Source organism: Acartia tonsa, chromosome 15 (assembly GCF_053477335.1).
Source record: "Acartia tonsa isolate MP-2025a chromosome 15, ASM5347733v1, whole genome shotgun sequence".
NCBI classification, from domain to species: Eukaryota; Metazoa; Arthropoda; class Copepoda; order Calanoida; family Acartiidae; genus Acartia; species Acartia tonsa.
The window spans coordinates 24,384,468-24,456,556 of NC_137274.1; the positions used below are offsets into that span (position 1 = coordinate 24,384,468).

At 32.5% G+C, this 72,089-nt stretch overlaps 2 protein-coding genes and 2 long non-coding RNA genes across 4 annotated transcripts in view; 1 reads left to right on the plus strand and 3 right to left on the minus strand.

Moving 5' to 3' along the window:
• Positions 1-665: 665 nt before the first annotated feature.
• On the minus strand, positions 666-3,305 carry LOC145307244 (uncharacterized). Its single transcript, XM_080149617.1, has 7 exons — positions 3,212-3,305; positions 2,951-3,052; positions 2,683-2,781; positions 2,427-2,525; positions 1,696-1,794; positions 1,311-1,364; positions 666-805 (listed from the first exon to the last, which is right to left on the minus strand). Exons 1-6 carry the CDS (start codon positions 3,294-3,296, stop codon positions 1,336-1,338), a joined length of 513 nt encoding a protein of 170 aa, XP_080005743.1. The 5' UTR covers positions 3,297-3,305; the 3' UTR covers positions 666-805; positions 1,311-1,335.
• A 155-nt stretch (positions 3,306-3,460) lies between these two features.
• LOC145307031 (uncharacterized) lies at positions 3,461-20,869 on the minus strand. Its single transcript, XM_080149369.1, has 22 exons — positions 20,797-20,869; positions 20,593-20,708; positions 19,945-20,007; positions 17,369-17,631; positions 16,680-17,012; positions 14,754-14,944; positions 14,357-14,399; positions 13,287-13,321; positions 12,847-12,988; positions 10,199-10,249; positions 8,327-8,418; positions 6,883-6,975; positions 6,708-6,797; positions 6,558-6,584; positions 6,193-6,285; positions 5,239-5,315; positions 4,787-4,814; positions 4,454-4,552; positions 4,213-4,311; positions 3,972-4,070; positions 3,721-3,819; positions 3,461-3,564 (listed from the first exon to the last, which is right to left on the minus strand). The coding sequence occupies exons 1-22, from the start codon at positions 20,822-20,824 to the stop codon at positions 3,461-3,463; spliced, it is 2,265 nt and encodes a 754-aa protein (XP_080005495.1). The 5' UTR covers positions 20,825-20,869.
• An 11,343-nt stretch (positions 20,870-32,212) lies between these two features.
• LOC145307269 (uncharacterized) lies at positions 32,213-33,585 on the plus strand. The gene is made up of 2 exons (XR_013875374.1): positions 32,213-32,301; positions 33,056-33,585. It is a non-coding gene; the product is annotated as an uncharacterized LOC145307269 (long non-coding RNA).
• Positions 33,586-47,938: 14,353 nt separating this feature from the next.
• Positions 47,939-72,089, minus strand: part of LOC145307656 (uncharacterized) — a 129,922-nt gene continuing 105,771 nt past the window's right edge. Inside the window, exon 3 of the long non-coding RNA XR_013875547.1 lies at positions 47,939-48,011. This is a non-coding gene — a long non-coding RNA (uncharacterized LOC145307656). The remainder of the gene's footprint in view (positions 48,012-72,089) is intronic.

A 72,089-nucleotide genomic window follows, 5' to 3' on the forward strand; every position in this document is an offset into this window, starting at 1 on the left:
CAACAAATGTTTACGCAATACAACAATTTTTTTTTTGTCACATATACAAATATGATAAAATATAAGATTATTCAAACTTATTTTTTTTAATATTTTTAAAAAGCATGTATCTTTTATGTGTATAGTTTTCATTCTTTTCATTTTAATTAAATAAAAATTATTTAACTACATTGGAAATAAGTCACTTTGTGAAAACACTCTTTTTTGAATTGTAAAAAACTGAAATGAAACAAGGCTTTTAATTGGTTCAGACTTCAGAATAATATGTTTTATTTTAAAGTTAAATTTCTTCTATATAAATTATTGTTTTAGAAAAAAATTATTTGCATCGAACAGAGTAGAGTTTTTATTATTGTATTGATATAATCTGAATCACATCAAATTGTTCTGTAAGAAACAATTTAACCCCAAAATAAAAAATGCTTTTGCTTCCATCAAAATGATCACAGCAACATATAAAATTGATTTTTAAATCCCCCAAAAAAAGTTTATTGGGGACTTAATTCAAATTTGGGCTCTGCAGTCTGATTCTACTGGTGTCATAGTATATTTTTGATATATGATAAAAAAATAGGTTAAAAACAGTTTAAGACATGTAACTGACAGACAAAGTAAATTAAAAGTAGCTAGGCTAGTAAACAAATTAAAATGATAAGTAAAAAAACTTTAAAATCTAAATATTCTTATTTTGAAAATCATGAATCATACAATAATCAATTTTTATATATTTTATAAAAAAGGCACAATATTTCAAAATAATAAAGCATTGTAGGTAATCATTCTGTGGACCCAAAGCAGTTCTGTTCTGAAATAATTGTTATATTAATTAATCAAAATTATATTGGAATTAATAACAGATATACGATATAGACAGATAAACTGGAAATATTAATAGATAGATATAGAGAAGCTAAAAATTAGAAAGAGTTTTTTTGTCTGTTTATTGAGACTTTTTGATTAGATATTTCGAGATAGGCAATTAAGCAAATATATATATAAAGATATGTTTAGATAAATAAATATATATATAGATTATAGATAGAAAGGAAAAATCTCCTGCCTTATCTGCCTTATAAATTTAAACAGTTATAGGTTTAGAATTAAGGATTATAATAGGGATACGTTTCTGACATAGCTAAGTAAACAAATAGCAATTACTAGATGTATATACAGATAAGTAAATAGCTAAATATATAGGTAAGTTGGTATAAAAAAAAGTTTACTTCACAATGTGCTCGATAGGCACTTTAAATGAGAGCACTCATATAGCTAACTCTTTTGTTCTTAAAGAATTTATCTAAATGTTTTACCTTGTTATATTGTTGTATTCTGACTTTACTCAATCTCACTTCCCTTCTTAGCTCCTAAAAAAGATTTTAACTTTTAGGATCTATGTGAATTTCCCTAAGATTTTTAACTAAATTAGTTACTTGGTTATCTTAAAGGACAAATCAAAAAAACCTTTATAATTAACCAAGATTTTCCCTCCCCCCCTCCTTAATTTTGAAATAAGGGCCCCATAACCTCTGTACTGCACGCCCTTTGAATAAACTAAAGACTATATCTATATGTGAGGATTTTTTTAACAACATTTTCACATTTCTTGAACCCCGCCCCTAATTACCTCCCCCACCCTTAATTCATAAAAATCTGAATGAAAAGATATGAAATTATAGAATTATTGAATAGACTTACCATTTTTTCTAAGTATTTCTACTATTTCTCTCTTTTCTTTTCTTTCTTCTTCAGTATCCCAAGGATTTTCCTTAAGAGCCTCATCCAGAGCTGTGTTCCCTATGATATTTATTGATTATTTAATAATATACATATATTAATCCTGTCAAAATTTTGTCAAGTTAAATGATAATAGTCAAGTAGTCATAATATGATTACAATATTATTAATATTGTTAATATGTCAGCAATATGACTTTTATTAGTTTATAAAGTTGGCATAAACTATATTTGAATTGTACACATAAACATAATGTTTCTAAGGTAAATGGACAAGCATCATAGCAAAGTATTACTGAGTAGAGAGATAGATAGAGATAGAAATAGACAAAGAGAGAGAGAGAGAGAGAGAGAGTGTGTGAGAAAGTGAGAAAGAAAGAGATAGAGAGACTGATTAAAGAAGTTTAAAGAAGAATGTTTAATACATATCTGTGCATCAATCTAATAATAATACAAAATAAATTTAAAGTTTAATAAATACATTTGTGAGTTTTTTAATTCATTATAAAGAAAGATAAATTGATAGAAAGATATTTACATGCAGAAAGATAATTAGATAAACAGATAGATAATTAAACAGTTAAAAAGCAATAAGAACTATTAATGGATAGATAAGAAAATAATTGCAACGTTAATATTTATATGAAATATATTAAAGATACAAATATAGTATAATAATATTATGTAACTAACCATCATTATCTTTATGATTGACATCGGCTTCATGTTCTAGAAGCAGTCTGACTACTTCTGTATTTCCATTCCATGCTGCAGACATAAGACTTGTCTTTCCTAGATATAAATATATTAGTTACATTGTATGTTCTTTAGTTCAGAGTACAGTTATAGATATACAGAGAGAGGTATACAGATAAATGGATATAAAGATAAAGATAGATAGAATATACTAAAGATACACTATATAGTATAATAATATTATGTAACTAACCTCTGTTGTCTTTTTTGTGTACATCAGCTTTATATTCTAGAAGTAGTATGACTGTTTCTGTGTTTCCATACTCTGCTGCAACCATAAGACTTGTCCTTCCTAGATATAAATATATTAGATACTTTATATATTCTTTAGTTTAGTAAACATTTATAGATATGCAGGGAGAGGTGTACAAATATAGATAGAGAGATAGATAAATTGATTTATAGATAGATAGAATATACTAAATATATACTATATAGTAAAATAATATTATGTAACTAACCAGCATTATCTTTTTGGTTGACATTGGCTCCATGTTGTAGAAGTAGTCTGACTGTTTCTGTCTCTCCATTATTCCCTGCTGCTTTCATAAGACTTGTCCATCCTAGATATAAATATATTAGTTATATTATATATTCTTTAGTTCAGAGTACAGTTATAGATATACAGAGAGAGGTGTACAGAGGTAGAAAGAATTACTAAAGATAGATAGAATATTATACTAAAGATATACTATATAGTAAAATAATATTATGTAACTAACCATTAATATCTTTATGATTCACATTGGCTCCATATTCTAGAAGTAGACTGACTGTTTCTGTGATATCACTCAGTGCTGCCCACATAAGACTTGTCCATCCTAGATATATGTTAGTTACATTGTATATTCTTTAGTTCAGAGTACAGTTATAGATATACAGAGAGAGGTGTACAGAGGTAGAAAGAATTACTAAAGATAGATAGAATATTATACTAAAGATATACTATATAGTAAAATAATATTATGTAACTAACCATTAATATCTTTATGATTCACATTGGCTCCATATTCTAGAAGTAGACTGACTGTTTCTGTGATATCACTCAGTGCTGCCCACATAAGACTTGTCCATCCTAGATATATGTTAGTTACATTGTATATTCTTTAGTTCAGAGTACAGTTATAGATATACAGAGAATGGTGTACAGAGATAAATATTTAGACTATAGATAGATAGATAGAATATACTAAATATACACTATATAGTAAAATAATATTATGTAACTAACCATATTTATCTTTATGATTGACATCAGCTCCATATTCTAGAAGAAGTGTGACTATATCTGTGTTTCCATACCGTGCTGCATGCATAAGACTTGTGTCTCCTAGGTATAAATATATTAGATACTTTATATATTCTTTAGTTCAGAGTACAGTTATAGATATACAGAGAGATGTTGCAGAGATAGATAAATATATAGATGGATAAAATATACTAAATATATTCTATTTAGTAAAATGATATTATGTAACTAACCATCATTATCTTTATGGTTCACATGAGCTCCATGTTCTAGAAGTATTCTGACTACTTCTGTGTTTCCATTTACTGCTGCCCACATAAGACTTGTCTCACCTAGATATAAATATATTAGTTACATTATATATTCTTTAGCTCAGAGTACAGTTATAGATATACATAAAGAGGTGTACATAGATAGATAGAATATACTAAAGATACATTATATAATTATAGTAAATAATATTATGTAACTAACCCCACTTATCTTTATTGTTGACATCGGCTCTATGTTCTAGAAGTAGTCTGACTACTTCTGTGTTTCCTTTCTCTGCTGCAACCATAAGACTTGTCTTTCCTAGGTATAAATATATTAGTTACATTATATATTCTTTAGTTCAGAGTACAGTTATTGATATACAGAAAGAGGTGTACATAGATAGATAGAATATACTAAAGATACATTATATAATTATAGTAAATAATATAATGTAACTAACCATAATTATCTTTATTGTTGACATCGGCTCTATGTTCTAGAAGTAGTCTGACTGTTTCTGTTTTTCCATGCTGTGCTGCATACATAAGACTTGTACCTCCTAGATATAAATATATTAGTTACATTATATATTCTTTAGTTCAGAGTACAGCTATAGATATACAGAGAATGGTGTACAGAGATCAATATTTAGACTATAGATAGATAGATAGAATATACTAAATATACACTATATAGTATAATAATATTATGTAACTAACCATATATATTATCTTTATGATTGACATCAGCTCCATGTTCTTGAAGAAGTGTGACTATATCTGTGTTTCCATACCTTGCTGCCCACATAAGACTGGTAGCTCCTAGATATAAATATATTAGTTATATTATATATTCTTTAGTTCAGAGTACAGTTAGAGATATACAGTTAGAGGTGTACAGAGATAGATATTTAGACTAAAGATAGATAGATAGAATATGCTAAATATACACTATATAGTAAAATAATATTATGTAACTAACCATCATTATCTTTATGGTTTACATTGGCTCCATATTTTAGAAGAAGTCGGACTGTTTCTGTCTTTCCATTCCCTGATGCAACCATAAGACTTGTATCACCTACATATAAATATATTAGTTATATTATATATTCTTTAGTTCAGAGTACAGTTATAGATATACAGAAAGAGGTGTACATAGATAGATAGAATATACTAAAGATACAATATATAATTATAGTATGATAATATTATGTAACTAACCATCATTATCTTTATAGTTGACATCAGCTCCATGTTCTTGAAGAAGTGTGACTATATCTGTGTTTCCATTCCGTGCTGCATCCATAAGACTGGTAGCTCCTAGATATAAATATATTAGTTACATTATATATTCTTTAGTTCAGAGTACAGTTATAGATATATATGTAGATATATGTGGAGAGATAGTTATAGATAGATAGAAAGTTAGATAGAGGGATAGATAGAGAGATAGTTTTAAATATAGATAGAAAGATAGGTACAGATAGATATTTACTCCAGACAATATAAGAACTGGCATTGTAGGCCACCAAAAAAATCTGATATAGATAAGGTTTTTTATGTGCAATTGGAGCGAGCTATACTTAAACAATAAAAAGAAAATTCTGGAATAAATAGATAGATAAATAGATTGATAAATAGATAGATGAATATATGGATAAATAGATGGATAAATAGATAGATTGATAAATAGATAGATGAATATATGGATAAATAGATGGATAAATAGATAGATAGATAGATAGATAGATAGATAGATAGATAGATAGATAGATAGATAGATAGATAGATAGATAGATAGATAGATAGATAGATAGATAGATAGATAGATAGATAGATAGATAGAAAAATATATAGACAAATAGATAGATAAATATATATATTAACAGATGGACAAATAGATAGATAGATAGTTAATAAATAGATAAGTAACTTTAAGAAAATGGAATTTCCGAATTCATTACTTTTTAATTATAGGATATCTTTTGTTTCAATGTTTTGAGTACAGATACAATTATTTCTACCAAAATCAAATCAAATATTTCTCATTTTACAATTATTAACTCTTTGCAGAATTTGTGTAAATTTTTAAGATTGTCACATTATCTAATAAATAATGTATATGATTTTAACTAATCTTAATGTAACAGCTTCTGTGACAGAAATTTCTTTAATCTTTCTATATAATAAATATTACCTTCATCGTCAGTTTGATTAACAGAGAAATTACCAGTTTTCAATATATTGTTTACTTCAATAATATCTCCAAGTTTTGATGCTGTAATCAAAGCTGTAAAAGAATTAATTGTAATAATAGCCAGGCTAAAATATGGAATGCTTTATTCAAAGTTACATCAGTCTTTAGTACATTACAATCTTTATGAAATGAAGGAGGAAAACATGAATTGGAACAGATTTCTAAATATTGTTGAATGTTAATTTATACATTATTACTTTAAATATGTCAATGTTCATTTGTTGCATCCTGGTTTATTTTTATTTTCCGTCCATATTTATCAAGAAAAAGGTTTATTTATCAAAGTTTTATTATTGAATGTTTACCTCCTGTCTTGTAGTTTACTTCAGATGCTAAGAAATAAATAATTAATTATTTCATTTTGCTTCAAAATCTATTAAGATTTTTTTTCTAATATAAGTGTATAGATTAAAAAAAATACAAATGAAATATTATTTCTATAAAAATAATCATACCTCCACATTGACTTTGTCCAAAATCACCACCAGCCTGTTTAATTTTTTCAAAATGAGAATCACCACCTGCCATTACAAGAGGTGTTCTTCCTGATTGTAAACATATTATTTTAATAATGAATCTTGTGATTTTAACTTTATTTATAATTTATATCATCATTCATGGTAGTTTTACCTTCTTCATCTTGTATGTTTATATCTTCTTTGTAAACCATTGTAACAGTATCAAATAATTTGAAACATTGGGATAGATACTTTCTACAATCATCTGAAATATATTATAGAAATGTTTAAAATTTTGAAAGTTTAAGCATGCTTAAATATTTTAATCTGTTTTTTTAGAGGAAACATCCTAGTGGTAACAGGATGCTAGCATATCTTGATTAGGCAGCCAACATCTATTTATTAGTGTATTTGTCAATGTATTGAGTTGCTCTCATATTGATCCTTGATGATCCCAAGGGGTCATACAAAATACATGAAAATGGTACATACTGCTGCTTTGTCAACTAAAAGCATAAATAAATAATTAGAGTAGGGTTTATTGTCTAATGAAAGTTACTTAAAGGAAGCTTGCAAGAAATACACAGCTCTATTTTCTGTTAGAATACCAGCTTTTAGTTTTTCCAGCAAATCAGAGGGCTATATCTGCTCAATCACAGCTGTGATGGTTTTAGAGTTAATTCATTGAAAAGTTTAAAGCTATTTCCTGCATAGAATCTAAAAGTGCATCTGCTAGTCTATTTATAATACAAAGTAGAATGGTGCCTGTCCATCTGTCCGTCTGAAGCTTAAGATCTCGGTAACCACAGAACCCATTTGTATCTACTCTTCAGAGTATAAACCTATTGGTCTTGTGGTGGTTTTAGGCTATTTTCTTAAGGGGTGGGACACCCCCAACCCCGCAAAAAATGAAAACTCCACCCCCCAAAAAAAATTTTCATATTTTTTTCTAATCTAAAACCTAACCTAACCTAAAATATTTGTTCGTCATCTTGGGGGGGGGTGGGTACTCAAATTTTCAAAATTGAAAAAAGGCAAAGCCCTAAAAAGGCTACAGAAAATATCTAAAAAAAATCCCCTGAACCTTCATTAGATTCTTGGTAACAACTGAGTTAATTAGGTTTAACTCTACAAGGATTTACTTACTGGTCCTGTGGTGGTTTTAAGCTATTTTTTTGTATACAAAAACAATTAATTTCATCACTATGGGGTAAATTTGCCAAAAGAATTTTTTTTGATAAAATCTCAAAAACCTATTTAAAAAAAGACTTTGGTGATAATTAGAAGATTTTGGTAAACCTATTGTATAGAGGTACTTGTTATTGTACATGTTTAGGTTGACATGTTAAAAAAGGTTGAACTGGGCTTTAAAGGAAGCCTGCAAGAAATTCACAGATTTAAATGCAAAAAGACTGCCACACATAGATGAAATGCCCCAAATTTGAAGCCAAGGTATTGGGTTTACTTGTGGCATTATTTTGGCATTGTATTTCTTGCTGGTTTTCTTTAAGATCAATGCTATATACATATATAGGAGTTCGACTTCCAATTAACTCTTATGAGGGAAGCATTTAGGTAACAAATCCACAATGTTGCAAATTTAATTTGACTTTTACCTTGAGTTGAAAAGGGAACAAAATTACAATCATCAATTCTTTTGCATACATCAATTGTTGTATGAAAAGCTGTCAAAATTTTCACATCATTCCTAAATAATTTTATAATGAATTAAATTTTTTTTGTAATTTTCTAATTTGTAATCTATTTCCTGTACAATAACTGATAGCCTTGTTTTAATGCATAGAAGTAGATGTGTAAATCATATTTTCATATTTTCCCTGTATAATGACTCTCCTTTCTTTACCGACAAACAAATGGAACAAATAATGATTAAATTGGATGTTCATTTCAAAGGAAACATCATTAAACATTTAAGCTTTATACATTAAATGGGAGTTTAGAAAATTCAGATGGACAAAATGAAAGATTGAGTAGTTTTGCTTATAAAAAATATAAACTTGCCCTGTTTGTGTCCACATTTTGTGTTTTGGCCTGCATCTTGAAATAATTTTCTCTGCCCATTCAAATTTGTTATCTGGTATCCAAAAATTGGTGCTGGCACTGTTGATAATTTCATGGAGAGTAGATACAACTAATAATATGAGTATTTTTGTAGACGTAAAATGGAAAAGCTTTTTTGTAATGAAATTTTACATTTCCAATCTTTATCTTTGGCGAATGTTAGTTTACAAAGTCAAGATAGATTTATATTTTAAGATATCATACAGAGCAGCTAGTCAAATATCTAAATCTTGGAATTCCCCTGTTTGCACACATAAATTTTAAATTGATACAAGGTGTTTTCCCTCAAATCTACAAGGTGTTTCAAAAAACTGCTTTTTCCAGATTTTGAAATGAACCAGAAAGAGCATGAAAGAAATAATTATAGCTCCATATGCTCTGTAAAAATGTACATACCATTTACCTGATTTTTTTTCTCTAAAAATGCGGTCGTAGTGAAAGGTAAATGTATGGTTAAAATGCCTGATCTTAAATCTGTGGCTTGGCTGTAGTACTCTGGCAAAGTGAAGCGTGACAGATTTAGAGATTCAAAAACGTCAAAAATCATGTAAAATCATGAATATTTCTTGTTTCTCAACGTTAGAGATCCATATGGAACTTAAAAACTCATTTTAGACTATAGACTATGGCTGAATCTTCATGTCATTTCTTAAAAGGTATAAAACATCGTTTTAGCCCAACTGTGGTCCAAATAAAGGCCTCTGTGTCAAAGGGTAGCTTGAAAGTTGGGTGAATTTTGATCCTGCGATTACTCACGTTTTAAAGGAAATGGAGCCTCCCAGCAGCTGATCTTCATTCAATGGACTTTTGGGCCTGGGGCTACTTTGAAGCATGGACCAATAGACGTGCCCATGCCACAAAGACCTCCCTCATTGCCACTATCAAGGAGAACTTTGTCAGCTTGGACAGGTAAATTTTGAATTGGGCCTGCCAGCAGTTGAGGAGGCGGGTAGAGGCAGTGATTGATGCTGGCGGCGATTTTATTCAATGATCTAATAGTCATATACATATTTTGCTTCCCAGTTTTTAAAATTTAATAAAATCTTTAAAATTGACGATTTTATGTTCATTTGTTTGCAATTTAGAAAAAGTCTGGTTATATGTGGCGCACCCTGTATAATCATTTTTTTCATACTCCTGCTGGTTGTTCCCAAAACCGGAAAATGCAGGGTTTTTTCTAAACACCTTGTAGTTTTCACCATAAATATAATATAAATTACAATAAACTATAGGTAAATGATATGGCAAAAAAATCCATTTAATAATTTTTAATTTTGCCTCATAAAATCTTTTAAAGGATGCAAACATTTTGTGTGGTAAATTTCTATTTTAATTTACATCATGGAATAATTTCCAAATGAAACATTCTGATAACACTTTATTTTTTTTGCTCTAAATAAGAATACTTTCCTAGTGACTCTGGTTTGTTTTCCAAAAGATTACATACACTGTCATTTCTAAATAATAAATTAAATTTATATTTATATGTGTTTTTTGTGTATATCCCAGAAGATCCTGTAAATAGCCAGACTGACTTTAACCTAAATTTTTAAAAGTTAAGATATGTTCAAAGAAAAACATCTGAAACCCAAAACTTTGTTATTTTCTGTGAAAACAATAGGTGGGGCTCTCAGGGTGGGGCGCATATGTGTTTATGTTGGTTAAATTCAATAAAAGATGTTTAACTTTAGTTTATCATGCTAACCAAAATGAGGGACAAATATATATATTTTTTTTTTATAAATAAAAATTGAGATGATTCAAGCAATTTAAAGTATGACAAATATGCAAAATAAACATGTTTCTTGCTATTTTTTTGATATATTGCACTATTTACACCTTAAATTTACATTAAAAATGGAGCCATCTTAATATTATAAAAATAAGATTTGCCTATATTTTATACTTTACTATACACACCCCACCCAAAGGCTTGTTAGATTAGAAAAAAAATGTGGAAATGGTTTAAACATGCAGGATGTACTGTGACCTTATGGTGAGTTCAGAACATGCTTTCCCTAAATTGAATTAGTACCTTCCCATAGTAGAAAATTTTTAAATTACTATTGGTGATCAAATTTTACTTTTATTTCTAGAGTACTTTCACCTAACCTCCTTTATTGTGTTATTTTGTCTTTCATGTTCATCATGCAAATTCGTTCACATTACAGTTGAATTGACATATATTGGAGCTTTCTAACAAGGTCTCTAACATTTTTCTAGCTCTAATACTTTTTGAGATCTCTTATTTCAAAGTATTGCTGTACAACACAGTGCGATCTTTTGCCAAAAAACGGGACATTTAGAGCAGACAAAAGTAAACTTCAATAAATGAGCTTGTATTTGAAGAAATGATGTAATTTATTTTGCTTTAACTCGGAAATAACTTAAATTTTGCCTCTGTTAGCTTCTAATGTGCATTTAGTAAGTACGTCTGGCGGTTTTAGAGGAGCGAAGCTACCCTATTTTTAAAAAATCTATAAAACTTCATAACTTTAGTTAGGATAGGAATATTTGAACAAAATCAACGTCTTTGTGAATATTTCTTCAATGCAAACAATGTTTGTGAACATGAATATAGGGTCAGGTGCACCCAGTTCAAGTCCCGGCATTTTTAGGTAGGTCCGGTATAAGTAAAATAGGACACTTAAAATGCATGTTTTCAAATGTTTTTTTTACAGATATAAACAACAATACCATAATTTTCAAAACACTTTTGATTTTGTGCTAATACCTTTATTCTAAGTCTAGCTATCTTCATTTAAAGTTTGTATAAGAAAATAAACATAATTACTTGAATATTATATTCTCTCTCAAACGTATATTTCTCTCTCTCTCTCTGACGGATATATAATATTTTTGCAATATTATAATTAATCCCCAAATTTGAATTTCTGCTGGACCAAAACCAATTAGAAATACAAACTTTTTTAGAACACATGAAATTTAGCAAATTTAATTGCTAAAATAAAAGTATTTATAAGTCATCTTTATTTAACGACTCCTTTATCCCTTAAATGTCCATTAAAACCGCGAGAACGGCAAAAATCGTTAAAAATCACGTCAACGGCAACAAATAATGGCGAAACGGTTCGCCAGAGGCAAATGATGCATATGTCAAGAAAGATCCACCTTAAAAAGTTTCAAAATATTGCAGAGATGACTTTGGGCTCTAAAATGACTCCTTCCCCCTCTAACGAAGGAAAATTTGAAATTAACAAGAACGAAATTGTTCAAACCATGCAATGTAAAATGCTCAATTACTCAAAAACAGCCGGGAGGCCCCAGGTTGTGAAAACTGTTTTATACACAATACATGTTGCATATTAATATTGTTATTGCAAAACCGGGGCCTCCTGGCCGTTTTTGGGTAAAATGGAGAAAACTGATTTTTTGGGGTTGAAAATCTTAATATTTTTGGTGAAATTTTCTCACAAAATGTCAATTTACACCACCAAAAAAATATTTTTTTTAAATTTTTCTTTAATTAGACATTGGTACAGGTATCTGAAAAGTACCTCAGTTAAAAATTATTTGCATAAGCTGAACATAAATGTATTTTTTGTTGCTTTGAAAAAATTGTGTAAAAAAATCTGGAAAATCATCAAAACTGAAAAGAAATTTTTCACTACCTTTTTTTTAAAATGGCATAAATCCGCCAAAATTAATATTTTTAAAAAATTTCTTTTCTAGCTGTCTACTTACAGACATTATTAATTCCTAGGATAGATAAAAGTTGATTTTAAATTTTTTGGATGTCCCGATTTTTTTCAAAAGATCGCACTGTGTAAAATCATCTTTTACACAGCAAAAAGGTGAAACATTAAATTAAATATTTTAGAGAAAGCTATGATTATAAGAATTTTAAAATCAGACATAGAATATAAATGAAATGGACAAATAATAAACACAAAATAAATTTTAAACAGAAATTATACAGAAATTTTTTTGGCAGCCCTAGTAATATAAGTTTTTTGTTGACAATTTCTCAAATATTGTGAATTAGGCAGAAAATAATATAATAGTAATATAAGTTTTATGTTGAAATAATTACCTGGCAATTGATGCTTCAATGTTTTGAATTAATTTGGTAATTTCTGTTGTATTCATGTTTCCTTGGACAAATCCAGTTTCTTTGTTCACTGCTATTAGAGACAGGATAAACACAGTCATGATGAAACCAAGAAGAAGAAGACCTAAAGATAAATTTTGTTGAATACCAAAAAAAGTAAAACGGCAATATTCCAGAAATGTGCTAATCTTAAGCATGCTAAAATTATAGGCTGGAAAGCTAGTACAATATCTAGTGCCATATTACATCCAGTTTCCTCTCATAAACATAACTAGAGTTGAATATCAACTTAACTCTTTATCAAAAGCTGCCACTATAATCAATAATATTACTATTGATTGCCGGCACAAATTTATAATGAAATACTATTTCCATTATCCCCAGGGCATTTTTCTCTATGTTGTTAACAATTTCAATATTACCTGCAACAATGTCTTTTCTTCTTTTCACAAGAATTCTAAAATTAAGAATTTTATAAAGTTTAGACATAATATTTAAAGGAACCCTGCAAGAAATACCGAGCTTTAACTGCTTAAAGCCTGCCACGAGTAGACCCAATACCCAAAATTTGAAGCCTCCAGCTACAATAACAAAAAAGTTACAGACATTTCAAAATGATTCTTTCAGTACAATGGAAATTTTGAAAGATTTTCAATGTACTAAAAGAAAATTTCAATATTAAATTATGCCGTCTGGAAGCAAAATTAAAAGCTTATCTTTGCCAGAATTTTAGACTGGCAGTAACTGATAACATTATTGCAATAAAACGCCCCTTTTTATAGTCAAAATGCCTTTTAAAAATTCGGTTTAAATTGCATTTGAAAGCGTAATATCATAGCGGGAAAAAATTAAACTAATGTAAGTAATACAGATGCTCAGCAGTGATTGGTTGTTCAGCAGACTTAGCGTATACTCAGGCTTCTGATTGGCTGGAAATCCTAGAGGCTGGCATACTCTCAATACAATGCAATATAAACTGAATTTTTTTGAATGATTTTGACTATAAAGAAGAGTGTTTTTATTGGATAAACGTTATCAGTTACTGGTATCCTAAGTTTCTGCCAAAAATAATCTTATAATTTGCTTTCTAGGCGACGTATTTTAATAATGAAAATTCTATTATTAGCAATCAAAAACTTTCAAAATTACCATAGTACTAAAAATGTGATTAGAAATGTCTATAACTTTTTTGTTTTTGAAGCTGGAGGCTTCAAATTTTGGATATTGGGTCTACTCTTGGCAGTCTTTCAGCAGTTGAAGCGGTATATTTCTTGCATGGTTCCTTTAGTAATAAAAACATATGTCAGCAAATATCTTCAACTTAGTTAAAATCGTATCATAATCTGTGTCAAACTGCTTGAATTGTTACATTTTCTTAAATAAAACTTCTAAAAACAGAATGTTTTGTTGTATGCTCTGGATGTAGTTGTGAAACAAAATAATCACTTGCTGTGATTAAAAGTGTTAATGTGTATTGAAAAAAAATATTTACACTTTCAGATTTTCTGATCTTGTAGTGTCACCAACATTTTCATCTAAACAAAGCAATGCTTATATATATTATATATTATATATATGAATGTTTAAATTTGAACATCTATGTAAACAGAAATTAGTAAAATAAGATAAGTTTTTGGAAGTCCCCATTTTTTCTTGGTTTACTTTCAAAAAAGAAAAAAGTAAAAAGGGGTAAAAAGTATAAACAGCCTTTATGTAAGTATGGCTATATACTATAGTAGCAATGAAATGTTAGGACCATGTTTTCCCAGACCTTTAACCCATCATCCCCACCAATGAATAAATTGTCTTCAGAAAAAAATCTGGAATTTGTTTCTGTGGCCAACTATGCAGATGATTTTAATTAAAAGCAGCTTATTATCCTGACTTACCTGAAGTGTTTTCAACTGGTTCTTGTGGAGTGTTCTCATTTCTTTCAAGAAACAAGAAATCAATCCAACAGGTCTTGAACATCAAGTATTGAATAAATTCAATACTTGATATCACAAGACATGTGGCAACTGTCATCAATACAATCTTCTGAAGGCACAGTAACTTTCTGGCTCTCTCTGCACAGTTCCACCTAACAACAAAAACAATTAATGCTAAATTGAGAACAACACACTTAATAAAAGGGTCTAAAAACAAAAGTATATTTTAATATTTGTAGCAGTTATACTTTTAATAAAGGATAAAGTATAAATAAAGTAAAAGTATGTTTGTTTATTTGTCTGTTTGTTTGTCTATTTGTTTGTCTGTTTGTACCAAAGGATCCCACTAACTGCTGAAACGATCAAGTTCTCCTTAACAGGGTAGCTTTTCATAGGTTCCATGAAGGTTTATAACTATTCTAGGGGAGGGTACCAAGTACAACTTCCCTAGAGAAAAAAATTACCCCCCTATATATAGGAGCTACGTGGTTCAATGTTACAACTTACTAAAAACTTTTTCTCACAATTTTCAACGTGGCTCTTAAACTACAAATGGTACAAAAATGATGTTTATATTTCCAAAAATTAGATTGCATGTATTCTGAAAATGTGCAATTTTTTTGCACAAACTTTAAATTCATAAATCTTCCAAAATATGGATGTTGAAAGAAACTGTTTTTCATTTGTTTAATTTGTTAAAATAATCAGTTTTAATTATTCAAAACATAAATGCCCTAGAACAGGTTTTCCAAATATATAAAGTATTTTGTACAATTTTTCTTTTCTCTGCATAATAAATTTTTTTTTACAAAGACATTTCTCTTGAAACACCCTGTTTTAGCCACTCAAACTTTGAAAATTGGACTAAAAGACACCAAAGACATAAGGAAATATTTTCAAAATTGAAAAAAAATATTTCTAAGAGGATAATGCCAAATTTTGAAAATAGGACCAAAAAAAGCAAAAATATGTGAAAAATATTAAAATAGCCGGCATTGTCCTCTTTGAAATATTTTTTTTAATTTTAAAATTTTTATACCCCCCCCCCCCTGATAACAACATTATTTTTTACAATTAGATTAGGTTAGGTTTTAGGCTAGGGGGCTAGGAAATACATCTTTCCTCCACTTTGTGTCTACAGAAGAAAGCTGTAAGAAATGTCTTAAATGCTAAGTACAATGTGCATGCCGAGCCCTTGATGGGAAAACAAGATATTCTTAACATTTTTGACATGCAAATGTAGTTGAATTTGTCTCTAAATATTTAGAAAACAAACTTTCCAAATGTATTCCTAATTTTCTGACACCATTGCAAAATACTAGATCAAAATGAGTAGAGAAGCCAAATTATAAAATCTATGAAACTTCCCCTTCAGTAAAAAACCCGAAAACCCGAAAATTTGGAATAGTTGCCAGGTGAGCTGAGATCATTAAATTCATCCAAAGCTGTTAAAAAATATGTAAAAAATAAGTGTATATCAAAGTACAAAACATTTCAATACAGGGAGAGAAAGTGTTATCCCTGTGGAAAACATAAATATAATTCAAATATCGAAACCAACAAGCTACTTTAATGCCATACCCTGTAAATAACTAGTATTATTTTATATCATTTGTAAAACTTGTAAATATATAAAAAAAATTTGCTAAATATTGGGCTGAAGGACAGTCAAGATTGACTTTAAAGGCCCTGTAGTACAGTTACCCTAATTATGTCAATGTAAATAAATATATCTATAGAAATTGACATAATTTAAAATGTATTAAATTATCTGTAAAATTAATCTGTAATTTACTGCTAATATATCATATCAGACAGACATTTGGAATTTTAAAGCAGCTTTTACACTAATAATGAGACCATTCAGTAAAAAAGTTACAATCTTACCACATGTCTGGTGGAATAAATTGAATGACTTCTTTTGTAATCAAAAATTGCAGTGACAACATCAATACAATCAGAATGGACACAATTCCTTTGTTTTTCATTCTGGACTTCTGGATTTTCTCATCAGCATCGTTTGGTTGAAATGATGGTACAGGTATGAACAGAATTGAATGGTCATCAAGAGAAGTTTTGTGACTACAGAATTCTATACCATTGTACATTGTGGCCAGTGTAGGAATGATGAACACAATCAAGCACATTGAAGAAGTTACAATTAAAACACCATATTTCCAGCTAAGGCTGAAAACTATGATGCTTATCATTGTAAATATCCTAAATTAACAAAAAATATAAATAATCTTCAAATTGCCAGTGTTTTCAACTTTACACCTAGAATTTGTTATTTCTTAAACAATTATTTATCATTAATATCAAACATAAAGAATTGTAATCATAGTTGATTTTATTGAAATTTCTTCTCTTTATCAATTGTCAAAATAAATTTTTCTTATTTTACCCATTTATTTGAAGGCCTTTAAAAAGAAGGACTAAAGGTTTAAGATGTTTGTCATCTCTGCAAGTGTCATTTTATCTCACTTTCTGACTGATATATATATGAATTAAACACACTTTTATGGGATAGATGTAAATAAGTTATAAATAAGGAGTTTATGATAAAATGATCATACCTTCCAATGATATCCACTGAGCTCCTAACCATTAGTACAAACTTGTCATAATTACTTTGCTCTTTCTGAGTCACATTTATCTTGAAGCTGCTGAGGCCCCAGAGTAGTGATGATATGGATGTGGTGATGCTGATGATATCGAGGATATAACTGCTGTCATCCTGGAATTCATAAGTGCCAGGAGTTGTTAGGAAAACATTGAACAATACTATTCCAGTTTGAAGAAAGAGTTGCATTGTTGATTCAATGCATACTTCATACATCTAAAATAAAAAGATTTAATTGATAACAGTTCAATAGCAAATTTAAATAAAAAGACAATTTATTTTGTTAACCCTAATGATTGAGATATGTTTGCCTCTATCAGAATTTTATTTTGGTAAAAGAGGAGGTTAAAATTGTATCTCCTATTTTAGCTCAAATTAGAGCTAAAAGTATAATATTTTCTGTTTATGACAGTGATAAAAAAACAACCTCTAACTCTCTTATCATTAGGTCTATAATTAAAGGGCGAATATAGTTTCAATATGATATGAGCTTATATGAAAGGTGCCATTACATACTTTTAAAATATCTATGTTAAATTTAAAAAATCAAAAAAATCCTTAAGTAGATTTTGCAATTTTTGCTTTTACTTCAACATATGATAAATGAGAAAGTCAACAAAATCGTTTATTTTAGCCCTTTACAAGACTTGCCATGCATCTTAATTGATAATTAAAGTGTTTATTTTTTTATATTATATACTATTTTATTGATTTTTTAAAAAGCGTAAAAATAATTTGCGTCAGTTTGCATCCGGAGTAATTACTAGGGTAAATAATACGTTTTAAAGTTTTTTTTTCTGTATAAAGATCAATGATTAATTCTTGATGATATAATTACCCTAGTATGCATTTTTCAACACACACACACAAACGCAACGATTGCCAGATTTTCTCCAGAAAAAAATATAAGAAAAAAAAACATTATTCACCTATTATTTTTGTCCTCTTTAAATTAATTATAACAATTACCATATAATTTTCATACTTACATGAAATAAAATTTCTCCTGTAAAGGTTTTTTTTTTTTAAATAAAATTCATATACTTTACAGTTTGTTGGGGAATATTGTCAAGGAAGAAACAATCCACAATACAAAAAAATAGATTGATAACTGGTTTCCACTTTTATTACGACTATCATTTAACGAAAGCTTTTTAATTCAACCTTAAACCGAAGCCTTGTGTGATGCTAGGATGTTTGGAGTTCTTAGGGAACCACACTTATTACATAAATTTATCCTGAGAATGTTCAGGTTTTAAGCTATAACAGACTTATACAATTGGATATGTCAATATCTTAAAGTTACTTATAATCTATGGAATTGCACGGTTTTTTTGAGCCCATATTATATTCAACCTATATTCGCCCTTTAACCCTTTACAGTCGGGCCCCCTGACGCACCTTAATCAGTCGGGGGGGGGTCGTTCAACGCCCCCCCTTATTATCTCAGTTCCTATTAGAGCTAGAGGGCTAATTTTTTTTGTGCAAGTCCCCTGTGGGATAATGAATTTCCGACCTTTTATAAGTCTAAGTCAATTTTCGCTTCCTTCACCCTTTTATTTAACAACCTTTGTTTTTAGGTCTTTTTTTACTTAAAAATTTCAAACGGCTGTAATTTTTTTATTTTTGAAGCTAGAAGAAATTTTTTTTTGCAGAAAATGTTTATTTTTGTATAAATTTTACATTAGTAATATAAAAGTATAAATTTCAGCGGCTGCAGCTGTACTTGGCAGCTGCCAGCCGCCGCAGTCGGCGGTCGGCGGGAAAACGGCGGCGGATCTTCATGAAATTTTAATACGTTATGTAGACATGTAAGAAAAGCTTAAGTTTAAAATTTGAAGTCTCTAAGTCAAAAATTGCGGCCACAGGAGCCTTTTGAAGATTTCTGGAGACCTGGAGGATCAGGACCTGCAGGATCATACCTGGAACCTGAAAGTTACTTGAACACCTGTATTTCATATAAGGATGTACTACTAGAGGATTTTTTAGTATTTTGGTATGATGAAATGCTTTGTTTTAGTCAAAAAAATACTTTTGCTCTTTACCTGGATGACCCTGCCAGGTTTGCTGGCATCCTGTGCCCGCCAGGATGGAGATATTCAAAAAATTCCAACTCTCAGTTATGTGTCATACCCATACTTAAAAAGTCAAGCAGTTTGGGCTCTTCATCTTTCACACACAGAAAATGAGATAGAAAAAACCGGAAGGGGGGGCGTTCAACGCCCCCCCCCCCCGACCGTTAAGGGTTAATACTTTTCAATACATAATATTTTAACAGTAGTTATGTTTTTTATAAGACTAATTTTTGTATTTGAAGATTCAGAGCATGACAACTAAGAATCAAGATATTTGTATGCATTCTTCATTATCATTATTTTATCTGTTTGGCCTTTCTTCATTTTTTATCTAAAAGCTTCATTGCATACATAAATATTAAAAATCTAAGCATTTTTTAAATTTATCATTTATTAAGATATTCATTTTACTGATCAGTTATCATATATAAATAAATATCATTTTTAGAGTTACCTTTTCTGATAGATATTTTTTCTTTTGTTCAACATCTTGTGGATTCAAAAAACACAGAAATCCCTAGATAATTTTTTAAAAATATTACACCAATTGTTAGACCTTACTATTGTTTACCATAAAAATACAGAATATGGAGTAATATCTAGATGTATATTTTTTGCATCCTGCATTTTTTATTTGCCTCACTGTATAATGCAAAAAAAGGAAAAGAACATATTTCTAGTTTTAATAAGATAATCCTTCAATTTTATGCATAATATACAAAACCTTTTGTCATTATGTTTTTTCCAATATAATATTGAAAGACATTTATTTTTTAAAAACTTCAAACATACAATTTTTTCACTATAATTTAGTGTTAACAGCTAACTATTCTTAGCAATAAAATTTGGAATAAAAAAATTTATTTGTATTTATAAAGGAAAAAGGAAAAGCTTTTTTTCACTAATACTATTAGTCATGTAAGAAAACCAAAAAATAATTCTCAAAGCAATAAACTTGCAAATTTGGATTTAAAAGTAAATGTTACACATAGTATTCTTAAAAATGCATTAAGTTTAGTTATGCAAAATAGTAATTTAATAACCTTTAATTTGCAAGTTTAATATTGACATAATAAATTTTAAGTTTCTCATCCATATATACCTTGTACAACATCACAAGCTGATAACCAAATGCCAATAAAAAGCCTTTGAAACTCCAATTTTTCTTCAACACAAGATCAAACATTAGTACAATGCTGGGCAGGACAAGTATGAAAACTAAAAAAAGAATTCATAATGATAATTTCAAAATTTAATATAATCAAATTAACTCTGTAGAAAGCAATGACAAAAAAATAATAAGAACCTGATATAATGAACCCAACTGAATTCATCTGCTCTTTTCCAAACTTTGTATATTTGTATGTGTAGTTGGCAACTTCTGTTTGTCAAGTAAACAATTTATATAGTTTTTTTTTATTCCCTCTGGCAATATCAGATATCAGGAAAATTTATTATATTGAGTCTTATTCTGACAGTCTCTCAGCAGTTAGAGTAGTGTATTTCCTGCAGCCTTCCTTTAAGAATTGGTCTTAAAGTGATCCCGAAGCAAGTTTTAAAAATTTGATAATTATTTGGAATTACTTAGTTATTTAGAATTATGATAAAAATTTTGCTAAATTTGATATATAATGTAACCTAAAACTTAAATTTTTAAATTTGCTACAGTACCCAAAAAATTCATTTACACAAAGATGACAACATCAATAAAAGCGAAGCACTGAAACGGTAGGACATAAGGACATTAACACTTGAATAGCGTCAGGACTGAATAATCAGAATATAAATTTATTTGTTGAAATTTGATAAAAAACAGGATAATGTTAATGGACAGACATACTTACATTTTTAGGACTTGATTATAGAGTTGCTTTGCTTGTGATATTGTACTTTGTTGTCCCAGGAATCAGTACACCAAAAATCAGATCAATCGGATAATTAGATCACATAAAATTTTGTTGTTAAAAAAGTTAAAAAATCAACTTGTTTAAAATGGACGTACAGATATTCTGGTAATGATTATAGAGTTGCTATGCTTTCTAAATCAGACTGACCCTAATTATAGAAAAGCTTCATTTTTAATAATTATGTGCTAAACAAACTTTTCTATTTGTTGGTATTTCTCATAACACAGATGGAGTTAATAAAATGGAACTTGTAAAATAAGAGATAAATTTCTGCCTTTTATACTGTTGTTATCAATTTTGCTTAATGACAACTGAAAAAGTTGCAAGCAAGATTAAAAAATGTTGTCACTAACATAACAGGCAATCAGAACAGGGGTAAAATAATGTATTGTGGAAAACCAACTAAAATGGCCCTCAAATGGTTTTAGAGAGATGTAGTTTTAGTAATGCACAGTTAAACTCAGTATAATTTTTGTTATCAATGTTGAGTCAAAGTGTATTAATAAAATGATCCTTTGAACAGGAAGAAAATGATAATAGATAAAAATATAGATATCCAATTTAAAATCTTTGATTGTAGAATTGTAAAACAAACAAAATATCTATAGTTTAAATATTTTTAAAAGTTCTTAAAGGGACTGTGAATGAAAAAATTTCTCATCTGATTATCAAACCTTGACATCATCTCATTCATATAATCTGAAATGGGCTCTTGTTTTCTTAAAAAACAGCTTTTTTTGGAGAATTTTACTATGCAAGATTTGGAAAAAAAATTCAGCAGTATATAAATGTGCAGTTAATTGTCTTTTTTTCCTTGGGCGTTATCCTCTTAGGATTTTTTTTCTTCAATTTTTTTTCAATTTTATACCCTTTCCCCTCCCCCCCCCCCAAACTAAATGACTGGGTTAGGTAAGGCTAGGTTAGGTTATATAACTAGGGGGCCAAGCACCCGCGGCTAGGCAGGCTAGGGGGCCGAGCGCCCGCGGCTAGTCAGGCAAGGGGGCGGTTTTTCTGTGGGGGGGGGGTATAAAAATTGTCAAATTTGGAGAAAAATTTCCTAAGAGGATAATACCTTTCCTTCTATAGCTAAAACTAAACGTTTTTACATAGTTCTCTATTTTTATTAAAATTAAAGCTGACTTTTAACATAATCCTTGTGTTAAACCAATGTATATTTACTTATAAAGTGATAAAATAAGCAATTTTTATTAATATCAAATGCAAAAACAAAACAAAAAAAAGGTTTTCTTATAAGTATCCAAGTAACTTCAGTTGGCTCATCTCTTGTCCACTTTTAATTACAAATTTGAAAATAATAAAGGTTCAACGTTTTACACCGGATGTACTGGGACCTTATAGTGAGTTCAGAACATGCTTTCCCTAAATTGAGTTAGTACCTTCCCATAGTACTTCTGCTGGTTTTTTTCTTCTAACCTAACACACCTTCGGGTGGGGTGTGAATAAAAAAGGATATTATCCCTTCAAATAACCTCTGAGATTCATCCCTTTGTAGACGGTTAGACCTAATTACTACATTATTGAAACATGAATTGGCTATTTTATGTCATAAACTAAATCCTTAACCCATTAGTGCCGAGCGCCACTTTTATGGACCGATCGAGCTGAAAATCTCAGGGAAGCTTTATAATGGTAAAAACAGAATTCCAATTTTTTTGTTTTGCTCTGGTGGCGTGCACAGGAAAGTTGCAGGAAAACCCAGTTCGGCGCGAGTAAAGAAACCCGTTTGGCTTTAATAACCGTTTTTGGCGTTTTTTGGTGCTTTCCCCCGGCATTCAAGCCCGGTTTTGTCCTAAATACCCGGTTATTTGGCCCAAAAAATTTAAAATGTAATTTTTGAACGTCCAAAGTGAGATGAACACTTTTTAAAACTACGATACGATCCATAATTGAAAACTACATAACCTCATGTAATTGATAGAGCTACAACTAACATACAAAACAATTTATATCACATATATTTTGGCTATAGGTACCGCCCTTTTTGGTTAAAAAAGCCCGTTTCCTAAAAGTTTCAAAAATTTTGATATTATATGAGGACGGGTATCTTTACTCGTGCCAAGCAGGGCAATAAAACTAGCAGGTATCTTTACTCGTGCCGAACCGGAGTTATATAGAACATAATTAAATGATAAAAAAATCATATAAAAAATAATAATTTGAATAAAACGATTTCACAAATGAATGTAGTTGCCAATAAACTTTAAATTTCACAAAAAAAATCACTAACTTTACTTCATAAACAAAAAAGTTAGGAGGGGTATTTTAAAATCACCTCGTTTTTCTTGGTTTTCAAATTTTGTTGAGCTATACCTGCAAACAGAAGTAAGCAAAACTGCCTGCTCCAGGGGAAAATGAAAACCAGGGTAGTAGAGGGGGGATTCATACTAAGAATGATGCAATCCTCAAACTGAGAACCAGTTTTTTTTGGCATTTTCTGGAACCGGGCGTTAAAAGCCAGTTCGTCATTAATGGGTTAAGATGGCTCTTTTTGGTTAAAAAAGCCCGTTTCCTAGAAGTTTCAAAAATTTTGATATTATATGAGGACGGGTATCTTTACTCGTGCCAAGCAGGGCAATAAAACTAGCAGGTATCTTTACTCGTCTTCAAATTTGGTTTTCAAATTTTGTTGAGCTATACCTGCAAACGGAAGTATCCAAAACTGCCTGCTCCAGGGGGAAATGAAAACCAGGGTAGTAGAGGGGGGATTCATACTAAGAATGATGCAATCCTGAAACTGTGAACTAGTTTTTTTTGGCGTTTTCTGGAACCGAGCGTTAAAAGCCGGTTCGTCACTAATGGGTTAACAGTAAATAAATTGTTTAAAGTATGACAAGTTAAATATCCAAAGAAACAATTTGAAAAAATTTAAAACGTTCAGATTTTCATTGTCTTTCCAGTTTTCCCTCCCAAAATACCATAAAATCAAGTCATAAATCTTCATATTTTTGTTAATAGGACGTTTTTGGTTGATCAGTATAGTAAAAGGTGCCTAGAAAATGTTAAGATTTAATACTATGATGAGAAATTTTTACATTCACAGTCCCTTTAAATTTCCCAAGGATTGATCATGCTTCTATATATTTACCACTAAAAGGGAGTTCAATATTTACATTACAAAATTTGATGAGGTATATTTTGTACAGCCTTCCCTTATTCAAAGGCGCCTTCAAATCATCATAGACTAGAAAAATAGGGCCCAGTATGTAATGAAATAACCATTGAAAAAATAATGAATTTGTAAAATAGGACATTTGTACAGAAAATAATTATAGTTAGAAAATATACTTATTACAATGCCACATAAATGCACCCTCTGTAAATCTAATGCCTTTCCTGTATCAATGTTCTATTTAACATAATTATTATTATGACAATAAAAATTTGTTGAGTTCTACAAAATTTACTCTCTGATGAGGTAAATTTTGTACTGCCTTCCCTTATTTTAAGGCACCACCAAATCTTCATACATATATCCCTAGTAGTTTTTACCCCTTTTCGGTCAGATTAGAAATCCACAGTCACTAGATTTCAGATTTAAATCTGTCTCAATATGACTCTTTGTTACCAAAGTTCAGATATGACAAAATTTGACCAAAGTTCAGATTTCAATCTGAAATTTAGTGACATTATTTCAGGTTATTTTCTCATTTTTGGCAATGGAAACAAATCTGACACAATATTACCAAAAGTCATATATGACATTTAGTGATATAGAGTCAGAGTTGGGGAAATTACCTAATCTGACCCATTGTTGCCAAAAGTCATATATGACATTTAGTGAAATAGAGTCAGAGTTGAGAAAATTACCTAATCTGACACAATATCACCAAAAGTCATGTATGATATTTAGTGACATAGAGTCAGAGTTGAGGAAATTACCTAATCTGACACATTGTTGCCAAAAGTCAGATAAGACATTCATAGGCGTCCAAGGGGGGGGGTTAGGGCCATTTGGCACCCCCAAAATTTTTTGAACAATACCCCCCCCAAAAAAAAATTACCCCTACCTTGGGGGTGCCGTAGGCACCCCCAACAATTTTGGGGGGGGTATTTACCCCCCCAAACCATTTTGGGGGGGGGTAATTACCCCCCCCAAAATAAATGTTCTTTAAAAAAAAATTTTTTGGGGGGGTATTTACCCCCCCCAAATTGAATGTTCTTAAAAAAAAAATTTTACTGAAATTTTTTTTTGGGGGGGGGATCTATGATGTAATTCTAAAGCACTGAAGATTCCATAAAATAGATACCTAACTAAATTAAATATTTCATTAAATAATGAAAAAGAATTTCTATAGGCGATTTCTTTTGGGAGGATGTCAGGGTGTCTCAAAACTAGTTATAAAACTTACCAGGACCTATAAGACGCTTCACTTTAAAGTATTATCATATTGGTTCATTGGTTAGTGAGTTAATTATTGTATTTTTATGTTCTAAAGAATGAGATACTACTATATATTTGAATAGTAGTGGCGCCCTTAGCATCTAAGAACTTGTGTTTTCTAAAGGGTAAAAAGGGAGGAGAAAAATAGCCTAAAACCACTCAAAGGATTGACCTATAATAGTGTGGAACCATCATGGGATCTATGTGAAGCTTTCCTAAAAAGGAGAACTCAGTATTAAAAGTAATGAAATCTGAAGCTATAGTCAAATAAACCTTACTTACTACTTTATGTTATAGGATAGTACTTATTAACTTAATAGATTAGGTAGGTGCTTTTTTTACATAATTAAATTACCCCTCCAAAAATTTTACCCCCGGGTAAATTAGTTTGGGGGGGGTAATTACCCCCCCCAACAGATTTGGGGGGAGTATTTACCCCCCCCAACAGACTTTAGGGGGGGTAATTACCCCCCCCAATCAAATTTTACCCCCGGGGTAAAAATGTAAAAAAAAATTTCGCGCCATTTTACCCCCCCCAAACACGAATTACCCCCCCCCCCCTAAAATTTTTTACCCCCCCCCAAAAAAAAAGCTTGGACGCCCCTGAAGACATTTAGTGACAGAGAGTCAGAGTTGAGGAAATCGCCTAATCTGACACATTGTTACCAGAATTCATATATGACATTTCATAGAGTCAGAGTTGGGGAAATTACCCAATCTGACACAATATCACTAAAAGTCATATATGACATTTAGTGACATAGAGTCAGAGTTGGGGAAATCGCCTAATCTGCCATATTGTTACCAGAATTCATATATGACATTTAGTGACATAGAGTCAGAGTTGGGGCAATTACCATATTTGACACATTGTTACCAAAAGTCATATATGACATTTAGTGAAATAGAGTCAGAGTTGAGGAAATTACCTAATCTGACACATTGTTGCCAAAAGTCAGATATGACATTTAGTGACAGAGAGTCAGAGTTGAGGAAATCGCCTAATCTGACACATTGTTACCAGAATTCATATATGACATTTCATAGAGTCAGAGTTGGGGAAATTACCTAATCTGACACAATATCACTAAAAGTCATATATGAGATTTAGTGACATAGAGTCAGAGTTGGGGAAATTACCTAATCTGACACATTGTTACCAGAATTCATATATCATTTAGTGACATAGAGTCAGAGTTGGGGTAATTACCTATTCTGACACATTGTTACCAGAATTCATACTAAAGTTGTAAAATTAGCACCTACTGCTGCTCTTTCAGGCGTTAGAGATTGGAGTAAGAGTAGGGGGGAAGCCTTAGCCCTAAATCACGTAAGCATGGGTGGTCCTTGTTATGATGCACAAGGTCATAGGTTGATTGAAAAGTCATTCTGGACTAGCATTGTGTAGTAGCTCAATAGTGTATTAGTGGCGTTTGTTAGTTCAATGACTAGGAGTCATGTTAAATCCTAGGTTGCATTGAAAAGTCCCTAGGATTTGATGTGGCTTCAGTCATTGCTGATACAGCATCATGTTCATGCTTTGGTTGCATTAAATGTTGCAATAACACCATGACCAAAAAATCACGAAACCTTAACTCTCCACCTTTAAGTTTGACGTGTAAATGACCCACAGGTTCTAATTAAAGTGTCAAGGAAATTGTTGGGAAGGATGCAACTCGAATCCACGTCATACCAAAGACATTAATAATAGTACCTACCTGCATTGTTTGTCACAGGACATAAAAAAAATGCAGAGTAGGGGGAATGCCTTGGCCCAAAACAGGCACAAGTCATTGCCATGCACAGTTAGGATCTCCAGACAAAGATCGTGCAATCAAAGGGTTGGTTGTCTGTAATGTACTGTACTACGGGTATGAGGTGAAGGACCAAGAGTCTGGCCTTGAGTTGACAAGTTGACTGTTCAGTCCAGGTGCAACTCACCCACACAACATTAACCCTTACAGATTGGGGGGGGGGTCATATTGACCCCCACCTCTAGTTTTTTCAATGTCAGTTTTTTGTAGGTAAGATAGAGATTTTGTTGGTTGTGACTTTATGACTTTTTAAGTTTAGTAATTATACGTCGGCAAGAGTTGATCTTATAAGGATATCTGGTCTGTGTCAGTCGTGGCGTCCTGTCAAAGTCGGTTAGATGGCACCAAATTTAGAAAAAAATCTAAATAAATCTTTATTTCTACATTATGACTTTTGTGTATAAGGTAGAAACCTAAAATTTTTTTGGTGAATACTTAGATATCAATGATCTTCTGAGAAAAGTGGTGTTATGACCATTTGACTGCTCCCTGACTGACTTTATGACCGATTTTTGTCTGGCTTTTACTACAGACATATATCATGATTATCATGGCTTCTATTACAGCTAGAGACCTATTAATTTTTTTTGGTACATCCTTGAGCAACAATAAACAGATAAAAATAATAATTGGCGCCGCCAACCGCCGTTTTACTGCAGTAACCGCCGAAAATGGTGGTTTCCGTTATTTGCCGTTTTTTGGGGATGATCAGGAAAAGTAATTTTTTTTTATGAAAAATAAATGTTCGTCCTAAAATTTCAATGACAGATTAGAGTATCACTGTTTGTCATCAAATGTCAGATTATAGTATGACTGTTTGTCATCAAATGTCAGATTAGAGTATGACTGTTTGTCTTCAAATGTCAGATTAGAGTATGACTGTTTGTCATCAAATTTCAGATTAGAGTATGATTGTTTGTCATCAAATGTCATATTAGAGTTTGACTGCTTGTCTTCAAATGTCAAATTAGAGTATGACTGTTTGTCATCAAATGTCAGATTAGAGTATGACTGTTTGTCATCAAATGTCAGATTAGAGTATGACTGTTTGTCACTAAAAGTCAGTTAGCAGTATGACTATTTGTCATCAAATGTCAGATCAGAGTAAGACTGTTTGTCATCAAACCTCAGATTAGAGCATGACTGTTTGTCATCAAATTTCAGATTAGAGTATGACTGTTTGTCATCAAATGTCAGGTTAGAGTATGACTGTTTGTCATTAAATGTCAGATAAAGGATTAACTGGGCAAATTTTGAGAGTCCAATTAATCACAGATTATGATCTTAATCACCTGAACTTTGCTCACATTGAGTCAGATTCGTCAGATTATAATCTGAAATCCCCACTGACAGATTAAAAATTTGGGGGCAAATCCTGAGTAATCTGAGTTTTACTGAGGTTTTGTGCAAAAACACAGGTTTCGTCAGATTACAATCTGACGAAATGTAATCAAATGTCAGAGTTTGTTGATGAGGGGCGGGCAGATTAAAACCTGAGGAAAACCTGACAAAACTCAGATTAGACAAGGTTTTGTCAGTACTTGTCAGATTTAATGACCACTAGGGTATAAATAATATGGGGAAATATTTCATTCACCCTGCCCTTTTGTATACACTAATACTTCTTGACACTGACCAAATACCAAATAGTGTTTAGATATCCAATACACCATAAAATGATAATTAAATGGAATCTAACAAGAAGGCAATTTTGCCTCTAAAAGCAATAGATGGCATGGAGATTAAAATAGGGCACTTCATTCACATATTTTGTTTCCTCTGATTTTAGGGTACCTCATGCTATTTTTCCAAACTAAAGACTTTAAACAACAGTAAAAAAAGCAGAAATTTATCTCTTATTTTACAAATTCCATTTTATTAACTACATCTGTGTTATGAGAAATGCCAACAAATCTAAAAGTTTGTTTAGCACATAATTGTGTAGATAGATTTTTTGGGTACTGTAGCAAATTTAAAAATAGAAGTTTTAAGTCACAATATATAACAAATTTAGCAAAATTTTTATCATAATTCTAAATAACTAAGTAATTCCAAATATATATCAAATTTTTAAAACTTTAATCCTTAATGGTTGGTTTTCTATCTCATTTTCTGTGTGCAAAAATTAGAGTGCTTTAACTGAGTGACTTTTTAAACATGGGTATGACACATAACTGAGAGTTAGAATTTTTTGATTATCTCCATCCTTGCGGGCACAGAATGCCAGCAAACCTGACAGGGTCATTCAGGTAAAGAGCAAAAATATTTTTTTGTTTTAAACAAAGCATTTTATCTTACCAAAATACTAAAATATCTACAAAAAACTGATTTTAGTGAGGCAAATTTTTTTTAAGAATTAACCTCTGAACTTGACTCCTATTAAAGGCTGAAATATGAAGAAAATATAATTTGATTGTTTCCTGTCTGCTGAGTATAATCCACAAATTCATTCTAAAACAATCAAAAAAAGGTATTGAATATTGCAATTTGATATAAATATATACTAATAGAGGCCTCTAGGGGCACTTTAGAAGTGGTTTAACTAAATTAACCCCTCCCCAAAAAAAAATTGTTATAAACCTTCCTGGGACCTACCTAAAGCTACCCTGTTAAGGAGAAATATATTGGTCCAGCAGATAGCAAGATCCTTTGGTACACACAAAAATCCTATTACTTTATCATATGGACTAGCCATTATGCCCCAAGAGGCCTCTAGGGGAACTTGAGGAGGCGTGATTTCTCTTTGGAGGGTGGTGGTACCCTCCCCCAAAATAGTTATAAACCTTCCAATGACCCTTGAGAAGCACCTTGTGAAGGAGAATCATATTGGTTCAGCAGTTAGTGAGATCCTTTGGAACAAACAAATAGACAGACATCCTCTTAATTTATTATAAGGATATAAGTACATTTAGATTTAGCAGGGATACATCTTTAAAGTTATTTTATTAAATCATGTTATAATTTTATTTATCAAAAGATTTTTACCCAATCAAAACTAGCATTCATCCAGTACTTGGTGGTAAGCATGATGTCACTTGTGAAGTCCCAGGCAGGCAAACATACATCAAGAACCAAGAACACCAAATTTGCTACAGTGAACAATTGCAAACTATAATTATATACAAAGATTTATTTTTATGTAGTTTTATCAATTAGAAAAAAAACAATATTCATATAATTCCTTCATTTATGAAATTGATAAAATAAATAAAGCCCACTAACAAAATTACTAAAACTTCTTTATAACAAATTAAGTAAAGACAATATTTTATTGACTGACTTTTAGCATAATACAAAAAAATATTGAGACATAAGTTTAGAGAGAAAAAATAATTTTAAAAAGTAAAAGATTTAAAGATGTAAAAAGTTGGGAAAGTAAATTTAAATTTTCATCCCTATAATTCAACAAATGTAATACATACAGACAAAACACTTATGGTGTGGTATTATAAAAAGAAATCATGTAAAGGATAAATTTTTAAAGGAAGCCTGCAAGAAATACCCCGCTCTAACTGCTGAAAGACTGCCACAAGTAGACCCAACACCCAAAATTTGAAGCCTCCAGCTTCAATAACAAAAAAGTTATAGACATTTTAAAATGACATTTTATAGTACATGAAATTTTTGAAAGATTCCAAATGCTAATGTGAAAATTTTCAAAATTAAAATGCAAAGCCTAGAAGCAAAATTAAAAGTTCATCTTTGTCATAATTTTAGGTTGCCTGTAACTGATTCGATTTTTACAATAAAAACACCCCTCTTTCTTGTCAAAATCTCTCAAAAAAATTCATTTTCTTTGTACGTTGCATAAAATATAGAGAGGTTTTTACTAAAGCCCGAAATCCCAACTTTTAAGGACTCTATTTTTAGCTATTTTGTCCCTTGATAAATTTTCCTCTAAAAATACTTTGATTAATTGTCATGAATCTTTGCATATCTGGCCTAAAACATCTAAAATAAATTTAAGATGTTTTTCTAACTAAAGAAATTTTTTCTCCAAAATATTTAATTAGAAGATAAAAAGCTAAAATAAATATCTAATTCGGGGGAGGAAAGTAGTTGAAAGAAAATGACCCAAATCAGAAGGAGAGAACATCTCTTGCGGACGATTTCTGCAACCAAATGTAAACATTGATCAGCTGTTTCTCTCTTGAATGATATCGGGGGAATTAATAATTAATAATTCTAAAATAATTCAGTGCACTGCATAGTTGATGTGGTAAATTTGCCGTAAATTGTTGCCCCTAAAAATCACAAAAAGCTGTCGAAATTAACAAACATCTTTAAAAATTCATTCAGTTATTAGTTGGTTACAACAAAAATGTTTTTTTTTGGTGTTTGTTATCTACTTATTGTGGCATTCTCGAAGGTTGTATAAATAAATATGTACCTAAGATTTGTAATATTCAAAATTATATAAAGTTTACAATTACTTTAATTTTAAGTTTTATAAGTTATATAACATAAACAAATAAATTGTATTTATCCAAGACACAAGAACCCCCCCCTCCACAAAAAAATAAACAAAGTGGAACCTCTAAATTCATTTACCTACATAATATTTATTCATATCCCAATTAATTACAACTATGTTTGTTTCAGAAATAATGACATAAATTTTATTTGATTTATAAAATCAGTAATACAGCCATCAGTATTAGCTAACAGTATACACATTATCATATAAGGTAATTGAATAAAGTTATTATCAAAAAAGATGTTCTTATAACCTAATTTTTCTTTGGGGGGGGGGGGGAGATGGGTTTGAGGGTGTTGTCTCTGATTTATTGCACCTTTTATTGCACAACCTGGATTCCTAACAGTGCATGGGAATGAATGTTTTGGGTCAAGGCATACCCTATATGGGTATAGTTCCTTTCGTGGCAACGCCCCTTAAGGGGCGATTTGTTGTATTTTTAAAATGGCTTTTAATTTGTTATTTTAGGTTAGATTAGGTTATATTGGGTTAGGTAATTCCCTGCAGGGTTAGGAAATTGGCCCCGTAGGGTTAGAGCCTCCCGCAGGGGCTAGAAATAGAAGAAAATCTACTGTGAAAATATGAATAATCGCCCCTTAAGGGGCGTTGCCACGAAAGGGACCTCCTTATTATTTCTTTTGGTATGGGGAAATTTTTTCTTTGGGCGATTTCTCTTGGGAGGGTAGTGTTACCCTCCCCCAAAATAGTTATAAACCTTCCCAGGACCTATGAAAAGCTACCCTGAAAGTAAGACCATAGGTTTAGCAGTTACGAGATCCTTCGGTACAAACAGAAAGACACAAACATTCTGTTACTTTTTTCTACTAGATTTTAGCTGTCACTCTTTATTTCTTTATTATAGCACTTCCTACCGTCTCAACCAGTAATGCTGGTTGGACTTAATTGTTATTTGATCCATATTCTTAATTTACAAAAAAATGATAGGTAATTATTTTTATTTTCAGATTAATTTTCGAATGCAGATTGCAGAAAACTCTTTCTCTTGGACATTGCTGAAAACATAAAACAAATTATTTTTTGAATACATTTGAAGTGATAAATAATCTGAAGTGATAATAAGCTGATAAGCAATATTTTTGTTCAATGAATGTTTCTTCAATTAAATGTTTTGCTGCCATTTATAAAGAAATGATAAATAAAAGAAAGTTAAATATGTTTATGAATCTTGTTGATGTTTTTTAAGAAAAATTGTTTGTTTATTTTATTATTTTGACTGAAAACTAATTAAAATGATCATAATTTGTTAACACATAAATTAATCTTAAAGTGTCCTGGTTAGTTAGATTACGAGATCTCTATTCAACACCACAGGAATAAATTAATAAACACTTTTCAATATCATACAAGAACCTAGATTTTTTTTTGATTTTTATGATGCCTCTGTTTTTTAATATTGTATCAATATATGTATTGCCATTATGAAAATGTATTTTTAATTTTTCCCGAAAGCTAATAAAATAAAGTTAAAAACTTACTAAATATATTTTTACTTGTGCCATCATTAAATAAAAGTAAAACAATGTTTGTTTGTGTGTACCTAAGAATTTTGCTAACTGCTGAATTGAGTAGTTCTTCTTTGCAATTAGCTTCTTATAGGTCCCGAAAATGTTAATAACTATTTTTGTGTATAATGCAACTCCCAGGAGATAGCCAATTGTAAAAAAGATACCAAAAAATTTTAATTTTGATTTCAAACTAAAATCAAAGTGGAGGGTCTACTTCAATCATTCCCCTTTCATAAGTCCCTTATATTAAAGCACAAGGATGTCTGTCGGTGTATAGCGAAGGATCTCTAACCACTGGACTGGTCAAGGAAAGTCTTTTTTTTTTAAATATTTGGGTAACGAGTTGAAATGCTTACAATGCACTCTTTTAATATAAATCATTAACTTAGCAACAGGGATAATTCTTTTTTTTTAACATTATAAATGATGTATAATAGGATATTTCAAAAAGCTTAACTTTAAGGAAATGATATTACTAAAACCTTGATTGAATTGAAATCAAAGATGCTTACATCACAGTTTCCGGAATTTGCCGATAATCACTTGATCTCATTCGTGCATAGACCCCTTTCACATTACTTTTTAGTAGCGAAGCTTCTCTATAATTAGTAGGTTGTCAACATTCCCATTATCAATGAGCATAATAAACCATAAAAAATCAATGGCGGTCGGCCTGGTTTTTGGCTATTTTAACTTTTTTTACAATTCCCCCCCCCCCCTGCCATATCTAAGTGTGGTGTTTGTGATCTGATTTTTTTAGATAAGGTTGTCAAGAATACATTTCCAGCCTTTCTAAGGGGTTTTTATGTTTGTATTCAAAACTTTTAGAAGATTTTTGGTTATTTTTAAATATTAGGCATTTCCCAGTGTTTCAAGTCTAATGTTTATTTTTTTTTTATAATCATACCACGTTATTTAGAGCATCCCAAAAGTAATTCAGTTTTAACAGTCAGTATGTCGGTCATGATACAAAATATAAATTACTTAAGGGAGGTTTCATAATTTTTCATCAAATATCTATGATTGATTTCAACAAATGTTTGTAAAATCTCCTTTACCAATTTCTTATTCATGATTTGTTTGTGCTTCCCTACTTATGTATTTTGTCATCCTTGTTAATACCTAACTTTATTTCCGCCTGTTAAAATGCAGGGTTGCTTATGTCCTATAGAGGGGAAAATTCCTGAAGAAAGGATATAAAATTGTGAGTTGTAACCAAGCAAAGAAACCTTACAAATACACACCTGATCTGAAGGCTAAAGGGGTCCTGCGGAAGATCACACAACAAGTTGATGAAAATTATTAAAATATAATGCCCAGTGAACCCAGAACTGGTTTTGGTTAAACTGTATGAGTAGCTACCTTACTATGATTTTTTTTCAAATTACTTTTTCTTAAAATTTAAGAGATTTCAGATTTTTTTTTACTCTAAATTGAATTAATTTGTTAATTTTCTCAGTTCATGAGTCATTTGGGGAGGATCATATGTATTCTGATTCCTCATGGGGGGTATCCCCCTGCCAACCCCCCCCCCCTCCCCAAAATTTTTTCCTTTATTTAATGCTAATTTTCAGTTAGGAGTCTTGTAGAGCCTGAGTATTAAATGAATTTACAGGGTAGGTAAACAGTTTGTTGATTTATACAAGCTTGAAACACATACCTTTGAAGACAAAGATGGTTTACAGGTTCAAAGACCAATCATTTACGCAGATGCAGAGGAATTAGAAACTGCTGTACATGATGCTAGAGGATATATTGGGGCTGTTGCTGTTAAAGTCATGGCTGATGATGTTCAGGGATTTCTGAAGATTTGTATGAATGTACTTCTAGAGAACTACAATCCCGTGTTAAATAGAGCTTCTAAAGAAGATGATGAGATTACAGCTGATCTTGATGGTAAAAGGTCAACTTATAAGGAAGGAGGGGGCAGAGGTGCATTTAAACTAACTAGTGTTAAAAGACTCTTGATCATAGCATTTGTTCCTGATTGCAAGGAAATTTATGCTAATATGTCAATTTTGTTTTAAATTACAAAGCTCAATAGAATCAGCTTTCTTGTTGCTGATAATAAGCTTCTGTTAATATGTCTGGGTTGTCTGACATCTTCAGCATCATTTCCTTGCCCTTATTGTCATGTTCCTCTCAGAGAGATCACATCTACAGTTGATAATACAGCTTAAAATCTATCTGAAGATCTATGGGAGGAAAGAACATTTGGGAACTAAAAGGAAAGCTATGATATATACTACAATTTTTGATTTCAACAGAAAGTTTGCCAAAAACTGCTATAGCACAGTTGAAGCTTCACTTTTGAGAAAAGAAGCTGATATTAAAGTTCTTGCAAGTGTTTACATGCTATGATGGGGTTTGTAAATAACACCTTTTGGGATGGATATGTTAAAGTTGTTGGGGGAGGAGAGCAAGCTGTAAAGTTTCCCACCCCCCAAGAAAATAGCCTAAAACCACCCCAGGACCAGTAGGTATATTCCCTGAAGAGTAGAATCCAATGGGTTCAGTGGTTTACTGAGATCTTAAGGGACAGACGGACAGAATTTAAGCTACTTTGTATTATAGATATATAATTTTAAGAGAAAGTATGCAGAGATATGCTTAACCAAGCTCACAGAATCCTTGATGAACATGTTCTGGGGGATTCAAGTCCAATCCTTGTACAACCCTATGTGTGAGCAAACCAAACCATGGACAAGATTGTTAACCAATGCTTTGGCACTAAGCTTGTTGATCAAGATAAGGTTGAAGATCTATTTAAGGAGGTAGTAATAGCATAAATGGGTCTTGAAATCAGTGTCACACCAAAGATACATGTGTTATTTTACCATCTAATACCAGAACTTTCTAACCCTGTATTACAAGGTAGAGGATTAGTTGTTGTGTCAGGCCAGGCTGGTTAGTCAATTAATCAGGAATTCAAGATCTTTTAGTCTAAATACAAGGTCAATTCTCTTGATAATCCTATATATGTAGACCATTTACCTAGTGCAGTTATAGAATTTTTTTCAGAAAATGTTTAAAATCATGCACTTCTGAATTTTTGGCCTTTTCAAAATTTTATTTTGATTTAAAAACACTGTGGCATTAAATCAAAAAAAAATTAAACATGCCAGATAAAGAACTATCTTTTCTTATCTTTGGGTCACAAGCCCCTGAAAATGGGAGTGAATTTACCAAATAATAAATATAAATAGACTTCTAACTTTGAAAATTAGTATTGAATAGAGGAAATTTCAGACCGTAATTGTTAGGGGGGGGGGGAAGAAGGGGAACACCTCAAGGGGAGTCAGAATGCATATGTTACTCCCCAAGTGACTCATGAACTGATAAAATATTAAAATTATTCAATTTAGAGTAAAAAAAAATCTGAAATCTCTTAAATTTTAAGAAAAAGTAATTTGAAAAAAATCATAGTAAGGTAGCTACTCATACAGTTTAACCAAAACCAGTTCTGGGTTCACTAGGCATTATATTTTAATAATTTTCATCAACTTGTTGTGTGATCTTCCGCAGGACCCAATTATCCTTCAGATCAGCTGTGAATAGTGAACAGTTAAGGGTCAACATTGCAATTATTTTGGAGCATAATTAACTATAAAACATTCATGATGCAGATGGTCGGACTGCTTTTAGCAGGGTTTTCTTTTTACATTTTTTTGCGTTTTATCGACCAATTAAGACAAAATTTTATAATTATTTAAGACAAATCTTAAATTTGCACTTAACGCTTACCTGATATCACAAGTTACTACACCACCAAAATAATCACGAAATCCGTCATAAGAATGTTAGTAAAAGTTGATTACTTCCTTGGTAATTGCCTTTTTTTAGAAAAACTAACTATTACATAGATGTGTTCAAATTTGCATGTCTGTTAAGCTACACTTTCCGACATTTTTTATTAAAGAGTAACCTAGCTTCTCATTAACAAACTGATAGTAGCTTGCTATACTGGATACTGCACAAAAAAGTCAAGTAAGGTGCTACGACTACAATTAAAGAGATAGTTGCATGATGTGCATTTCAGAAAACTGATTTCTAACAAAAGTACCTAACAAGAATATTATGTAAAATATTATTTTTATTACAATAAATAGCAATCAAGGGGAGAGGAGTTCTGACACATTTGCGTAAACCTGGTATTTAGGCTTTATCTTTTGACTGAGAGGATAGGTTATTAAAGATAAAATCATTCTTATATGATGAATTTTCCTAAGTTTTAAGATTTTTTGGATAGGCCTCCAGGTCCCGGAGCTCCAGAACTCCAGGTGGTCTCTGGACAGGTAAAAACAAAAAAATTTTTTTTTTTTAAGAGTTAGAGGTCAACTTATAAAACAAAATATAAAAAAAAACAGTAACAAGCCCTTTTCACTCCACAGGGGGAGCATAGGCCGCTGACAATTTGTCAGTGTTTCTGTAACAATGTGGCTTTATATGGATATGGGATAGGGTTGTCAGCCCTAAGCCCTATGATTGCGGTGTAAGGCGTCCATTTGCCATATCAGACAACCAACCCTTTGATTGCACGACCTTTGTCTGAGAAGTCCTAACTGTGCATGGTAGTGAGTTGCGCCTGTTTTGGGCCAAGGCATTCCCCCTACTCTAACTATTTATGTCGCGCACCTGACATAGCAGCAGTAGGAACCATTTTTAACGTCTTTAGTTATGACGCGGTGTCGGACCGAGATTCGAACCTATCACCTTCCCGACGACGAGCGGATGCGCTACGTGTTGAGCCAAAATATGCATCTTTTTAAATTCTATTCACATATTTGAAGAAAAAACATGCATATTTTGTTTCATAAGTTGATCTCTAAATCTTAAAAAATATTTATTTTTCAGTTTTACCTGTACAGAGACCACCTGGAGGCCTGGAGCTCCGGAACCTGGAGGCCTATCCAAAAAATCTTAAAACTTTGGACTGAGATGATAGGTTATTAAAGATAAAATCATTCTTATATGATGAATTTTCCAAAGTTTTAAGATTTTTTGGATAGGCCTCCAGGTTCCGGAAAGAAAGGGGGGGGGGGGTAAAATGTGGTGACTTATGCCATGACATACCAGCAATTTTATTTTGGGTGCAACTCCCTTAGTTTATAGATAATTTGGTAAAATCTTTTTAGTTGTATCCAGCTCATACCAATAATGAAATTAATTCGGAAAAAAATCACGAAACCTATACGTGTTTTTCAGCTGTTGTTTGGGGGCAACACATCGTAAAATTGACGACCTCTCCATTTGCCCCCCAAATATTATTTTAGATTTAATTCCCTTGTTGGTTATACCTTATTCCTGAGTTGTATCACTAATCACCGCAAGTTTTGATATCTTTCTAAAAACGGCGGCGGTACCGTTTCAATATCCTTAAAAGCATAGGAGAAGCACTGAATTTAAGATATACCTTGATTAACAAGAATTTGAAAGTCCCCGCAGGGTTGCTTGTAAGAGGAAAAATAAAATAAAAAATAACATGGTCTGAAATGATTCCAAATTGCCTAATTCTGTGAGAAATGCAATACCTACAACTTTTTTTTTAGGCAGCAAAAAACGGCGGGAGCGGTGGTACAATCGCGGTTTTTTATTCAAAAATATTAAACTGACCGACCTAAAAAGATTTTGTTTCAATATCTTAAAAAGTACAGAAGAAGCACTGCATTTAAGATACACTTTAATAAACGAGAATTTGTAAGGGGAAATTCAGAAAAAATTAACAATGTCTCAAATGATTGACACAACCAAAAAGATTTTACCCCATCATCTCTGAAACTAAGAAAGTAGCACCCAAAATAAAATTGCTGGTATATCGTGGCTGGCAGCACATTTACCCCCCCCCCTTTGTTGTTAAAAAAAAGTAACATGTTTAAAATGGTCTTACGGACATTCTAGTAATGATTACAGAGTTGCTACGCTTTCTAAATCGTATCTAATTACTACAGGAACCACCATGCAAAGTTTAGAATCAATAGGACAATTCTAACCTGTTTAAATTTACAGGAGGTAACTGTCCATTATGTATGGAAGATGTACTGACGGATGGACCAATTCAAATTATAGAAAAAGCTTCGCTTATATAATAAATGATATCAAAAATTACAAAATGCGTAGGTAATAAACTATATTTTATTTTTTGATTAATGTTATACATTAGGTAATAAAAGTTGAAAATCAACATTTAAACAAAATCTTAATTATACAATAAAAATCACGACAAAAAATTATAGTATTTCAACAGTTATAGTTGTGGAAAATACTTTGAAAGTATTTTATAGGAAGTCTTCTTAAATTAATTAGTTACATGCGTGATTTGAATTAAACTTTGATAACAATACTAATGATAAACTAATCCAGTGGTGTGCATTAGGGGATGAAGATGGATGTCAACAACCCCCTTAAAATAAGAATCAGAAAAACCTGCCTTACCATTTTTTCATTCCCTTTTGGTTCAAACCCCCCTTTGTGAATGTATGTGCACGCCACGGAATTAATCATTTTGCTTATATTTATCCGTGGTTAATATAAGAAACATAAGTATAAAGTAGGTATATAAAAAGGTATTGCATCGTATTGTTTTTTTCTGGGCTTAAAACTTATGCCCTTGTTTGATTTGGGTCTCTCATCATCGACATTCTTGGTCCACTTTAACCAGCCATTTCTTCACTACAACCTAAAATATTAATTCATTGAAGTAATCGATTGATAGTGATACATAATTAATCTTGGATCTAAGGAAATAAGACAATGAACAATAAATTGACTTATTCCTCTAATCATAGTAAACAAAATTACCCCTTTTGTAGATTAAAAGGGGGGAGGCGGATGTGCCACTTTTTAAAACCAAAAGTAAAACATGCATGATCTTGGCCCATAAAAGAGTTACAGCTCTAAAATTCTGCACAGCAGTTGCTTTTGTGTTGAATAATATGGAACTGTGAAGAAACGGTGGTGAAACCGCCGCTCCCGCCGAATTCTTTTGCCTTTTCTCGTCATAATAGACAATTAAAATATATTCGGCGAAAAAAGGCAAAAAAAAATTCGGCAGTTTGTGGTGGGAGCGGCGGATCCGCTTCCGTTTCTTCACAGTTCCATATTGTTCTCCAAAAAAGCAACTGCTGTGCCGAATTTTAGAGTTATAACTCTTTTATGGGCTGAGATCATGCACATTTACTTTTGGTTTCAAAAAGTGGCACATTCGCCTCCCCCCTTATTTATACTACTAGTTTCTACCAAATAAAGCAAATCTGTTGGCATTTTATTTAAAAACAAGAATGACTTTATCCATAAAAGCGAAGCTCTGAAATGGTAGGACAAACAGACATAATCAGAATATAAAAGATGGGGGGGGGGCGGATGTGCCACTTTTTGAAACCAAAAGTATAATGCGCATGATCTCCGCCCATAAAATATTTACAGCTTTCAAATTCAGCATAGCAGTTGCTTGATATAGAACTGGGAAGAAACGGCGGCGGAACTGCCGTTCCCGCTGATTTTTTTGCCTTTTCTCGCTATAAAAGACAATTTTCAATCATCTGAGATTAACTTTTTTTTCCTTATTTCCCTCATATTTTCACTTGACACTTTACATTTTTTTATACCTATTGACTGTAGCCATGTATGAAATATTACGTGTCATGTGAATCTATAAGAGAATTTTTATGAGAAAAAAAAAGTTTATCTCAGATGATTGAGAACTGTTTAATTTAGTGAAAAAAGGCAAAAAAAATTTCGGCGGTTTTCGTCGTTCCATATTGTTATCCACAAAAGCAGCTGCTGTGCTGAAATTATAGCTGTAACTCTTTTGTGGGTTGAGATCATGTGCGTTTTATTTTTGGTTTCAAAAAGTGGCACAGGATGTCGTTCCAGGAATCAGTATCCCAAAAACAAGAGCAATTGGATAACTAAATCACAAAGAAGTTGTTAAAAAAGTAAAAAAATCAACAGACATTTTGGTTATGATTATAGAGTTGCTACGTTTTCTAAATCATACCTAACTACTACAGAAATCACCATGCAAACTTTGAAATCAATAGGACAATTCTAACATGCCTAAATTAACAAAAAAGCTATCCGTTCCGGACAGACCGACCAACCCTAATTATAGAAAAGCTTTGCTTTCAAAAATATATGAACAGTAATATGCGTATCTGTGTCTGTCAAACAGAATGAGTCGAGACTGTTATTATGTCCAGCCACAAACTCAAAAAAGGACTATGCACGAACGAGATTTAATGATTCTAAACAGCTTCCAGCATTGATCCTTGGTATTTTTTAGTGAATATACTAGGTTTAAGTCTAATATTTGGTTTATCGACCATAGTTTTATATGATTTTTTAAAATGTTAAGCATTTTTTGTTCAATATCATCAAATGTTTTGTTGAGTTTAAAGGACAAAATAAAATAACACAGCAAAAATCATCAAATGCTGTAAATTGCAAACGTACATTAATTAAACTGTTTACAATAATACAAGTTACAAACCCATTTTTTAAATATACATTTCTTCTCTCGAAATACCTAATACTTATGTGTCAAAGCTTTTGAAACAACAGTTTGAACTCAACAAAACATTTAATGAGATTTTATCATAAAATTTTTTAATTTCAAAGTGACAAAGTTTTTTTTATATAAAACCGTGGTGAAACCTAATTTTTAGTCAATAACCCAAATATTAAACATAAACTTAGTAAATTGACTGAAAAATACTAAGACTCATTGCTGGAAGGTGCTTGGAATCACTTGTTCTAATTCGTGCATAGTCCTCTTTAGGGGTAGCTGTGCTATTAAAAATGACTTACCTCGGAAGATGCTAATACCAACGCAACTGCAAGGCATGATAATTTGGCAACTATGCTAGTATGCCTGCTGATTGGAGTCACATCGCACATCCATGGTCGAATACTGGACCCTCTTTACTTGTTACTAAAACAACACAATAATTTAAAAACAAATTTGTGGGGAAATCAGTGACATGTAAGTAAAAAGCTTAATGATTAGGGTTGGCAATCCGAATCTGGGATCTGGAATCCACCCAATTTTGGAATCCGAATCTGAAATCCGTTTTTTATAGCGGATTCGGATTCTTAATTGGTAGGCTAAAATTAGCATCTTGAGTTTTTCCTTTCAACTCCCCCTTTTTGAATGCAAAGATTAACATCATTATATATAATATCTTTTAAAATCTGGTTTGATTCTCGGAAGTGAATTATAGAAAAAACCAAGAACATTAGTTTTAATTAAATGGACACACAGACATTCTAGATCGATTATAGTGTTGCTACTCTTTCTAAATCGTACCTAACTACTACAGGAATCATCATGCAAAGTTTGAAATCAATAGGACAGTTATAATATGCCTAAATTAACAAATAAAAGCTATCTATCTCGAACGTATGGACTGACCCCAATTATAGAAAAGCTTTGCTTTTAAAAACAGGAGTAGAACGATAAAAATTTATGTTAACTTTTTAAAAAACTTTTGTCTATGTCTATTAGTGTGGCCCAAATAAAGGTCTAAATCGCTTTTCAATGTGTGTTAAGTAAAAATAGGTTATGCATTGTTTGTAGATTTTAGCCCTATAATTGATTTTAAGAAAAAATCTATCGCTATATCGTCAAATGCATTTTTATTTTCATTCTTTCTTTCCCAATTAATATAGCCTTACATAAGATATAAAGCAAAACATCAAATTTTCTGTCTGTTTGTTTACAAACATTGAAATAAAATATTAAAATCAACAGGAATAAACATATGAAGAAAGAAAGTATTAAATTTTTTTATGTACAATTACAATAATTTGGGAAAGCTAATTCATACAGCAAAATCATTGAAGAAAAATAATTAAAGATATGCCTTACTCTTTATTCCTGGTTTAATAATAAACAATCAAATTATTTTTTGCAATATTAATTTTTTATTAGTATCCTTTTTTATAAAGTTGGATATGAGAATAAGTGTTTTACATATTTTTTTACCTTCCTTTAATTTCTTATTATATAAATTGTCTCTTTATTGGCGACAATGTCTGTTGAGACATGAAATTTATTAAAAACTCTTTTCCTATTTTATGTCTTTAAAATGTAGATTTTTTAGAGTTTTTCATCATTTCTCTTCTCATAAGACTTATAACTACTGTTTTAGTTCAATTTCTTACACAAATTATCAGTTTAGATAAAACAATGTTTTTAGATGTTTTTTGGAATTATTCGGTAGAAATGGCAGTTCTGTCTACTTTTTATGATTGCTTAATATTTGAACTCTTGTTACATTATTTTAGGTTGGCAGTTCTTTACTTATTTCTTGTTAAAATCATGTAAATATGAAGTTTTTGATAAAAAGCTTAAGATTGAAATTTTGAGATCGATTTTCATTGTAGAGTGGTCTAGTTTTCACTAAAAGGTCTACTTTTGAGCCGGTAACAACTTCAAGGTATCCGCAAATTGATATAGTAAAGATTTAAAAATTCATGTTTTTTGGGCCAGTCTAATGTCTATAGTTCTTTTCAATAGGTAATAAATACACATATTTAGTGAATATTTTCGTTCTACTACTATTTTTAAGCCTTAAAACACACATTTTTACGGATTTTACCAGGAACCTACCCCTCTGTTTGACAGATTGCCATCCTTAAATATTAGTCCTCTCAAAATCTTATTGTAAATTTTGCTAAAATCATAGGAGGAAAAGTAAGAGTTCAAAAATACTAAGTAACCATAGAGTTATGTGATTCAAGATTTGAAAACAGGATAAGAACGCTGAAGTTAAGGTTTTTTTATTTGCTATGTCTCAATAAAATAGACAATTTTTATTCAGTTGGAACAAGCTAATTTTTTTTCCTTTTAAATATCGGGTTTGACGGCAGTGGCGGTTTCACCAAGTGGCGTACAAAGCACATATTGTAAGTGGGAGGGGGGGGGGGGGGCACTTTTAACATACTGCCAGGACTTTATACAGTTCTGTAACTCTTTTTAGGTTCCTATGACTTCTTGTTTCTAATAGTGTCACACTCACCCTCTCCCAAAGATACTTATCCTAAACATCATTTGATATCCTATTATATAAGATAGTAAGTTATTTTGTTTATAGCTTAAGATTTCCATAGCTACTCAACTGATTGGGTTCTCCATTATCTTATGTTTTGAATTTAGCCTGGGTGTTATGCTATTTCATTTTTAAATTTTGGTCTTTTTGAACATACTCTGCGTTTGAATTGCAATCGAACGGACTCAATTGCACATGGTAATGCAACGTGCTTGCCAGGGTATTAAGTAAGGTAACACCCATTAAATAACCAACTCTTTGATTGCACGACCTTTGTCTATAAATTGTAACTGAGCATGGTATTCTCGCTACTCTAACTATTTATGTTGCGCACCTGGCATAGCAGCTGTAGGAACAATTTTTAACATCATTAGTTATGAAGCGGTGTTTTGTTGCGATTTAAACCTATCACCTTCGTGTTACGTCACAGCCACATGTACAATAGTGATATATGTATGTATATAGACAGACTTACAGTTTTGAAGAAAAAAAATTAATGCCTAACCTTTTCGAAATGGACTTGTTATTAGACATACAAAGCGCACAATCTTAATCTTAATTAATCTGTTTTATCAATTTTATGATTTTTGAACAGTATTCTGTCTTATGGTGTGGTGAAGTGACAACAAAAAGTGTTGATTAAGTATTTCTCTGTCATAATGCATTCTTGAGCTTGAAAGAACATTAGGACATTTGCTTGGAGGGGGGCATATTTGTTGATCGCGGGGGTTGTGGGGGGGAATGGAGGGGCAAAAAGAGGCATTTTTAAACATGCGTTATAATATTACCTTAAGAAACATTCTGTTTTCTTCCTGTCTGCGCTTCCAGTTTCCTTCCGGGCCTTGGACTCTCTAAATGAAAAAAATACTTGAAAAGAAGTTCAAATAATCTTTTTTATTCAATATAAACTAAATGACAATAGTTTTAAGAAATGACTGACAGACCAAGAAAGATACAGAGTAAATGCTGATCATAGATGTCCAAAGAAAAGCAGACATCTATTAGAAAAGATAGCATTCGAAAAAATAATTTTTTTCAATATTAAAAAAAAAATGAACGACCAAGAATTACTGATGGACTGCAAGACCAAGTAATTAATTTTGAACTGAAAACTCACACATATATTCACACATGTTCACGTCTATCTTTCACACACAATTTCTTACAGACGAATTGAGAAACATAAACTACAAAGTAGCTTTGTTACTAAAAAGATGTTTAGTAAAAGTCTCTACCTCTAAATACATTCACTGAAGAAAAAAGCATTCATTGTTTTCATTCTGTACTCTGAAATATTTTAATATTAGTAGTGAAGCATTAAAATATATCATGTTAATTTAAATATGTATAATGATTAAATGTCTCTTAACGATTCTCCAAAACCATATAAATTTTTCTTCTTTAAAGTAACAAATTTTCTTTATTAAGCTTTTATCGTAATGAATACAACCAGTTCCTTTTTATAAGAGTAACTTTATGTACACAAATGGTAAATAACTGAACAGTATCACTCTCCACCCCCCTCTTCTTTTTTTCTCTTTTAAGTTAATAATCATATGAAACAAAATTAGAGGAATACTCTATTTCTACTAAATGAATTTAAAAATTTCTAAAAACTTTTCTAAAAATTAGAGAAAGATGTTGATAATGTTAAGAATTTTTAACAACATATTGGCTGATTTTTGAAGGAAACAAATTATAATTCGGCCAATGTATGGCCAATTAATCACAATAAAACAGTAATATAAAAGAACCAATAATATCTCTTATTATTTTTAATTGTATTAGGGAATGACCTAGGGACGGCCCATGTAGGCATAAATTATGTATGTACGTCACATGAGATAGATTGATAGTCCTCCCGAACACGAGAGATTAAAAAGTAAAAATAATTTAAGCTCGATTTCTTGAAGAATTTGATTTTCCCTATGACAGCTTTCACTGAGTGAACTCATAGAAAAAGTGTATCATGAACAATCCCGATGTAAAACCGAATTGAATTCCCGAAGTAAATTCCCTAAGTGGACGTCATTTACATATGTGAATTCAATCCTTATGTTACATGGGGAACAGGCTATTCCTTATGTGAATAAGCTGTTTTACCTAAGCTTAGCTGTCAAATACAAGAGTAAATAATCGATTTTTACGGGGCATTTGTGCATAATAACAATAATTTCGGGAGGGTAGAATTAAGTAGATATGTTTTTCAAGGTACTTTTGTAGATTAGAATTTAAACACAAATAAAAAAGCTCCAGAAAACTAAAATAAACAATGATAAAAATTGTTCTATATGGAAGAAAATATAGAAAAAAAAACTCTTTATTAATTCTAATCCTACCACGGTTTTAATTAATTTCTTCAAGGGGGATGTAACTGCTTTTTTTATGTAGACCATTAACAAACTATAAAAATAAAAGCCTAACATTAGAATTTATTATTAAAAATTCTACAAAAAATTACTAAGTGCTCTCGCAGTGGAAAATTTTTGGAAAAAAATAACATGGTCTTAAATGATACAATATTGTCTGATATGGCAAGAAATGGTGAAATTTTTTTTTTGCCAGTGGCAGCGATTTCAGCAGCTCTAGTTTCTCTAAAAGATAAATATTACAGAGACAAACACTGTCCTTGCAAAAAAGATTTTTTTCAATTATCCTTTGGTACAGACGAACATACAGATAAGCATCCTGTTACTTTTGTATAAAGATTTACTCTTTGTATTTTTCCTAATTTATCTACACTCTTTGTAAACTTAATTTGTTAATAAGAGAAAAAAATGTAAGGACATATTTGTATTACCTAAATAATTAAGAAAGGTTATTATATTGATTAAATTATTGTTTCTATAAAATTATATTAATACTTAAAAATAATAGTTATGTTTACTATTATCATTTTATGATTCTATTTCCGGAATTTAGAGAAGAAGACATTTAATAAGATCTTCAAAATGGGCTTTGTGTAAATTAAACTGTTAAAAAAATTGGACAACATAATAATTAAAAATGTGGCAACATTGCTTTTAAATACTTATGACAGCTTACTTCCCTCAGCTAATTACATATGTGAAAAATACGCACAGCTAACATAATGAGATATAGACAGACTTTCATAAGTTAATGATAGAGTAGACTTAATTTTTAATTCAAGATGCAAACAATTTTTTAAGTATTTATCATATTGGATTAAATGCAGTTTTTGAGTAAATAAGATTAGATATATTTACTTTTTTTAGAAATGTTTAAATATATTAATAATTCAAAACTACTGATTATTTCAGCTGGAAAGTTCTGAAGTAGCAGGATGTCTGTCTGTATATCAGGACACCAAGCAACAGGATGACTGTCTGTTTAATTAATACAATGTATTAATTAACTATGCACTTTGAAGGGGTAGAATATCTGCCTATGCAAACTAGCTAAAGTAATAGGATGTCTGTAAATAGCTGAATTGGTCTTAATAAGACTCGAACCCAAACCAGATAATGTTCTGTGTTAGGACTCTCAATATCAACTGTCTTTAATACATTTTCTCTTTATTCTTTCTGAGAGCAATTGAAGAGTAATTGAGAGTAACAACTAAAACATGTCTGCAAACTTAAATAGATGACATCACAACTTAAATATATGACAATAAGTATTATTCATGAGACACTTTCTGTAAGTGCGTCATAGGGAATCACTTTCCCTAAGTCCACATAGGTAACACATAAGGAATTTCCCTCTAGTAAACCCTATGTACCAAGCTGTTTGTTCAAGAAATCGAGCTTTAGCCAACATTCAACCAGGGATCTTAAAGGAAGCCTGCAAGAAATACCACGCTTTAACTGCTGAAAGACTGCCACAAGTAGACCAAATACCCCAAATTTGAAGCCTTCAGCTTCTATAACAAAAAAGTTCTAGGCATTTTAAAATGACATTTTATGTACAATGAATATTTTGAAAGAATTGCAATGCTCATGTTGAAAACTTTGAAATTAAACTACGTGGCCTAGAAACAAAATTATAAGCTTATTTTTGTCAAAAATTTAGGTTTCCAGTAACTAATTATATTTTTACAATAAAAATACCCATTTTTATAGTCAAAATCATTAAAAAAAAAAAAGTTTTACTTGCGTTGTACCGAATGTACTGAAGCCAATCAGAAGGCTGAATCAGCTTAACAACCAATCACAGATAAGCTTGTATTAGTTTACCCCTTTGTTTCCGCTATGATTTTCGTTTAAAAATGCAATTTAATCGAATTTTTTTCATAGATTTTGACTATGAAATGTGGTGTTTTTATTGTAAAAATATAATTAGTTACATGCAATCTAAGTTTCTGACAAAGATAAGGTTATAATTTCGTGTCTAGGCGACGTAATTTAATATTGTTTTTTTCTTTTATGAGCATTGGAAATCTTTCAACAATTCCATTGTACATAAAATGCTATTTTGAAATGCCTAGAACTTTTTTGTTATTGAAGCTGAAGGCTTTAAATTTGGGGTATTGGGTCTTCTTGTGGCAGTCTTTCAGCAGTTAAAACGTGTTATTTCTTGCAGGCGTCCTTTAAGGGATAAGACAATAGACGATAATTATTCACTGATTATGTTTACATTAAATTAAAGTATTTCAGAAGTATCAATAAATGCATGAGTTTATAAAACTATCCGTTTTTTACAGTTCATTATCTTTCCCTACCCAAATAAACTTCACAGTAAACTACTCGATTAGAAATATTACTTTTAGCTTAGTTATCTTTTACTTCAAATAAAACTACTTTATCACAATTTTTAAAAAGTTGAAAATATCTGTAATGTTTACGACGCCATACTGATATGAAACCTGTCTGCTGTTCTGTAAATATTGTCGTGTTTTTTTTTTAGATATTCTTTGTATAATATTAAAGCCGACGAAATTAAATATAAAATAAGTCTTTTTATTGACAACTAACCACTGCAGTTTTAAAAAAATAATTTTATTTTTGTTTTTATTCGTCGACATATTTTTATTGGTCAAAAAAACTACAGCTTCAGCTACACATCACCACCTATCGGGGATGTAGGGATTTTAATTACCAAGCGGTGGGCTCTATCAAAATGATGTAAAAAATAGTTAATTTTTTCTCAGATCAGTGAAAATTATAATTAAAATGCTAAACAAAATATGTATGGTTACTGGCAACCTAAAAATATGATAAAGATGGGATTTTAATTTTGCCTCTCAGCCACGTAGTTAATTTTAAGTTTCCGAAGGTCCATAACTTTTTTGTTATTTAAGCTTGAGGCTTCAAATTTTGTGTATGGGGTATACTTGTGGCAGTCTTTCAGCAGTTAGAGCGCTGAATTTCTTGCAGGCTTCCTTTAAATACATTTTTTGTATAAATGCTTACCATGGATATCTTTTTGTGAGGATTCCTTCCTTAACCTAAAATATTTATAAATTACTTGTGGCTTCAGACCTTGTCTCTAGGAGTTTTTCCCTACAGGTTTGGGAAAATTTTTATAAAATTCAGGGACAAGGGATAGGAAACCTGGCAATAAATTAGGTTCCGGCCTAGTTTTAAAAGATATATTGCAACTTTTACTATCACTGAATTTAATTAATTAATTGGCAGCTAGCTCCTACTGGCTATTGCTCTAAACCATTAGAATTCGGTTAAAGGGAAATTGGCGGCTGCCTATATAAAAACACGGCAGAGTGCATTTCTGCTTCTAAAATGATAATAAAGAAAACAAAACAAGTGGTTTTCTATCACACCGGTTTTTTAATGTGTAAATCTGCGCAGATTTACACATTAAAAAAAGAAACCTATAGAAAAACAATAACACAGTGATTATTTTTTGGAAACTGCATAGTTAAGAATATTCCATTGGTAGTTTTACAGAATTGATAAAACACCTAAATGCAAAATTCCACAAAGTACAAAAACATTATTCTATTAACATGGAGCAAGAATTGATAGTATGATACCCAAGTGCTAATATAACTAATATATATATATATATATATGTATAATTTATTTATTTATTTTGAATTTTAATAAGCAATGTGAAATAATAGTTTCAAAAATTTTTTTTACACATTATTGACCCTTACAGATCGGGCCCTAATTCCCACCTTAATATAACGGAGGGGTGGGGGCTAATTTGACCCCCCCCCCTCTATCTTGGCTCCTGTTACAGTTAGAGACATAATTTTTTTTTCTGGTAGTTCTTGTGCATATTTAGAGCAAATTACTTTTTCTAGTCAGAATGGTCAGGCCGTTCCTAAGCCACTTTTTATCGCCAGCCGCTAAATATCAAAACAGCTGTAGAGCAGCCAATTTAAAAGCTAGGATCACTAAATTGTAGGTGGAACTTTTATTTCTTACAACAAAAAAAATACTTTCTCTGATCATCTCAAAAAAACGGCAAATAACAGAAACAACCAATTTCGGTTTTAGGCACCAATTAATATTTTTATATGTTTCTGATCACAATAAAAGACTAAATAAAAATTTTTTTTGGTTGTTTCGGAACGCATTGCCTAGCCGTTCTCGAAATCTTATCTCGAAGCCCTCCGAATGACCAACATAGTGAAGTTTACGAATGTGTATTTATTACCATGAAAACAGTAAGTCTAAAACAAAAATATAAGAATTAATTACATAAAATTAATGGTTATTATTTTTGTAACATCGAGGTTGCGTGATTTCAATTTAATAAAAAATATGAATTTTCTAAAAAACTTTGAATTGGCACGAAACATATTAAATCGCATCAAAAATTGATAATTTTAGAATAAAATAATCAATAATATAAAGGAAAATATTCGTATATCAAAACTTAGCAGTTAAATGGTCTATTTGTTGAAAAATTAATGATTTAAATTTCTTCATAAATTTGTACCATTCTACGCTTATTTTCAAGAATTAAAAGATAAATTCTTACCACATATGATGTCAAACTAAGCAGGAAGGCTTATTTGAGATCTTCCACGGATTAGAGCGCATGTATATTCAAGCAATATATTATTTTCATTCACGTAGCTCCTCACATGGGAATCATTAAAGGAAAAGTGCGCGTCTTTTTTGTTTGTTTACAAGCCACGCGCGGAGATAGTTAGGAATGCTGCGTAACACACTCATTCTCTGGGGAATTCTGGTGTAAGGAAAAGGGGATTAATGGGTTCGAACTTGCCGGGGAATACAAGAAATACATACCGACACACACCCGTCTATTCACTGGGAATCGAACACAACACCTCATCTTTGCAATATACGTGCAGACAGTGTCCACAAAATCACAATCTCATAACGCATAAATTACAAGAGTTTAAAATGTCATGGCCATAAGGCCTAAAATTAATTATGGTAACTTACGAATACCACAATAACTCAAACCGCCTCAGCTACCACATAAGGACAGGAATAAGGAATGGGAAAAGCATTCAACATACATGAATTGCACATTTACCACTCACACATCTCATTATATCATGGCCTCATAATCTCAAATAAAATTAGAATTACAGACCATGTAATTGGGAATACATGAATTAATAATCATTAGTACCTAAACTTCAATTAGGTACCTACATAATAAAATAGGTAAATGATTTTTATACTAAAAATCGCATCGATAATTAAATAATCAACTCAAACTTTTTTCATCAAAAGAAAGAAAGATTAAATAATAACATTTCTTCTACTAAATCTTTTTGCTAGAAAAGAAAAGTAAAATTGCATAAAAACTTCTCAATAATTAGAATTTTTCTCCGACAGAAAAATACTCGTGCTTACATCTAAACATTTTTCAGATAAAATAAGTAAGATCCTTAAATCTAAACATGTTTTAATAAAATAGATACTTAAATCTAAATAAAATATGACTGTAAAAAAAATCATCAAACTTCGGAAAATTAAAATTTCATAATTTTAAATCTTCGTGAATCAAAATTGCGTAAAATTAAAATTGCAACTGAAATATGCAAATTAAATTTACCAAAATAAAACAAAAGCTCAATATAAGAAAAGAACTTCTCTAAAATGCTGAATCTGCAATTTCTCTCTGTTTTAAGAAGAAAGCAATATATACATATTCATACAGTCATAATTAAAGGCAATTTGGGCCTCAGTTAGAATGAATCCCTCAAGATACAAACTAACAACATCCATCAAATATTAATAAATGCCTTGTTCCAGCTATCCTGTCGGACGTTATGACTTTCCATCACATCTTTTGATACTGCATAATTTCCAACAGGATTTCTGGCGCAGGGCTGCATCAACTGAAACAAACATAATTAGTGATGTTTTAATTCAAATCAAAAAAAATAAAAAGAATCATGAAATAATTCAAAGAAACTCTTAAATCATCAATCAAAGCAAATCGAAATTAAAATAAATTATCTTATGCTTTAGTTTTGCCGTTTTGCGTCATGCCTGGCCGAGGAAACAGAGCTTAGGTACGGCGTAAAGCGGTCTTATTAAGCTTAATTCTACAATACTCAAAGAATCTACTTAACTCATCGCGAAAAAAATCTGCATTTTTTCTTTAGGTACATCAGTTCAAAGGTAAATAGTAATAATTTTAATATGCATGTAATATTAAATTATTTATGTGATTGTAATAAATCATAAAGAAATATTTAAATGATGTAAAAATCTCATTTTGTTAATTTCTTATCATATCAAATTTCAATCCAACAAGGATAAAATTGTTTATATCTGCGTAGGTACCTAGGAAATTTTCCGCGAAAAAAATCCCAGGTCTCGGAAAGACTTAAATCATTGAAAGAACTTGCGTAAACGTATAAAAAACTTAAGTTTGCATTTCAAATGAAAAAAATCTTGCATCGATTTGAAAGTTTAAACGAATTTGTATCAAAATTTGCGTTTTTTGTCTTTCAAAAAAAATCTGATAAATCTACCGGAAAAAATAAAATTCAAAGTTAAACAAGAATGATACTTATACTAAACTTTGGGTAGATTGATCTTGAGCAGACGTCTTGCGGAAGTCTTGTTACTCGTGGCGGCTGCGTCATCTGATAATTTGTATTTGGCAACCACGGTCCTTCCACCTGGGCGCACTTCTTGAACACGTCCCAATCTAAACTTCTTCATCAAACTTGTGCTGTCATCAACCAGCACCACGTCTCCTGGCTCGAGCAGCACCTCGTTGCGGCGCCACTTGATGGACTTCAATAGCTCGGGCATGAGCTGCTCCTTGTACACCTGATGGAACTGACGGGTCAACTCCTCCAAGTTCTCCAACCTCCTGGTAATGGGCTCTTTGCAACCGGTTTCAAACGTACAGATTGCATCATTTGTCCTGCCTCCTAACAGATCAGCAGGTGAAATTATCCTCCAGGTATTGACGTCTTCTCCTGCAGTGGCATACGTCAATGGTTTTGAATTCAACACTCTAGCTGTCTCAGCACACAACACCAGTAAATCATTGAAGGTTACAGTAGCACCGGCCAACTTCTTGTTCAACACCCGCTTGACCAGCCCAACCTGCCTCTCCACAGTGCCAACAAATGAATGTGCTGCTGTGGGCACAAGATGCCATTCAAAATGCATCCTGGTATCCTTCAAAAGTTCATCTAGAATGCGTTTGGTACCAGCCATATTGGTACCACGATCTGTAGTAACTCTTCTAGGCATGTTGTAAAACGCCTGAAGTTTTCTCAAGCCGACCAGCACGGCTTCAGTTGAATAATCGGTCAACACATCAATAAACACAGCCTGTGTAAATCTACAAGCTACAATCAACAACCAGACTTTGTACTTTGTCTTGGTTCTCCTGGTGCCAACGCCAGGTTTCACAACTTCTATAGGCCCCGCAAGGTCCATGTGCACCTCTTGGAAGGGCACTGACGGCTCCACACGGTCTGGCAGGATATTAGCCATTGCGGGACTCGAACGCTTGGCATATTCAATGGAACATGCAGCACAATTCTTGACCACCTTCATAGCCTCCATGCGGCCATGTGTGATCCAAGCATACCTTCGGCTTTGCGCCAATGTCTTACGATGGCCTCCATGTCCCAGTTCATCGTGAGACTGTTGGAGGATGAGCTTTGCCAGCCTGTTGTGGCGGCTAAGCAAGACAACACCTGGGCTGTCCTTCATAACTTTCCTTGGGCCTCCAGCTGCGGCCTCAAGAGCTTCATCACCTCTGGCGGCCATTTTGAGTATTGTAAATGACCGAAGAGGAAAACATCCATCATGACCCACTATGGGCCAACAAACCTGGACTTTGTGATGATACGGTTGAAGAGAATCGAATTTCCCCTCGGCGTCCATGGTCATCTCCTTCTCTTGGTTGAAGGATGTCAAAAACAGGTCACAAACAGAATCCAAGTAAGTGTTTGTGAAAGTATAGTTCTCATAATACCTAGAACTATCATTGTTGCTACCACCATCCTCATTTGTTGCAACACCACGTTTCTTGACAAGCAACAATTTGAAACAGTTGGCAGCCTTAAGAACTGCAGCTACAGTCCTTCTTGCCTGCCTGTAGGTCCTCCTTGCCAGCGACCTCCAGAAATCGTTGTCCACCATCTGTGTGAACATTACCTTGAGCCTCGCCATCTTAGGATTAAGCTCGCTCTCAGGTATAGATGCATTAACCTCACCCGCCGTTTTAACGGGCCACTGGTCCTGTTCCAGGCGCAACCAGCTTGGACCTTCCTGGTATGTAGATCCAGGTTGTACATCCTCAATTGTACACAAACCTCGCGTAGCTAAATCGGCGATGTTGTGTTGGGTTGGAACCCATCTCCAATCTTCAGGGCTCGTCAACTGTTGTATTTCAGAAACACGATGACTGTTGAAAACATTTAGCATAACACTGTCACTGGATAACTGCGCCAGGGCACAGCTGCTATCACTAAAAAATACTTTGCCAGAAATGCTGAAAGGTAGGGCTCTGACAACTGTATCCACAAGCCTAGCCAAGATCAGACAACTAAGCATTTCTAACCTTGGTATAGACTCTATCTTAACTGGTGCGACACGTGACTTGGCGCAACACAAAACTACATCAAATTCTCCAGAAACTGGCCATCTCAGGTAGGTGATGGCTGCATAGGCTGAGCTTGATGCATCACAGAAACCAACAACCATTGAAAGCCCCAATGGCTTATCAGGAACCATCGAACGTCTGAACGACACATTTCCAAGTGCCGCCCGGTCCTGGAGGCTGCTCACGAATTCTGACCTCAACTCTCCAGGTATGAAATCATCCCAGTTGCATCCATGTATGCAAACTGAGCGTAGACACAGCTTGGATTTAAGCAGCAATGGTGCTGCAAGACCCAATGGGTCATATAACTGCTGTACGATTCTCCAAACTTCTCATTTAGTTATCGCCTCAGGTAGACTTCTCCAGAGATCCTCCAAATCCAGGTCTTCTAGTAACTTTCTACCCTTTATCTTCGCGCCGTGGTTGGCTCTGACAGGCAGGAACAATATATCCTGTTTTGGGACCCAAACAATGCCCAAAACTTTCACACTGTCAACATCATCTCCAGAATAAATAACAGATTTAAATCTTAAATTTCCAGGTTCAATCATCTGCTCCAGCTCTCGGACCAGCTGGACAGCTTCAGGTTTACTGTTATGACCGCTTAAACAGTCATCCACGTAAGTACAAGTCTCCAATTTGACCGAAGGAGGATCTTGATACAACACAAATTCAGATCTGAGTGGCTGCTGAACATCTCTCCACACATCTTGCTGAGCTACAACATCAGAACCTCTAATCTTCTCAGATCCATAAACATCTTGAACATCCTGCAGGGATATTCCACCAAAAATACGACCAGTGAGTCTGAGGGCGGTCACGGCCATATCGCCGGCCAAGGCTTCACCAAAATTGACGGTTCTGGTGAGGTAAACCTCCGGCTCTCCATCAACTGTATCAGCAAAAAATACACGTTTCAGCTGAGAATCTTCATAGGTAGCTAACAAACTATTATAAAACTTCTGAATGTCAGCCACGAATGCACACTTGTAACTTCTGAACCGAATAAGATTGTGCATCAGGGAATATAATGGAACTGGCCTGTCCATCATAATACTGTTGAGACTTAGCCCCTTGCAGCAGAGGCTAGAATTGGCGCATATCCTCAACGGCGTGGAAATACTTTCTTTATATGCGCAGACTAGGCTCGAATAATACACAGGCCCAGTATAAGACAGATCTTCTGGCGACGCTTTTGTATACACGCCACGAGAAACAGCTTCTTGGAACACTTGGCAGAAAGTGTCGTATTCGCCTTTTTTGACCATCCTTTGCCGGTCACGTAGACAAATTTTGTACGCCTGCTCTGAGTTATCAAACAACACACTTGGCGGCGTCTTATAAGGATATGAAGCCGTCCAGATACGGCTCTCAAGATCCAGTGTCAAACCTTCTTCAATCAGCTGCCGCTTACGCACGTCCAAGGCGGACTGCCCGGCGGTGATGGCGGCGAAATGACGGCAGTTCTTATAGCCGCTGCACATTGATGGCGGCTGTATCCCCAAACTTTCTGTAGACAGGAACTCCATCTTGCTGACCTCTAGCTTAGTAGCTTTACAAGCGACAGGATTAACAACAGTCCTGCCGTCCGCAGACACAACTAGATAACCTGTACCAAATAAGCTTCTGTACAGTCTAGAATCACCAACCATTTTATCTGCACACGGGAACATAGCTGGTGTCAGATGACCGATAAGCACGTCTATCTTACCGTCAACCATAGAGAAATTATCAGGCTTCATATCAAAAATCTCGGCGGCGGCTGCAGGATCAATAGAACGTAACCCTTCGTCAGTACCAATGCTGGGCACTACCGCCGCCTCCAGAATATGGCAATTCCGGTTGCGGTCAACCAAGCAGATTTTAACTGTAGGACATGCTTGGCTCTTTCCTTCTGCCAAAGAAATAGTAGCTGTGCGACCAGTTGATGGCAACTCTAACTTCTTGGCGATACTTCTAGAAATCAATGTGAGATTTGCTCCAGAATCCCACATAGCATTGACAGTGACTTGACGTTTGTCAGCCGCCACTGCTGGGAGCTGCTGCAACATCAGTATATAATTGTTCTTGCTGAACAACTGTGATTCATAAACTGCCGCAACTTGTCCACCAGCAACAGACCCATGAATTAAACTATTATGAGGCTGGTTGCAGCTGTCTATGGTACAGCTGCCAAGTCTATCGGCCTTAGGGCAATCGGCAACCCTGTGCCCTTTTTGCAAGCACAACAAACAGGCACCAATCTTCTTGATAAAGTTTTTACGTTCAGGAACAGACAAATCCCTAAACTTGGAACACTTAAACAACAAGTGTTCAGAACTGCAACCTTCCGACGGGCAAGGCTGTTTCTTCTTGGTCTTAGCTGGAGACCCAGGTTTACCTACAGCTGTAGCAGCTGCCGCAGGATTACCTTTCTTCTTAGAGGGGGTGTCCGTATCAGTCGAGCACCTCATTAAAATGGCGCCCCTCTGTTCCTCAATAATCTGCAACAACTTTGGCACGTTCGGGACATCCATTGAGCCCAATGCCAAATTGAGCTTGTCTTGAAAATCTCGGGGCAACTTCTTGGATAACATCTCCAGAAGGATCACGGTCAACCACTGGCTGGTGGTAACCTCATCATCTTCATCATCTTTAGTCAGCTGCTCCAGCTGGCTAACTGCACCACCAAACTCTGCTAACACAGTCACAATCTGGTTGGAGTCCGACGGTTTAGACTTCTTCTCCCATTGGTTGAAAAGGCAGAGCATTTGACGTGTCTTAGACTTGAAACGCGCGTCATGGTAAGCCCACTGAGATTCATGCGATTGAATCTGAGTTAATTGGAGTCTCAGCTCTTTATTTTTACACACCTTCTCACTGCTCAACAATAACTGTAAATATGACGGGTCCTGTCCTACAGTAAGCTTTTTAAAATTGTCTTTGAAACTTACGTAGGATGCTTCCTGGCCGTCAAAGGAGGGAAGAAGACGCTCGTCGACACGATTCATATATCCTGGCGTGAACATAGAACCGGTGCCGAACTGTGGTGTGCCAAACGGTGACACAAATGGCGATGCTGTCGAGGCACCCGCCGTTGTTGTGGGTGGCTTCACAGGTTCAAGCTTAACCTCAGCCAATCGTTTCATCAAAGCAGACAAAGTGTTTATAATTGGTTCAGGTAAGGGAAAATATGACCCTTTAATAACTTTCACAATCTTTAAGCATCGATCATATAGTTCAGCCTTATGGTCAGGCAAATTATCACCAACTAAATCAACAACACTTTGAATGTCACTAAGCTCTTCTATAGCATCAAGAGCATCCTTCAAAGCACTATAGTCTTTTTGCACAGTAACTATATCAGAATAAATGTCACTAAACTCATCAAGCTCTTGGATTCTCAAACCAAGCTTGCTAAAACCGACCATGATGCTGTTGAATGTCTCGAACTTGTCATGGACAAGGATTGACTCCTTAGTGAAATGTCTAACGTCAAGTTCTGAAGAATCACTGACCAACTTCATCACTCTACTTAGTTCACTGGTTAGGGCCTCAACAGCTGGGCGCAGCCGCTTTCCCAATTGATCACCTTTATTCTTTTTAGGACCCATGATTGTCACTAAAGTTAACTGTACTGATTATGACTATAATAATGTGATGTAAGGTATCACAACCAACACATTCACAAAACTTCACAGATTCTTCTTAGCTGCATCTGTTCTGTCTTGTTTTCATTGTTTCGGAACGCATTGCCTAGCCGTTCTTGAAATCTTATCTCGAAGCCCTCCGAATGACCAACATAGTGAAGTTTACGAATGTGTATTTATTACCATGAAAACAGTAAGTCTAAAACAAAAATATAAGAATTAATTACATAAAATTAATGGTTATTATTTTTGTAACATCGAGGTTGCGTGATTTCAATTTAATAAAAAATATGAATTTTCTAAAAAAACTTTAAATTGGCACGAAACATATTAAATCGCATCAAAAATTGATAATTTTAGAATAAAATAATCAATAATATAAAGGAAAATATTCGTATATCAAAACTTAGCAGTTAAATGGTCTATTTGTTGAAAAATTAATGATTTAAATTTCTTCATAAATTTGTACCATTCTACGCTTATTTTCAAGAATTAAAAGATAAATTCTTACCACATATGATGTCAAACTAAGCAGGAAGGCTTATTTGAGATCTTCCACGGATTAGAGCGCATGTATATTCAAGCAATACATTATTTTCATTCACGTAGCTCCTCACATGGGAATCATTAAAGGAAAAGTGCGCGTCTTTTTTGTTTGTTTACAAGCCACGCGCGGAGATAGTTAGGAATGCCGCGTAACACACTCATTCTCTGGGGAATTCTGGTGTAAGGAAAAGGGGATTAATGGGTTCGAACTTGCCGGGGAATACAAGAAATACATACCGACACATTGGTCTATAGCTGTTTTGAAATTCGGCGGCTGGCAGTAAGTGTACTTTTATGACATATGTTTTATGCCTAGTATATCTATGACAAAAATTACTGAGTCAAGATTTTTCCTAAAAGTTTAACAGATTTTCATTCTTAAAGAAGGCGTCTTAACTTTTTTGCTTTTTATTTAGAATAGCTAGCCGGTGCTTTTAGTACGTAGTAGATGTAAAATTTTTCATAGAATTCAGATATGCAATCGGTTTTTTTGTAGACCTCTTATTTTTGAAGTAATTTAAGTTTTAAAAAAAAATAATTAAGTCAGTTTTAAGGTACTAAAACGCAACAAAATAAAAGAAGAAAATTACCAGTATGAACAAAAATAGTAAGATCTTTAATTTGACACCTTACTTTTTAAGTTCTGTTGAGTAACTATTGAAATAATCTATTTTTTTAACCTTGGTTTCATAAAAACTTTAAACTTAAATATTTTCTCACACAGACATAAAAAATATGGGTTCATATATACCTTTAGAATCAGAAAAATATTACGAATCCATTCTAAGCAAAATTGAAAAAAAGTAAAAACTTAAAAAAATAAAAATAGCCTAAAATATTATATTTTTACAGGCAACACTTAATTGTAACTATTAAACTAGCCAATAAAAAATCTCAAAAATTGACAAATCAGGAAGCTTCAACTCAAAACTTAACCAATTGAATTGACAAAAAAAAGGATAATGTTCATACAATATATACAATAGATACTACAATAAAAATAGTGATACTTACATAACATGTAAAGAATGAAAAATTATGAACAAATATGCTTCAATCTGTTTATAAACTTTAAAACAATGCAGTTAGAATTGCATTATTGTTTCTTGTGTTTAAAAAATATATGTTACAGTGTATGTAAATTTGTTTAGGTTTTGTTCAAGTCAACCCTTTAAAGCCGAAAATTATGATTCTTAAAATAAACTTATATGTTTTATTATAATTCTATAAAACTTTTTCAATTTTGCTTAGAATGGATTCTTAATATTTTTCTCATTCTAAAGTTATATATAACCACATATTTTTTATGCCTGTGAGAGAAAATATTTAGGTTTAAAGTTTTGATTAAAACGAGGTTAAAAAAATTGATTTTTTCAATGACTACTCAACAGAATTTAAAAAGTAAGGTGTCAAATTAAAGATCTTACTATTTTTGTTCATACTGGCAATTTTCTTCTTTTATTTTGTTGCGTTTTAGTATCTTAAAACCGACTTAATTATTTTTTTTTTTAAACTTAAATTACTTCAAAAATAAAAGGTCTACAAAAAAAACGATTGCATATCTGAATTCTATGGAAAATTTTACATCTACTACATACTAAAAGCAACGGCTAGCTATTCTGAATAAAAAGCAAAAAAGTTAAGACACCTTCTTTGGAAGATTTTTTTGAAAATATTTTGAAGAAAAAAACATGATTTTATATGAAATGCACTTTTATATCAAGTTTACTGTTATTTGAAGAGTACCTTTATGTTAAATATATCTTTATGTCAAGTGTACCTTTATTTGAAATGTACCTTTTTTTTAAATATACCTTCATGTCAAATGTTTTTATGGGAAATGTACTTTTTTTATGAAATGTACCTTTATGTTAAATATACCTTTTTTTTGTAAAATATACAGGGTGGGGCAAATAAGACCGGACAAACTTTAAACGGCCATAGCACCAAAACTACTTGACCAATCAGGACGTTTAACCACACTATAAAAAGCTTAGGTAATAGCCTTTTAGCAAAAAAAATCTTTGGACGGAGATGGACGTGTACAACGAGCTAGCCGCGCTTATGTTCAACAAGGCAGATTCCAAATGTGCCGGCGGTTTAATCTGGATTCTCGACAGGGCCCACTAAATTTGACCTCAGCCCATCTGTAGGTGAGGTAGAGTTATGCAAATTGCTGGGGATACTGTTAGATACATAAGTAAGACACTAGAAAAGACTAGAGCTCTTTATCTGAAATGGCTTGGCCGTAGTACTCCAGCAAAGTGAAACGGGGCAGATTTTGAGATGTAAAAAACGTCAAAAACCGTAAAAATTTCTCGGTTCTTGACTTTAGGGACCCATATTGAACTTTAAAACTCATTTTAGACTATGGGTTGCGCTGACAACCCTAGCTGAAACTTTATGCCATTTCTAAAAAGGTAAAGAACGTCGTTCTAGCTTAACTGTGGTCCAAATAAGAGCCTCCGTGTCTAAGGGTAGCTTGAAAGTTGGGCGAATTTGGATCCTGCGGTTACTCAAGTTCCTAAGGAAATGTGGCCTCCCAGCAGCCCGATCTTAATTCAATGGACTTTTGGGCCTAGGGCTACTTTAAAGCATGCACCAATAGACGTGCCCATACCACAAAGACCTCCCTCATTGCCACTATCAAGGAGAACTACGCCAGCTTGGACAGGTACATTTTGACCTGGACCTGCCGGCGGTTGAGGAGGCTGGTAGAGGCGGTAATTAAGGCTGGCGGCGATTTTATTGAATAATCTAATAGTCATGTACCTATTTTGCTTGCCAGTTTTTAAAATTCAATAAAATCTTTAAAATTGACGATTTTATGTTCATTTGTTTAGAAGTTAGAATTTGTCCGGTCTTATTTGCCCCACCCTGTATTTCAAATGTTTTTATGGGAAATGTACCTTTATGTCATAGATACCTTTATATCATATGTACCTTTATGAGAAATGCACCTTTATGGCAAATGTACCTTTATGTGAAATGTACCTTTGTGTGAAACGTTTTTTTTTTGTGTAGTTTTAGGTAAAATATACATTTACGTTAAAAAAAAAATTTTATGTGAAGTGTATCTTTATGCCAAATATACCTTTATGTGAAATGTTTTTTTTTATGTGAAATGTATCTTTATGTGAAGTGTACCTTTATGTGAAATGTACCTTTATGTGAAATGTTTGTTTATGTGAAATGTATCTTATGTGAAATATATCTTTATGTAAAGTGTACCTTTATGTACCTTTGTGTGAAACGTTTTTTTTTGTGTAGTTTAAGGTAAAATATACATTTACGTAAAAAAAAAAATTTTATGTGAAGTTTACCTTCATGCCAAGTGTACCTTTATGCCAAATGTACCTTTATGTCAAACATACCTTTATGTGAAGTGTACCTTTATGTGAAATGAGTTTATGTGAAACGTTTTTATGTGAAGTGTACCTTTATGTGAAATGAGTTTATGTGAAGTGTACCTTTATGTGAAATGAGTTTATGTCAAATGATACTTTATGTGAAATGTTTTATGTGAAATGAATTTATGGGAAGTGATTTTATGTCAAATATTACTGATCCCTATTCTCAGATGTTCATTGATATCCCAGTATTCACCAAAATAAATTTAGGTTTCTATCCTATACACAAAAGTCATAATGAAGAAATCAAGATTTATTTAGAATTTTTTCTAAATTTTGTGCAACCTAACATACTTAGACTGGACGCCACAGACCAGATAAAGGGTGTTTAAAAAAAACAATTGCTTCACTCTTTTCAATATAAACTCTACAGTTTTGGTCAAAAACTAACAAAAAATGACCCAAATCATGTCCAAGCAATGTCAATGAGAAAACACTATTGAATATTGATTTCTACTCACCTCTTCTGAGCACTACAGCTCGAGTCCTAGTCCTTGTGAAAATTTTTCCCTATGGGGAGAGTGCATATTTTATTACAAGTTAAGAAAGTTTTGTTTGTTTTTTTAAAAAGAATAAACTGTCTAAAGTACTTGAAATCTTGTAGAAAGACCCCATAATGTTTTGAACTTTTAATGGGGCATATAAAGACCTTTCTATAGACGCCTTAACAAGATTTCTGACTCAATCCTTGCCAATTTGGCATCAAAAAGACAGACCAATCAAACATTGTGACATGACTGCTCTGTCTTTAAAAAAAAAAGAACAAACTGTCTTAAGTACTTAAAATCTTGTAAATAGAACCCATAATGTTTAGAATTTTTTGTGGGACATGTAAATATCTTTCTATAGACACCTTAATCAGGTTTCTAATACAATCTGAATAAAGTTTAGAATTTTTTATGGGACATGTAAATATCTTTCTATAGACACCTTAATCAGGTTTCTAATACAATCTGAGCCATTTTGACATCAAAATAAAGATCTGTCAAACATCAAGAACTAGAGAGACTTGTCATGTCTAAATGTATGATGGATCTGTCTTTTTTATGCCAAATTGGCTAGGATTGAGTTAGAAACCTGGTTAAGGTGTCTACAGAAAGGTCTTTACATGCTTCATTAAAGATTCTAAACATTATGGGGTCTATATACAAGATTTTAAGTACTTAAGATGATTCGTTGAATTCTAATCTCCATGTAAGGAAAAATTCTCCACAAGGGCTAGGACTCAAGCTGTAGTGCACAGAAGATGTGAGTAGAAATCAAAATTCAATAGTGCTATCTCATTGTCATTGCTGGGACATGATTTGGGTCATTTTTTGTTAGTTTTTGACAAAAACTGTAGGGTTTATATTGAAATGAGTGAAGCGATTGGTTTTTTTAAAACACCCTTTATCCTTTTAAGATCAACTCTTGCCGATGTATAATTACTAAACTTAAAAAGTCAAGAAGTCACAACTCTCTTACCTACAAAAAAATGACATTGAAAACTAGAGGGGAAGGGTCAAATTACTTGAGTAAAAGATAAAAAGATATAAGAGAAAAGCCTTTAATATAATGATTAATAAAAAGTTATATTTTTACTTTAGGCAAGCTACCTTAATTTTATTCTATACTTTCTCTTTTTTGCAGTTTTTTTTTAGCTATTTTGTTATACTTGATAATTTTTAATACTCACAACTGCACAATCCTGTAACTTTTAGGCCTATGTGTGAAACAGGCCTAAAATAATATTTTGCTACGTTTCCCATTCCTTACTCCTCTTAATTTTTTATCATTTTTGAACTGTCTTAACCTTTTATATTTTCTTTTTAAAAAATTTATACTACCTATCCTATGTTTTTTTGAAAATCTTTTTGAAGATTTGCCCCTAATGGGGAAGGGATATTTCCAAACTTTTTTTAACTTTAAAAAAAAATTTAAAAGAAGGAAAGAAACTAAACAATGAAGAAAGTAAAATAAAAAAAAATAAAAAAATTAACAAAATAAAGATATAAAGGGTGTTCAAAAAAATAGCTTCACTTTTTCCAATATAAACCCTACAGTTTTGGCCAAAAACTAACAAAAAATGACCCAATTCATGTCCAAACAATGACAATGAGAAAACATTATTGAATTTGGATGGATTTCTACTCACCTCTTTTGAGCACTATAGCTTGAGTCCTAGCCCTTGTGGAGAATTTTTCCTTACAAGGAGATTAAAAATCAACAAATCGTCTTAAATAATAGAAATCTTGTAGATAGACCTCATAATGTTTAGAATTTTTAATAGGGCCTTTCTATAGGTAAATTAGATTTCTAATTTGGCATAAAAAAGACAGACCAATCAAATATTGAGATATGATGGGCCTCTCTGTTTCCTAATGTTTGACAGATCTGTCTTTTTGGTGCCAAATCTGGAGAGGTGAGTAGATTCAAAATTGTTTATATTTTATCACCACTGAAAATGGTGGTCTCCATTATTTGTCCTTTTTCGGCAATGATCAGAAAAAGTTATTTTTTTGTTATAAAAATGAAAGTTCCACCTAAAATTTGTTAATCATAGCTTTAAAATTGGCCTCTATAAAGCTGTTTTGATATCTAGCGACTGGCCGCTAATAGCAACTAAAGAGTGGTCTGACCACTCTATGACTAGAAAAAGTAATTTTCTCTCAAAATGCATATGAACCATTTGAAATATAATTTTATGTCTCTATATGTAACAGGAGCCGAGATAGATATATTAAGGTGCAAATTGGGGCCTGCTCTCTAAGGGTTAAACATATATAATAAGATAATTATAATGAATTAGTTTTATCCTTTCAATCGATTTAACAACATGTAAACTGTATAAAATTTTCTTAGCATACAAAAATGCATTATCCTAATCACCGGTGTCCTGGATAGGAAACAGGTTTTTTTTGACATACGTCTCACAAGACCTATGTAGTCATGACCGGGAGACAATGACAGTTCAGTACATGACTTTCGTTAAATCACAGCTGATCATTTTTGTGGCTTTTTTTGAATAATCTAAGATTTGTAGTCTAGAAATGAAATAAGAGTTATTTGAAGTAAATATTTGAATTGATGTCTAAACAACTCTTGTAATTAACTTTTTAAAAAATATTTCATGTCCCTGTTGCATGCCTCATGACATATTATATTTTTAAAACAAGTTTCCTTAAAATATTAACAAGTTATCCTGCTCAATATTGGTTCCTGGCTGATTTGATGTCTCAACATCAAAACAATATCTGCTTAAAGTATAACATATATATCCACAACCACAGTTGCCATGTTTAAAGTCCTATATTACCATATATACCAGGCTACAATTGAATATACAACCAGTTCTTGGTTCAAAAGAGCTTAGTAGAAGGTTAATATTTTTAACAAGTGGGATTATCACTTGTAAGTGTTTGACATGAACTTGGAATCTGTGTAAAGACCAGTCTATAGCTGGTCTTGATTGAGTCTCTGCCTTTTGTACACACTGCTTGTCTTTACTACTGTTTAAATGTCATAGTGAGAACCATGGAAGGTTTTACATAGGTGAACCTACAGAATGATTATAGATACATATTGGATTCTAAGCTGGATGAATAATTTGCAAGATAGTGTATTCAAGATAGTGTAAGAGCAGCTAACTGACAGGAGAGCACTTGGCTCATAGCTTGAAGAAAAAAATAGTAGCTTATTACTAGAGTGAATGTGAATGCTGGTTACATGATCATAACTGGATTTTTTTCAAGTGTGATTTCTAATGGCAACTTTAAAATCCAATTTGAAAATAAACACAGCCAAGTTCTTTGTCCTAAGCAGATCAATACTACCCTTCCTAAAAGCTACCAGTAGTAAAGGGACCTAGGAAGGTGTTAAACAAGAAGACCAAAATGTAGGATTAGCAAAGCAAAAATAAAGGGCAGTTTGTCTATCAAGTGGTTTTTAAATTTGGAATCATAGACCCACCTGACTTTCAATCAGCAGAGTAGGTGGAAACCATAGTGAATTTATGATTAATAGAGAATGAGAGGATATGAGCTTTTAGCTGAAGTAACTAAGGCAAGGGAGTCTTAAAGACCATGTAGCTAGATGCATGGCAGTATTGGCTTTCATTCATGGAAAGATCTCTCATGACAGTAGTTGGTTCATAGGAAACCAAAGGAAGTAAAAAGTAAGAATACTTGAAAGTTTATTCTGAATCTTGAGGTTATCCCTTTTATGGCATAAGTCAAGCCACAAGTTCAATAGCAAACAAGTGCCATAAAGAAAGAGTCAAAAGTGTGTGAAATTGTTGATTAACAAACAAGGTCAGAATTCTAAACTGACTTCCATCTAGAGTTATAGGCTGGGTGAAACATGTCAGCCCGCTAGAATAGAGGTCTGGATATAACAGGGTGGAGAGAGGTACCCTGTTTAGTGGAAAGTATTATGAGGCATACTTGTTAAAGTTGAAGGACAGGGACAGTAACTTTAACGTCTTTAAACAAGAAGTTTAACATGTGGATTGATAGGAGATAATGTTTTAGTGAAAGAAATTTGAGGGCAATAACTTTATGTTGTTGAGTCAAAGGCAAAGTCAGATAGATTGAATCATGTTAAAACCAGGTGAAAGCCTATGGAGGCTAGAAGCAGTTCTGACGTGCAAATTTATTGTTGAACATTAATTCAAAATAATTAACTCTTACTCAATTTCTAGACTTCAAATCTTATTCCATTGATTTTGAAAGATCTTGTTATAGGTGATAGCACAATCTTCAGTACAGCTGTTACTTATTATACTTTTCTTGCGTAAATTTAGGCTAACTAAGCAGCAAATGTGAGAAAATTGAGATTTTTTGGGAAAAACTATGAAATTTTGGATAAAAAAGAAATTTTCAAAAAAATCCACAAAAATGATCAGCTGTGATTTAACAAAAGTCATGTACTGAACCGTCATTGTCTCCCGGTCATGACTACATAGGACTTGTAAGACGTATGTAAAAAAAAACCTGTTTTCTATCCAGGACACCGGTGTAATAAATACAATAAAATATTGTACTAAAATATTGTTTAGACATTTTCATAGAAAATGACTTAAAATTTTAAAAAAGCTCAGAAAATACAAAATATAAGGAGTATGAATTATTTCAAGTCTTCCAATGTTTGTAGAATTAACAAGATATTGAATGGTCTGATAAATGCACAAAATTGAAGATATTTTTTTGTGTTCTGATTCAACCTTAACCCTTACAGATCGGGCCCCAATTCCCACCTTAATAGATCGGGGGGGGGGCTCTTTGAGCCCCCCCCTCTATCTCGGCTCCTGGTACAGATAAAGACGTGAAATTTTTTTCTGGTGGTTCATGTGTATTTTTAGAGAAAATTACTTTTTCTTGTCATAGCGGCCAGACCGCTCCTTAGCCGCTTTTTAGCGGCCAGCCGCTAAATTTTAAAACAGCTGTAGAGCGGCCAATTTTGCAGCTAGGATGACCAAATTTTAGGACGAACTTTTATTTTTCATAACAAAAAAATTATTTTTTCTGATCATCGCCGAAAAACGGAAAATAACGGAAACCGCCATTTTCGGCGGTTACGGCGGTAAAACGGCGGTTGGCGGCGCAAATTAATATTTTATCTATTTATTATTGCTCAAGGATTTACCAAAAAAAATTATAGGTCTCTAGCTGTAATAGAAGTTACGATATTCATGATTTATGTCTGTAGTAAAAGCCGGACAAAAATCGGTCATAAAGTCGGTCAGGGAGCGGTCAAACGGTCATAATACCACTTTTCTCAGAAGGTCATTGATATCTAAGTATTCACCAAAAAAATTTTAGGTTTCTACCTTATACACAAAAGTCATAATGTAGAAATTAAGATTTATTTAGAATTTTTTCTAATTTTTTTTGCTACCCAACCGACTTTGACCGGGCACCACGACCGACACAGACCAGATATCCTAATAAAATCAACTCTTGCCGACGTATAATTACTAAACTTAAAAAGTCATGAAGTTAGAGCTCTCCAACTTACCTACAAAAAAAATGAGATTGAAAAAACTAGAGGGGGGGGCTCTTTGAGCCCCCCCCCCGATCTGTAAGGGTTAAAAATCTAAACTTATTTGAACTTTCAAAACCAAAATAAGCAGAATTTTTGCAACAATTATTCATAACTAGTGTAAAAGTATTAGAAAATAAAAGAAAATAATTTTTCTTTATGATCTCTTTAAAGAGCTGTAAGGTTTATCTTATTATCATAGGAATGTAATGCAGTCATTTTGTGTTTTTTTCAACCCTTAGAGATCGGAGGGAGGGGGGGGGGGGCTCCAAGAGCCCCCCCCTCTAGTTTTTTCAATCTCATTTTTTTTGTAGGTAAGATGGAGAGCTGTATCTTCATGACTTTTTAAGTTTAGTAATTATACGTAGGCAAGAGTTGATTTTATTAGGATATCTAGTCTGTGTCGGTCGTGGTGTCCAGTCAAAGTCGGTTGGGTAGCAAAAAAAATTAGAAAAAATTCTAAATAAATCTTAATTTCTACATTATACTTTTGTGTATAAGTTAGAAACCTAAAATTCTTTTGGCGAATACTTAGATATCAATGACCTTCTGAGAAAAGTGGCGTTATGACCGTTTGACTGCTCCCTGACCAACTTTATGACCAATTTTTGTCCGGCTTTTACAACAGACATATGTCATGAATATCGTGGCTTCTATTACAGCTAGAGACCTATAATTTTTTTTGGTAAATCCTTGAGCAATAATAAATAGATAAAAATATTAATTTGCGCCGCCAACCGCCGTTTTACCGCCGTAACCGCCAAAAATGGCGGTTTCCGTTATTTGCCGTTTTTCAACGATGATCAGAAAAAGTAATTTTTTGTCATGAAAAATAAATGTTCATCCTAAAAATACACATGAACCACCAGAAAGAAATTTTACGTCTTTATCTGTACCATGAGCCGAGATAGAGTGGTGGGGGCCCGGCCCCCCCCGGATCTATTAAGGTGGGAATTGGGGCCCGATCTGTAAGGGTTAAATAAAAAATTTAATTTTCATTTTTTGTATAAAGCACAACAAATTATATCATTGTAAGTAAATCAAAATCATTTTTGTATACTAATCAACATAGAGTTTGGAATGCATTCATTTTTAAGATATGTATTTTGCTTCCTACTCTTACAAAGGGGAAGGTAGCTTTTGCATAATTCCATAAAGACTTTAAAACATAAGTAGAATGTTTATATTCACTTCATAGCTTCAATATTTAATGTTTTTGTGTCCCTGGAGGTCAAGGGGGGGGGCTAGGGTGTTACTTGTTACTTTTACTATATAGGTAAAGCCTATTATATCCAAAAAAAATCTGCTATAATTTTGCTATACTATGTTAAAAGTAAATTTTTGTCAGTTTGACATAATGGATGCATTTGACAATTTTTTTCCGGTCATTTTAAGAATCTTTAGGTAATGTACACTTTTAAATAAATTCTTTGTCTATAATTCTTTTCAATAAGTAATGAACCCATGTAGTGAATATTATAGTTCTACTCCTTTTTTAAAGTCTTATTAAACATACACCTTTATGGAATTCTGCAAAAGCTACCTTCCCTTTGTCACAAATAGGGAACAGATACATTTACCTTTTTAATATCAAAACCATTTTCATCTTCAGTTCTACAATCTGTGTTGCAAGATTTTTCTTCTTTCTAAAATGTGAAAATTATAACCATTATAAGATTTCTAATCAAAGAATTTTATATATTCAATGTATTTTGCTTGTGTTTGTATGAAACACAAAACAGTTTTTCAGCATCTCTTACATAGTTAATATACAGGGTGGGGCAAATAAGACCGGACAAATTCTAACTTCTAAACAAATGAACATAAAATTGTCAATTTTAAAGATTTTATTCAATATTAAAAACTGGCAAGCAAAATAGGTATATAACTATTAGATTATTCAATAAAATCGCCGCCAGCCTCAATCACCGCCTTCACCCGCCCCCTGAACCGCCCGCAGGCCCTGGTCACCATGTCCTTGTCCAAGCTGGCAAATTTCTCCTTGATGGTGGCAATGAGGGAGGTCTTTGTTGTATAGGCACGTCTATTGGTGCATGCTTCAAAGTAGCCCCAGGCCCAAAAGTCTATTGAATTAAGATCGGGCTGCTGGGAGGCCCCATTTCCTTTGGAACGTGAGGAACCGCAGGATCCAAATTCACCCAACTTTAACGCTACCCTTTGACACGGAGGCTCTTATTTGGACCACAGTTGAGCTGGAACGACGTTCTATACCTTTTTGGAAATGGCATGAAAATTCACCTAGGGTTGTCAGCGCAATTCATAGTCTAAAATGAGTTTTCAAGTTCCATATGGGTCTCTAACATCGAGAACCGAGAAATTTTCACGATTTCACACAATTTTTGACATCTTAAGATCTGCCACGTTTCACTTTGCCGGAGTACTACAGCAAAGCCACTTTAGATAGAGAGCTCTAGTCTTTTCTAGTGTCTTATTTATGTATCTAACAATATCCCCAGCAAGTTGCATAGCTCTACCTCATCTAAGGATGGGCTGAGATCCGATTTAGTGGGCCCTAGTCGAGAATCCAGATAAATCCACCGGCGCATTTCGAATCTGCCTTGTTGAACATAAGCGCGGCCAGCTCGGAGTACGAGCCCATCTTTGTCCAAAGATTTTTTTGTGCTAAAAGGTAATTACCTAAGCTTTTTATAGTGGGGTCAAACGTCCTGATTGGTCAAGTAGTTTTGGCGCTATGGCCGTTTAAAGTTTGTCCGGTCTTATTTGCCCCACCCTGTATTTATTTCTTTGATATTTTTATAGTTTCAATTCAGTACGTGTAAAATGGATATGCTAAAACACAAATAAAATT

Excerpts from the sequence above, each read along its gene's own strand:
- LOC145307031 (XM_080149369.1), bottom strand. The coding sequence starts at position 20,824 with ATGAATTCAGTTGGGTTCATTATATCAG. Across the intron at positions 6,585-6,707 it reads TGGACAAAGTCAATGTGGAG|CATCTGAAGTAAACTACAAG; the intron begins GTATGATTATTT and ends TTTATTTCTTAG. Across the intron at positions 6,286-6,557 it reads AGTAAACTACAAGACAGGAG|CTTTGATTACAGCATCAAAA; the intron begins GTAAACATTCAA and ends ATTCTTTTACAG.
- LOC145307244 (XM_080149617.1), bottom strand. The coding sequence starts at position 3,296 with ATGTGGGCAGCACTGAGTGATATCACAGAAACAGTCAGTCTACTTCTA. Across the intron at positions 2,782-2,950 it reads CAACCAAAAAGATAATGCTG|GAAGGACAAGTCTTATGGTT; the intron begins GTTAGTTACATA and ends ATTTATATCTAG. Across the intron at positions 1,795-2,426 it reads CAATCATAAAGATAATGATG|GGAACACAGCTCTGGATGAG; the intron begins GTTAGTTACATA and ends TAAATATCATAG.